The sequence below is a fragment of the Cavia porcellus genome, unplaced genomic scaffold (genome assembly GCF_034190915.1).
Source record: "Cavia porcellus strain 051 isolate PalLab524CR breed Dunkin Hartley unplaced genomic scaffold, mCavPor4.1 scaffold_34, whole genome shotgun sequence".
Lineage (NCBI taxonomy): Eukaryota > Metazoa > Chordata > Mammalia > Rodentia > Caviidae > Cavia > Cavia porcellus.
In genome coordinates, this window is record NW_026947517.1 from 18,259,047 (window position 1) to 18,331,135 (window position 72,089).

A 72,089-nucleotide genomic window follows, 5' to 3' on the forward strand; every position below is an offset into this window, starting at 1 on the left:
ATGGTAGTATCAGTTAGCACTAAAAGCCAGCAACCAGAAGATGAGTCCCAAAATGAAAGTGAATCCTTGCAGTGCATGAATATTTGGAGTGCCTGCTTCAACTATCCAGCTTCCTCGGGGTTCACATGTCTGCAATCGCTATTTCAAGGAGGTCTGCAGCCATTCCAGCATAACCCTGAACACTAAACATGAGGTACTAGCTCAATACCTAAACCAAACATAATACTAGATAGCTTATCACCAGCAGGTCTTCCCAGAATTGAAATGTAACATGGTGAAAGTGAAACCCTTAGAAACGGGATGCAAATGCCCCTTTCCCTATAAATCCCAGGTATTTTCTCATGGCATGGAATATTTAGACTCCACAACTCATGTAGTGAACCCAGGGACCTGGAACAAGTGTGTATAGTTTTCTGTTGTCCTCTTTTTGGAAACAGAATCTTATGTAGTTGTTGAAAGAGGCCTTGAGATAAATTCGTAGCCCTAGTTGGAGTGGAACTCCCAAGGATCCATCAACCTCAGCCCCCAGATGGCTGGGATTATAGGCATGAGCGACAATGCCAAGCATGTTCACAGAGATTCTTACATAATTAGTGAAATTCCACTACTGGTCTATAGGTAGCTTCTGTGCTTCAGGCTTTAGGAATATGCCTCTCTTTGTTTTGGCTCCCCTTGTTCAGGTGTCCATTTCTATTGTGATAAGCTCCAAGGCCCCAGGCAAGGGGGTGGCTGCCCTTCCTCTGGTGTGTCCTTGGATGATTACGGCCCAGGTGAACAGGGTTCAAATATATTGGATCCTGTGCATTTGAAAAGGAAATGAGTAAAGATTCATGAGTTAATGTGGACATGCCAGGGAATTGAGGATCCATGATAGAGGCAAAACTTCAGGCCATGGGCTGAAGGCTGAGGCTTCTGTACCTCTAGCTTCTTGAATAGTGTTCACATGGGCCTGCTGAGCAATTGTGTGCTCTCAAATGTTATTTCATGGGTTTTGTCTTAATTTATTTTGATTTTTCCTTTGGTTTTTTACATGGAAGTAACAGTACCATGGTTTGAAGAAGCTGGAGTCTCTTATCTAAGAGAAATGTGAAAAAAGGGACAATTCAGCCGCACAGAATTGCTCAAATGCCCCTGCCATTTTTAAAAAAAGTGACATAAAGTTGAGCGTGTCATGTCCATGTCTCTTTACAAAAGATTTTTACCTCCTATTTGATAGGAATTACTGTTTCTTTGAAAGGTCAACCTGCACTGAAAAAAAGATAATCCCACCTTTCCTCATTCTGCTTGAAACCACATCCTTTGTTAGTTATATTTTCTTACGCAACAACACTTGGAGATGACTACAGCAAGAGTTTCCCATTGGTGGAATTTCCATGGAGACACATGCAGTAATACTGCACAACTTCATGTGAAGTGCACTGTCCCTTGACAATGGCAAGTCTGGGCAAACCTCTAGTAACTGAAAATCTTAGAAAGTCTGAAAGTGAGTGAATGAAAATGGGCCTTTCCACATTTGGACAGGGCCTCTCCTTAAGCACACATTTGTGGAAAAAGTAATTATGCGAGACGAATGAACACCCAAAACGGAATGGAAATTTTCTTGTTTAGGCCTGGAACGCTATGGCCTGGAACCCAGTGGTTCTATCTGGATGAGCAAAGTGTGAGTAGAGATCAAAATAAAACACACACCATTTAGGGAACTGGATACTTAACCAGGTGTGCAGAGTAGTGGCAAACTGTACTTGTGTCAATTTGCTCAAATCCTGTCTTCACAAGAAAGTAAATTCCAGCACGACCAGTGACTAGAGGAGGACACATTTCAAAGGACTTGTAAAAAGTCCAACACTGAATTTAGCCCAACACTGAATTTAGATGAAAATTGGCAGAGTCTGTTAGTCTTTCAAGTTTTAATAGGAGAAACTTATAACATGTAATAGCTGTTACATGAATACCTTCAGAGCTTTTGGAGAGGTCTAAATCACTATGAGTGAGGGCTTCCCTGACTCACAAAGTTAAAAATAGTAAAACAAGGAGGAGGAGCTGCGCGGATCCGGAGCCGCCTGCAGAGGTCCCTTCCTTTGTCTGGAGGAGGAGGGGTCCCGGGTTCCTGAGGCACCTCGGCCTGAGCCCAGCCGCGCATAGCCATCTGCGTGCAGAGGAGGAGCGGGGTAGATCCGGAGTGCCCGCAGGAGGCCCTTCCTTTGTCTGGAGGTTTGTGGATATCTCTGCAAGCAGGGAGGGATCACAGACTCCTGAGGCACTGCGGTCTGTGGTGAGTACCCTAACCCGGCTGCGATCCAAGAGCTGTGGATCTACCAAGGGGCAGGTGGGCGCACAGTGTCCCTGAGGCCCAGCTTGTCTGGAACCGCGGAGTTCTGAACAAGCAGAGAAGGGCCATTGGTTCTACAGGCCCAATGGCCTGGGGTAGAGTGGTGCCAGAGTCTCAGTAGCTGCAAACATAGAAGGGGATTTTCAACAGATCCTGAGGAGGCTTTCAAATAACACTTGAAACACAGAAATATAGGAAAATGACAAAACGAAAGACCAAATTACAACCTCAAACCTCCAGCCCATCTCAGGAAACCCTAGGAGAAGAGTATTTAGAAGAAAATATATCCCATCCTCCTCATATATTAGACACAATAGCTACTGAAGTTGACAAGCAACTCCAGGAAGCTTTAAAGAAATTCAAACTCGAAATAATTTCCCAGATAAAAGAAGAAATGATAAAAGAAATGAAAGAGATTCTAAATATATCTAAAGAAAACACAGATAAAACATTGGAGGAATTAAACAAAAAGATAGAATCCCTAGACGAGCAATATAAGAAACAAACAGAATACATAATGCAGATGCACAGAGATATACAGGAAATAAAAAACTCCACTGAAAGTTGTAAAAACCGCCTTAATGAAAGTGAAGATAGAATTTCAGACCTTGAAGACAGGATTGCAGCAAGTGAACAGGAAAGGAAAGATCTTTTAAAAATAACAAGGAATCAGGAAACAACAATTCAACAACTGCAAGATGATGCAAAGAAGAATAACATAAGAATGATAGGGATTAATGAAAAAGAAGGAGACAACATAAAGGATATCAAGAGGATATTTAGAGAAGCAATAGCTGAAAACTTCCCAAGCATGAGATCAGAAACTGACATCAGGATCAGTGAAGCATATAGAACTCCAAATAGTCATAACCAAAATAAAACTACACCCAGACATATAATAATCACCATCCCAGAAATCCAACACAAGAATAGATTATTAAAAGCTGTCAGAGAGAAAAGACAGATCACTTATAAAGGAAAACCTATCAGAATCACAGCAGACTTCTCATCACAAACAATAAAGTCAAGAAGAGCATGGAGTAAAGTATTCCAGATCCTAAAGCAAAATGATTTCCAACCTAGACTGATATATCCTGCAAAACTATCATTTAAAATAGATGGTGAAATACGATACTTCCATGACAAAGAACAGCTGAAGAACTTCATGAACACCAAACCAACCCTGCAAAAAATATTGAAAGACAGTTTAGATACACAAAGGAAAAAACCACTAAGCAAAGCAAATAATTAAACAGAACAGAAAGATAAAGATGCAACAGCAGAGAGATAAGAATCCTACAATTAAACAACATTTAACAGTAATAACCATTAATGTAAATGGTCTCAATGCACCAATCAAAAGAAACAGACTAGCAGAATGGATCAAGAAACAAAATCCAACCATATGCTGTTTACAGGAAACACATCTAACCCAGAAGGATACTCACAGACTGAAAGTCAAAGGATGGAAAACAATTCTTCATGCAGCAGGAATCCAAAAAAAGGCAGGAGTAGCCATTCTGTTTGCAGACAACGTGAACTTTAAACCAACAATGACCATAAAGGACAAAGAAGGTCACTACATACTCGTAAGGGGAAAACTCCAAGAGGAAGAGATAACTATCTTAAATATATACGCACCAAACTCCAGAGCGCCCAGTTATATAAAACAATTATTAACAGAAATGAAAACTCAAATTATCAGTAACACAATTGTAACGGGAGACCTTAATACGCCATTGACACCAAGGGACAGATCGACCAGACAGAAAATGAGTAAAGAAATAACAGAACTGAATCATACCTGTGAACAAATGGGTTTGATAGACATATACAGAATGTTCCACCCAACAACATCAGAATACACATTCTTCTCAGCAGTACATGGATCATTTTCTAAAATAGACCATATATTAGCTCATAGAACATATTTAAACAAGTGCAAAAGAGCTGAAATCATCCCTTGCATGTTATCGGATCACAGCGCTCTGAAATTAGAAATTAATGATAAAAGATACCGCAAAAATCCCACAAACACATGGAAACTGAATAACACACTCTTGAGTAATCAGTGGGTCACAGAAGAAATTAAAGAAGAAATCAAACAATACCTAAAAGAAAATGAAAATGCAGATACAACTTACCGGAATCTGTGGGATACAATGAAAGCCGTTCTGAGAGGAAAATTTATTGCACTGAGTTCCCACATCAGGAAAACAGAGCGAATACAAATAAATAACTTGATGCTACACCTCAAACAGCTAGAAAAGGAAGAGCAAGTCAAGCCCAAAGCCAAAAGAAGAGAGGAAATTATAAAAATCAGAGCAGAAATCAATGCAATAGAGACTAAGAAAACAATCCAAAGGATCAACAAATCAAAGAGTTGGTTCTTTGAAAGAATAAATAAAATCGATAAGCCCCTAGCCAACCTTATTAAAAAAAGGGAAGAAAAATCTCAAATTCATGCAATAAGAAATGAAAAGGGAGAAGTCACTACAGACCAAATAGAAATACAGAAGATCATCAACACCTATTTTGAAAACCTCTACTCTCAAAAGTTTGATAACACAGAAGAAATAGACAGTTTCTTAGAAGCATATGAAGTGCCAAAGCTAGATCAAGAGGATGTAAAACTGTTGAATAACCCAATCTCGGTTACTGAAATTGAAAATGTAATTAAGTCCTTACCCACCAAGAAGAGCCCAGGCCCAGATGGATTTACTGCAGAATTCTACAAGAAATACAAAGAAGACCCAATGCCGACACTCCTCAAACTATTCAATGAAATTGAAAGTGAAGCAATCCTGCCTAAGTCATTCCTGGAAGCAAATATCACTCTAGTACCAAAACCTGAGAAAGACCCAACTAAAAAAGAGAACTATAGACCGATCTCCCTAATGAACACAGATGCAAAAATCCTCAATAAAATATTGGCAAATAGGATCCAGCAAATCATCAAGAAGATTATACACCATGACCAAGTGGGGTTCATCCCAGGAATGCAAGGATGGTTCAACATACGCAAATCAATAAATGTAATTCACCATATCAATAAAGCCAAAAATAAGAATCACATGATCATTTCTATAGATGCAGAAAAAGCCTTCGATAAGGTCCAACATTTATTCATGATAAAAACTCTACAGAAAATTGGAATAGATGGTCTTTACCTCAATATAATAAAGGCCATTTATGACAAACCAACAGCCAGCATCATACTAAATGGTCAAAAATTGAAAGCCTTTACTTTAAAATCAGGCACAAAACAAGGATGTCCTTTATCACCACTCCTATTTAATATAGTACTGGAAGTACTAGCCAGAGCAATTAGGCAAGAAAGAGAAATAAAAGGGGTAAAGATAGGAAAAGAAGAAGTTAAGTTGTCATTGTTTGCAGATGACATGATACTCTACATAGAAGACCCCCTAAGCTCCATTGAAAGACTCTTAGATACAATAAATAAATTCAGTAATGTGGCTGGATACAAAATCAACACTCAGAAATCAATAGCATTCCTATACACAAACAACAAAACCACAGAGAGGGAAATAAGGGAAACTGGACTATTCACATTAGCAAGCAAAAAAATGAAATATTTAGGAATTACTCTTACGAAAGAAGTGAAAGACTTATACAGTGAAAACTATATTACACTGAAAAAGGAAATTGAAGATGATCTCAGAAAATGGAAAGACATCCCTTGCTCATGGATAGGAAGAACAAACATTGTGAAGATGGCCATTCTCCCAAAACTCTTATACAGATTCAATGCAATCCCAATAGAAATACCATCAACATACCTTATAGATCTAGAGAAATCACTCCTAAATTTCATCTGGAACCAGAAGAGACCTAGAATCGCAAAAGCAATTCTAAGCAGCAAAGACAAAGTAGGAGGCATCACAATCCCTGACTTGAAATTATACTACAAAGCAACAGTAGTAAAATCAACATGGTATTGGAATCAAAACAGAGCTGAAGATCAATGGAATAGATTAGAAGATACAACCACAACTACAAACACACTCAACCACCTTATCTTCGATAAAGGAGCCAAGCAGGTTCACTGGAAGAACGACAGTCTCTTTAATAAATGGTGCTGGAAAAACTGGCTCTCCATTTGCCGAAAACTAAAGCTAGACCCATGTCTATCACCATGTACTAAATTAAAATCTAAATGGGTCAAAGATCTGAATATTAAAACAGAAACGCTAAATCTATTGGAAGACAAATTGGGTAGAAACCTTGGAGACATAGGAGTAGGTAGAGAATTCATGAATAGGACTCAAACTGCACGGGAAATACTTCCCAGAATCAATAACTGGGACCACTTCTTATTAAAAAGTTTTTGCATGTCAAAAGAAATCTCCAGCATAGTGAAAAGAAAACCCACAAACTGGGAAAAGATTTTAGTGAACTCTCTCTCAGACAAGGGACTCTTGTCTAAAACATATAAAGAATTAAAAAAAACTCAGACCTTCAAAATTCAAAGATCCAATCCAAAAATGGGCATCTGAGATGAATACGCAATTCTCAGATGAAGAAATGCAAATGGCAAATAAATACATGAAAAAATGCTCATCATCATTGGTCATTAGAGAAATGCAAATTAAAACCACACTGAGATACCATCTCACTCCTGAAAGAATGGCCAGGATCAAGAAAACCAACAACAACAAATGCTGGAGAGGCTGTGGGGAAAAAGGAACTCTCCTGCACTGTTGGTGGGAGTGTAGACTGGTACAGCCTTTGTGGAGATCTGTCTGGAGGTTTCTCAAAAAGTTGGGATTGGAAATCCCATTTATTCCAGCTATTCCACTTCTAGGCATATTCCCAGAAGGACTGAAAGCATCATACCACAGGGATATATGTGCACCTATGTTTATAGCAGCACAATTTGTAATCGCCAGATCTTGGAAACAACCCAAGTGTCCATCAACTGAGGAATGGATAAAAAAGTTGTGGTATTTCTATACAATGGAGTATTATTCAGCTATAAAGAAGGATCGCATTGAGATATTTATCAATAAATGGGCGCAGCTTGAGACCATACTCATAAGTGAAATAAATCAATCTCGCATGTATGAATACCGAATAGTTTCCCTAATGTAAGTAATGATTCAAATATATAAAAATATGTGGTAATCATGATTCCCCATTAGGTGGCCTTGAAGCCTTATAAAGTTTTCACTCATTAATTAGAAAGGCTTTATTCTGGGCTTCTTGATATGGAAATATTTGAAGCTAAAGTATATGAAGTTTTATCCAAATATTTCAAGGAAAAAGACAGACACTATGGTAACTACTATTCTTTAAAAAAATTATTTAGCTATTTCTTATGTTTATTTTAATTAAGGGAAAAACTTAAAAAATTAGGATATATAGTAGTAACTCTTTTTGATCTCCTATTAACTTGTTTTGAAGTCCTGTAATACTCCCAAGATCTTGTTTTGACTGATTAGACTCTGTTCCATTCTGTGCGATAGTAGCAAGTTTGAAGGTATAGGCAACTAATTTGAAGGCAATAAGATTCACAAAGATGCCCATTCTGGTTTGACTATTGTCTCCATTGGAAGTCCTGTAATGTTCACAATGCCTAAGTTTTATTGGTCTTGTTCTCCACTGTTTTGTCCGGCTTTATAATATCTAATGAGATGGACAATTCCTTTTAAGGAAACAAGAGACAATGTTGATAACCATTGTTGATGACCTGGTACTCTGTTCTACATCATGTGCTATGTCTATCCTTGGTTTGGACTTACAGCTTTGTTTTGCCATATTTGACTTTATTCTCTCCCCCCCCCAAGAGAGTAATGAGAACTGAGGAGTAATAAAATCCAAAATGTGTAAATTCTGTTATAGAAAAGAGAGGGAGGGGAAAAAAAAAAGAGCTCTAACGGATATGACAACAAGTGTGTTTAGGGATGTTAAATAGCTGACTATATTAATGTTTTTGGATCATTGAACACAGCTGTTTGCAGTCTCTCCGTTTGAATGTCTACTTTGTATTCTTTGATACTGTGATCTGAGCAACTATTTCCAAGATGATATTATGTAATCTATTAACAGGTGATTTCTTACTGTTAGGTTTTTTTGTTTTTTTTTTTTTTTGTAATTCTGTATTATGTGTAACCTTACACTGCTTTGTGTTGTTTGGTGTTTTTCTCTTTTTCCTCTTAAATTAAAAAAAATAGTAATACAAACAATTTGAAAAATAAATCAACCAATTAAAATACAAACACTAAGTCCAAAGGGTTTCTCTGGTTTTAAAACCACTTATGGAATGCACATCTATTGAACAGGCTTACTCTGCATTCTGCTTTATTCAGGCCTGGTACATGAGCAAGTGTGAAAGCAAAATTCAAAATGTTATGTGAAGTGACAATTTCATTGGTGAAACCATGACACAATAGACATTTTCTCTTTTGAAACTTCGTACATTATCCATATATGTTCTCAAAGGGAAGGAATACACAGGATTTAGGCTGATTTTTTTCAGTATTTGTGTTCCACCAGATTTATTTGAAGATCTCCTGTCCTGCATCCACTGCCCAATGCAGAAGGCCACACATAGGACAACCAACATGAGAACTTCACTTCTACAGCCTGATTAAATCCTCATGAGAATATACTTTTCCTTTCATCATCAAAGATTTTTACATCAGATTAACCAGCTCTCTTGCTTTCCCATGTTTTTCCCTGGTTTTTGTACATTGAAATGGGTGTGCACTCTTCTCAGTCTTGATCTCCATCTTCCCCAATATTTTCAAACATATTCATCAGGGAAACATGTAAAGATCTTATTCAGGGCTTGTTTCATTGTTTTCCAATATCTGCCCTTGAAATTCAACTTCCACCACTGTCTCTCATATCCAAAGGTATGTGCTTGCAGAGGATTTCTGCTGAGAAATTTCACAGAAAGCTCTTATACTGCAGGTGAATGATGCCAGCAAGTCTTGACTGAATAGCTTAGGGAACAGAACTCAGCCAAATGACAGACATGACAAGGGAAATGGGTATGCTCACGGATAGGACATGGCAGAGATCATCTGCCAGGCCCTGGCATATTTCATATCCCATTGAAAGTACATCCATGTGTAGATTGGCAAGCATTTACATCCACAAATTCTGAGCAGTGAAGCCTTCAGAGAGAATATTGTGGCATACCAGGACAAGAATATTCATCCTAGTTAAATCTTGCCCTACAAGGTCCTCTGTGCCACTGAGGTCTCCATGGCAACGCCCAGCATTGTGACTCAGGTCTCCTACTGCACACTTGTATCCTAGAGCCTAAATTCCAGCTCACAATGGTGCTCAGCCAATCACAGCCCAGTCTGGTTGCCTGGCAACCACAAGCTTGTGGATTTCTGTGAAGTGTTTCAGCCCAACTCTGCAGCTTTCAACCTCATACAGCCACAGCCATTCCAATCATGCAGTATTTGATTAGCCTCTCTATGTTGCCTCAGAATTTTTTTTACAGTTGTAATGATCAAGAAAATTTGACATATTTTGAGAAGTGGAGGGAAGTAATTGGAAAACGTTTTGGTATGTCTGAGGTCTATGGGTTCCAAATTTGACTACCACAGTCTTATAAATTTTCACACCTAGAGCCTAAAATCCCCCTCACAGTGATGTTCATCCAATCTCAGCCCAGGGTGGTTGCCTGGCAACCACAAGCCTGTGGATTTCTGTGAACAGTTTCAGCCCAACTCGGCAGCGCTCCACCTCATACAACCACAGCCATTCCAATCATGCAGTATTTGATTCACCTCTCTAAGTTGCCCCCGAATTTTCTTTGATGTTGTGGTGATCAAGCAAATTTGACATATTTTGACATGTGGAGGGAAGTAATTGGCTCTGTCTTTAGCTCTGTTTGTGGTACATGTGGTCCAAACTTGACTAGCCCAGTCTATTCAATTTTCAAACTTAGAAAGCCAAATGTTCAGGGGAGGAAAGAAAATGCCACAATGATTTGGGTTCTGCGGAGTTTCTGGTGGCTTGGGAAGCAAACCTGCAAACCACACATGCAATCCCTGCTGGATTACTGCCACCATGGTAGTATCACTTAGCATTAAAAGCCAGCAATCAGAAGATGAGTCCCAAAATGAAAGTGAACCCTTGCAGTGCATGAATATTTGGAGTGCTTGCTTCAACTATACAGCTTCCTCAGGGTTCACATGTCTGCAATCGCTATTTCAAGGAGGTCTGCAGCCTTTCCAGCATAACCCTGAACACTAAACATGAGGTACTAGCTCAATACCTAAACCAACATAATACTAGATAGCTTATCACCAACAGGTCTTCCCAGAATTCAAATGCAACATGGTGAAAGGGAAACCCTTAGAAACGGGATGCAAATGCCCCTTTCGCTAAAAATCCCAGGTATTTTCTCATGGCATGGAATATTTACACAACTCATGTAGTGAACCCAGGGACCTGGACCAAGTGTGTCTAGTTTTCTGTTGTCCTCTTTTTGGAAACAGAATCTTATGTAGTTGTTGAAAGAGGCCTTGAGATAAATTCGTAGCCCTAGTTGGAGTGGAACTCCCAAGGATCCATCAACCTCAGCCCCCAGATGGCTGGGATTATAGGCATGAGCGACAATGCCAAGCATGTTCACAGAGATTCTTACATAATTGGTGAAATCCCACTACTGGTCTATAGGTAGCTTCTGTGCTTCAGGCTTTAGGAATATGCCTCTCTTTGTTTTGGCTCCCCTTGTTCAGGTGTCCATTTCTATTGTGATAAGCTCCAAGGCCCCAGGCAAGGGGGTGGCTGCCCTTCCTCTGGTGTGTCCTTGGGTGATTACGGCCCAGGTGAACAGGGTTCAAATATATTGGATCCTGTGCATTTGAAAAGGAAATGAGTAAAGATTCATGAGTTAATGTGGACATGCCAGGGAATTGAGGGGCCATGATAGAGGCAAAACTTCAGGCCATGGGCTGAAGGCTGAGGATTCTGTACCTCTAGATTCTTGAATAGTGTTCACATGGGCCTGCTGAGCAATTGTGTGCTCTCAAATGTTATTTCATGGGTTTTGTCTTAATTTATTTTGTTTTTTCCTTTGGTTTTTTACATGGAAGTAACAGTACCATGGTTTGAAGAAGCTGGAGTCTCTTATCTAAGAGAAATGTGAAAAAAGGGTCAATTCAGCAGCCCAGAATTTCTCAAATGCCCCTGCCATTTTTAAAAAAGTGACATAAAGTTGAGCGTGTCATGTCCGTGTCTCTTTACAAAAGATTTTACCTCCTATTTGATAGGAATTACTGTTTCTTTGAAAGATCAACCTGCACTGAAAAAAAGATAATCCCACCTTTCCTCATTCTGCTTGAAACCACATCCTTTGTTAGTTATATTTTCTTACGCAACAACACTTGGAGATGACTACAGCAAGAATTTCCCATTGGTGGAATTTCCATGGAGACACATGCAGTAATACTGCACAACTTCATGTGAAGTGCACTGTCCCTTGACAATGGCAAGTCTGGGCAAACCTCTAGTAACTTAAAATCTTAGAAAGTCTGAAAGTGAGTGAATGAAAATGGGCCTCTCCACATTTGGACAGGGCCTGTCCTTAAGCACACATTTGTGGAAAAAGTAATTATGCGAGATGAATGAACACCCAAAACGGAATGGAAATTTTCTTGTTTAGGACTGGAACGCTATGTCCTGGAGCCCAGTGGTTCTATCTGGATGAGCAAAGTGTGAGCAGAGATCAAAATAAAACACACACCATTTAGGGAACTGGATACTTAACCAGGTGTGCAGAGTAGTGGCAAACTGTACTTGTGTCAATTTGCTCAAATCCTGTCTTCACAAGAAAGTAAATTCCAGCACGACCAGTGACTAGAGGAGGACACATTTCAAAGGACTTGTAAAAAGTCCAACACTGAATTTAGCCCAACACTGAATTTAGATGAAAAGTGGCAGAGTCTGTTAGTCTTTCAAGTTTTAATAGGAGAAACTTATAACATGTAATAGCTGTTACATGAATACCTTCAGAGCTTTTGGAGAGATCTAAATCACTATGAGTGAGGGCTTCCCTGACTCACAAAGTTAAAAATAGTAAAACAAACAATTTGAAAAATAAATCAACCAATAAAATACAAACACTAAGTCCAAAGGGTTTCACTGGTTTTAAAACCACTTATGGAATGCACATCTATTGAACAGGCTTACTCTGCATTCTGCTTTACTCAGGCCTGGTACATGAGCAAGTGTGAAAGCAAAATTCAAAATGTTATGTGAAGTGACCATTTCATTGGTGAAACCATGACCCAATAGACATTTTCTATTTTGAAACTTCGTACATTATCCATATATGTTCTCAAAGGGAAGGAATACACAGGATTTAGGCTGATTTTTTTCAGTATTTTGTGTTCCACCAGATTTATTTGAAGATCTCCTGTCCTGCATCCACTGCACAATGCAGAAGGCCACACATAGGACAACCAACATGAGAACTTCACTTCTACAGCCTGATTAAATCCTCATGAGAATATACTTTTCCTTTCATCATCAAAGATTTTTACATCAGATTAACCAGCTCTCTTGCTTTCCCATGTTTTTCCCTGGTTTTTGTACATTGAAATGGGTGTGCACTCTTCTCAGTCTTGATCTCCATCTTCCCCAATATTTTCAAACATATTCATCAGGGAAACATGTAAAGATCTTATTCAGGGCTTGTTTCATTGTTTTCCAATATCTGCCCTTGAAATTCAACTTCCACCACTGTCTCTCATATCCAAAGGTATGTGCTTGCAGAGGATTTCTGCTGAGAAATTTCACAGAAAGCTCTTATACTGCAGGTGAATGATGCCAGCAAGTCTTGACTGAATAGCTTAGGGAACAGGACTCAGCCAAATGACAGACATGACAAGGGAAATGGGTATGCTCAAGGATAGGACATGGCAGAGATCATCTGCCAGGCCCTGGCATATTTCATATCCCATTGAAAGTACATCCATGTGTAGATTGGCAAGCATTTCCATCCACAAATTCTGAGCAGTGAAGCCTTCAGAGAGAATATTGTGGCATACCAGGCCAAGAATATTCATCCTAGTTAAATCTTGCCCTACAAGGTCCTCTGTGCCACTGAGGTCTCCATGGCAACGCCCAGCATTGTGACTCAGGTCTCCTACTGCACACTTGCATCCTAGAGCCTAAATTCCAGCTCACATTGGTGCTCAGCCAATCACAGCCCAGTGTGGTTGCCTGGCAACCACAAGCTTGTGGATTTCTGTGAAGTGTTTCAGCCCAACTCTGCAGCTTTCCACCTCATACAGCCACAGCCATTCCAATCATGCAGTATTTGATTAGCCTCTGTATGTTGCCTCAGAATTTTTTTTACAGTTGTAATGATCAAGAAAATTTGACATATTTTGAGAAGTGGAGGGAAGTAATTAGAAAACGTTTTGGTATGTCTGAGGTCTATGGGTTCCAAACTTGACTACCACAGTCTTATAAATTTTCACACCTAGAGCCTAAAATCCCCCTCACAGTGATGTTGATCCAATCTCAGCTCAGTGTGGTTGCCTGGCAACCACAAGCCTGTGGATTTCTGTGAACAGTTTCAGCCCAACTCGGCAGCGCTCCACCTCATACAACCACAGCCATTCCAATCATGCAGTATTTGATTCACCTCTCTAAGTTGCCCCCGAATTTTCTTTGATGTTGTGGTGATCAAGCAAATTTGACATATTTTGACATGTGGGGGGAAGTAATTGGCTCTGTCTTTAGCTCTGTTTGTGGTACATGTTGTCCAAACTTGACTAGCCCAGTCTATTCAATTTTCAAACTTAGAAAGCCAAATGTTCAGGGGAGGAAAGAAAATGCCACAATGATTTGGGTTCTGCGGAGTTTCTGGTGGCTTGGGAAGCAAACCTGCAAACCACACATGCAATCCCTGCTGGATTACTGCCACCATGGTAGTATCACTTAGCATTAAAAGCCAGCAATCAGAAGATGAGTCCCAAAATGAAAGTGAATCCTTGCAGTACATGAATATTTGGAGTGCCTGCTTCAACTATCCAGCTTCCTCAGGGTTCACATGTCTGCAATCGATATTTCAAGAAGGTCTGCAGCCTTTCCAGCATAACCCTGAACACTAAACATGAGGTACTAGCTCAATACCTAAACCAACATAATGCTAGATAGCTTATCACCAACAGGTCTTCCCAGAATTCAAATGCAACATGGTGAAAGGGAAACCCTTAGAAACGGGATGCAAATGCCCCTTTCCCTAAAAATCCCAGGTATTTTCTCATGGCATGGAATATTTACACTGCACAACTCATGTAGTGAACCCAGGGACCTGGACCAAGTGTGTCTAGTTTTCTGTTGTCCTCTTTTTGGAAACAGAATCTTATGTAGTTGTTGAAAGAGGCCTTGAGATAAATTCGTAGCCCTAGTTGGAGTGGAACTCCCAAGGATCCATCAAGCTCAGCCCCCAGATGGCTGGGATTATAGGCATGAGCGACAATGCCAAGCATGTTCACAGAGATTCTTATATAATTGGTGAAATCCCACTACTGGTCTATAGGTAACTTCTGTGCTTCAGGCTTTAGGAATATGCCTCTCTTTGTTTTGGCTCCCCTTGTTCAGGTGTCCATTTCTAGTGTGATAAGCTCCAAGGCCCCAGGCAAGGGGGTGGCTGCCCTTCCTCTGGTGTGTCCTTGGATGATTACGGCCCAGGTGAACAGGGTTCAAATATATTGGATCCTGTGCATTTGAAAAGGAAATGAGTAAAGATTCATGAGTTAATGTGGACATGCCAGGGAATTGAGGGGCCATGATAGAGGCAAAACTTCAGGCCATGGGCTGAAGGCTGAGGCTTCTGTACCTCTAGCTTCTTGAATAGTGTTTACATGGGCCTGCTGAGCAATTGTGTGCTCTCAAATGTTATTTCATGGGTTTTGTCTTAATTTATTTTGGTTTTTCCTTTGGTTTTTTACATGGAAGTAACAGTACCATGGTTTGAATAAGCTGGAGTCTCTTATCTAAGAGAAATGTGAAAAACGGGACAATTCAGCTGCACAGAATTGCTCAAATGCCCCTGCCTTTTTTAAAAAAGTGACATAAAGTTGAGCGTGTCATGTCTATGTCTCTTTACAAAAGATTTTTACCTCCTATTTGATAGGAATTACTGTTTCTTTGAAAGGTCAACCTGCACTGAAAAAAAGATAATCCCACCTTTCCTCATTCTGCTTGAAACCACATCCTTTGTTAGTTATATTTTCTTACGCAACAACACTTGGATATGACTACAGCAAGAGTTTCCCATTGGTGGAATTTCCATGGAGAAACATGCAGTAATACTGCACAACTTCATGTGAAGTGCACTGTCCCTTGACAATTGCAAGTCTGGGCAAACCTCTAGTAACTGAAAATCTTAGAAAGTCTGAAAGTGAGTGAATGAAAATGGGCCTCTCCACATTTGGACAGGGCCTCTCCTTAAGCACACATTTGTGGAAAAAGTAATTATGCGAGATGAATGAACACCCAAAACGGAATGGAAATTTTCTTGTTTAGGCCTGGAACGCTATGGCCTGGAGCCCAGTGGTTCTATCTGGATGAGCAAAGTGTGAGCAGAGATCAAAATAAAACACACACCATTTAGGGAACTGGATACTTAACCAGGTGTGCAGAGTAGTGGCAAACTGTACTTGTGTCAATTTGCTCAAATCCTGTCTTCACAAGAAAGTAAATTCCAGCACGACCAGTGACTAGAGGAGGACACATTTCAAAGGACTTGTAAAAAGTCCAACACTGAATTTAGCCCAACACTGAATTTAGATGAAAAGTGGCAGAGTCTGTTAGTCTTTCAACTTTTAATAGGAGAAACTTATAACATGTAATAGCTGTTACATGAATACCTTCAGAGCTTTTGGAGAGATCTAAATCACTATGAGTGAGGGCTTCCCTGACTCACAAAGTTAAAAATAGTAAAACAAACAATTTGAAAAATAAATCAACCAATAAAATACAAACAGTAAGTCCAAAGGGTTTCTCTGGTTTTAAAACCACTTATGGAATGCACATCTATTGAACAGGCTTACTCTGCATTCTGCTTTATTCAGGCCTGGTACATGAGCAAGTGTGAAAGCAAAATTCAAAATGTTATGTGACGTGACCATTTCATTGGTGAAACCATGACCCAATAGACATTTTCTCTTTTGAAACTTCGTACATTATCCATATATGTATTCAAAGGGAAGGAATACACAGGATTTAGGCTGATTTTTTTCAGTATTTTGTGTTCCACCAGATTTATTTGAAGATCTCCTGTCCTGCATCCACTGCCCAATGCAGAAGGCCACACATAGGACAACCAACATGAGAACTTCACTTCTACAGCCTGATTAAATCCTCATGAGTATATACTTTTCCTTTCATGATCAAAGATTTTTACATCAGATTAACCAGCTCTCTTGCTTTCCCATGTTTTTCCCTGGTTTTTGCACCTTGAAATGTGTGTGCACTCTTCTCAGGCTTGATCTCCATCTTCCCCAATATTTCCAAACATATTCATCTGGGAAACATGTAAAGATCTTATTCAGGGCTTGTTTCATTGTTTTCCAATATCTGCCCTTGAAATTCAACTTCCACCACTGTCTCTCATATCCAAAGGTATGTGCTTGCAGAGGATTTCTGCTGAGAAATTTCACAGAAAGCTCTTATACTGCAGGTGAATGATGCCAGCAAGTCTTGACTGAATAGCTTAGGGAACAGGACTCAGCCAAATGACAGACATGACAAGGGAAATGGGTATGCTCAAGGATAGGACATGGCAGAGATCATCTGCCAGGCCCTGGCATATTTCATATCCCATTGAAAGTACATCCATGTGTAGATTGGCAAGCATTTCCATCCACAAATTCTGAGCAGTGAAGCCTTCAGAGAGAATATTGTGGCATACCAGGCCAAGAATATTCATCCTAGTTAAATCTTGCCCTACAAGGTCCTCTGTGCCACTGAGGTCTCCATGGCAACGCCCAGCATTGTGACTCAGGTCTCCTAATGCACACTTGTATCTTAGAGCCTAAAGTCCAGCTCACAATGGTGCTCAGCCAATCACAGCCCAGTGTGGTTGCCTGGCAACCACAAGCTTGTGGATTTCTGTGAAGTGTTTCAGCCCAACTCTGCAGCTTTCCACCTCATACAGCCACAGCCATTCCAATCATGCAGTATTTGATTAGCCTCTCTATGTTGCCTCAGAATTTTTTTTACAGTTGTAATGATCAAGAAAATTTGACATATTTTGAGAAGTGGAGGGAAGTAATTGGAAAACGTTTTGGTATGTCTGAGGTCTATGGGTTCCAAACTTGACTACCACAGTCTTATAAATTTTCACACCTAGAGCCTAAAATCCCCCTCACAGTGATGTTCATCCAATCTCAGCCCAGGGTGGTTGCCTGGCAACCACAAGCCTGTGGATTTCTGTGAACAGTTTCAGCCCAACTCGGCAGCTCTCCACCTCATACAACCACAGCCATTCCAATCATGCAGTATTTGATTCACCTCTCTAAGTTGCCCCCGAATTTTCTTTGATGTTGTGGTGATCAAGCAAATTTGACATATTTTGACATGTGGAGGGAAGTAATTGGCTCTGTCTTTAGCTCTGTTTGTGGTACATGTGGTCCAAACTTGACTAGCCCAGTCTATTCAATTTTCAAACTTAGAAAGCCAAATGTTCAGGGGAGGAAAGAAAATGCCACAATGATTTGGGTTCTGCGGAGTTTCTGGTGGCTTGGGAAGCAAACCTGCAAACCACACATGCAATCCCTGCTGGATTACTGCCACCATGGTAGTATCACTTAGCATTAAAAGCCAGCAATCAGAAGATGAGTCCCAAAATGAAAGTGAATCCTTGCAGTGCATGAATATTTGGAGTGCCTGCTTCAACTATCCAGCTTCCTCAGGGTTCACATGTCTGCAGTCGCTATTTCAAGGAGGTCTGCAGCCTTTCCAGCATAACCCTGAACACTAAACATGAGGTACTAGCTCAATACCTAAACCAACATAATACTAGATAGCTTATCACCAACAGGTCTTCCCAGAATTCAAATGCAACATGGTGAAAGGGAAACCCTTAGAAACGGGATGCAAATGCCGCTTTCCCTAAAAATCCCAGGTATTTTCTCATGGCATGGAATATTTACACAACTCATGTAGTGAACCCAGGGACCTGGACCAAGTGTGTCTAGTTTTCTGTTGTCCTCTTTTTGGAAACAGAATCTTATGTAGTTGTTGAAAGAGGCCTTGAGATAAATTCGTAGCCCTAGTTGTAGTGGAACTCCCAAGGATCCATCAACCTCAGCCCCCAGATGGCTGGGATTATAGGCATGAGCGACAATGCCAAGCATGTTCACAGAGATTCTTACATAATTGGTGAAATCCCACTACTGGTCTATAGGTAGCTTCTGTGCTTCAGGCTTTAGGAATATGCCTCTCTTTGTTTTGGCTCCCCTTGTTCAGGTGTCCATTTCTATTGTGATAAGCTCCAAGGCCCCAGGCAAGGGGGTGGCTGCCCTTCCTCTGGTGTGTCCTTGGGTGATTACGGCCCAGGTGAACAGGGTTCAAATATATTGGATCCTGTGCATTTGAAAAGGAAATGAGTAAAGATTCATGAGTTAATGTGGACATGCCAGGGAATTGAGGGGCCATGATAGAGGCAAAACTTCAGGCCATGGGCTGAAGGCTGAGGCTTCTGTACCTCTAGCTTCTTGAATAGTGTTCACATGGGCCTGCTGAGCAATTGTGTGCTCTCAAATGTTATTTCATGGGTTTTGTCTTAATTTATTTTGTTTTTTCCTTTGGTTTTTTACATGGAAGTAACAGTACCATGGTTTGAAGATGCTAGAGTCTCTTATCTAAGAGAAATGTGAAAAAAGGGTCAATTCAGCAGCCCAGAATTTCTCAAATGCCCCTGCCGTTTTTAAAAAAGTGACATAAAGTTGAGCGTGTCATGTCCATGTCTCTTTACAAAAGATTTTACCTCCTATTTGATAGGAATTACTGTTTCTTTGAAAGATCAACCTGCACTGAAAAAAAGATAATCCCACCTTTCCTCATTCTGCTTGAAACCACATCCTTTGTTAGTTATATTTTCTTACGCAACAACACTTGGAGATGACTACAGCAAGAATTTCCCATTGGTGGAATTTCCATGGAGACACATGCAGTAATACTGCACAACTTCATGTGAAGTGCACTGTCCCTTGACAATGGCAAGTCTGGGCAAACCTCTAGTAACTTAAAATCTTAGAAAGTCTGAAAGTGAGTGAATGAAAATGGGCCTCTCCACATTTGGACAGGGCCTCTCCTTAAGCACACATTTGTGGAAAAAGTAATTATGCGAGATGAATGAACACCCAAAACGGAATGGAAATTTTCTTGTTTAGGACTGGAACGCTATGGCCTGGAGCCCAGTGGTTCTATCTGGATGAGCAAAGTGTGAGCAGAGATCAAAATAAAACACACACCATTTAGGGAACTGGATACTTAACCAGGTGTGCAGAGTAGTGGCAAACTGTACTTGTGTCAATTTGCTCAAATCCTGTCTTCACAAGAAATTCCAGCACGACCAGTGACTAGAGGAGGACACATTTCAAAGGACTTATAAAAAGTCCAACACTGAATTTAGCCCAACACTGAATTTAGATGAAAAGTGGCAGAGTCTGTTAGTCTTTCAAGTTTTAATAGGAGAAACTTATAACATGTAATAGCTGTTACATGAATACCTTCAGAGCTTTTGGAGAGATCTAAATCACTATGAGTGAGGGCTTCCCTGACTCACAAAGTTAAAAATAGTAAAACAAACAATTTGAAAAATAAATCAACCAATAAAATACAAACAGTAAGTCCAAAGGGTTTCTCTGGTTTTAAAACCACTTATGGAATGCACATCTATTGAACAGGCTTACTCTGCATTCTGCTTTATTCAGGCCTGGTACATGAGCAAGTGTGAAAGCAAAATTCAAAATGTTATCTGACGTGACAATTTCATTGGTGAAACCATGACCCAATAGACATTTTCTCTTTTGAAACTTCGTACATTATCCATATATGTATTCAAAGGGAAGGAATACACAGGATTTAGGCTGATTTTTTTCAGTATTTTGTGTTCCACCAGATTTATTTGAAGATCTCCTGTCCTGCATCCACTGCCCAATGCAGAAGGCCACACATAGCACAACCAACATGAGAACTTCACTTCTACAGCCTGATTAAATCCTCATGAGTATATACTTTTCCTTTCATGATCAAAGATTTTTACAGCAGATTAACCAGCTCTCTTGCTTTCCCATGTTTTTCCCTGGTTTTTGCACCTTGAAATGTGTGTGCACTCTTCTCAGTCTTGATCTCCATCTTCCCCAATATTTCCAAACATATTCATCTGGGAAACATGTAAAGATCTTATTCAGGGCTTGTTTCATTGTTTTCCAATATCTGCCCTTGAAATTCAACTTCCACCACTGTCTCTCATATCCAAAGGTATGTGCTTGCAGAGGATTTCTGCTGAGAAATTTCACAGAAAGCTCTTATACTGCAGGTGAATGATGCCAGCAAGTCTTGACTGAATAGCTTAGGGAACAGGACTCAGCCAAATGACAGACATGACAAGGGAAATGTGTATGCTCAAGGATAGGACATGGCAGAGATCATCTGCCAGTCCCTGGCATATTTCATATCCCATTGAAAGTACATCCATGTGTAGATTGGCAAGCATTTCCATCCACAAATTCTGAGCAGTGAAGCCTTCAGAGAGAATATTGTGGCATACCAGGCCAAGAATATTCATCCTAGTTAAATCTTGCCCTACAAGGTCCTCTGTGCCACTGAGGTCTCCATGGCAACGCCCAGCATTGTGACTCAGGTCTCCTACTGCACACTTGCATCCTAGAGCCTAAATTCCAGCTCACAATGGTGCTCAGCCAATCACAGCCCAGTGTGGTTGCCTGGCAACCACAAGCTTGTGGATTTCTGTGAAGTGTTTCAGCCCACCTCTGCAGCTTTCCACCTCATACAGCCACAGCCATTCCAATCATGCAGTATTTGATTAGCCTCTCTATGTTGCCTCAGAATTTTTTTTACAGTTGTAATGATCAAGAAAATTTGACATATTTTGAGAAGTGGAGGGAAGTAATTGGAAAACGTTTTGGTATGTCTGAGGTCTATGGGTTCCAAACTTGACTACCACAGTCTTATAAATTTTCACACCTAGAGCCTAAAATCCCCCTCACAGTGATGTTCATCCAATCTCAGCCCAGTGTGGTTGCCTGGCAACCACAAGCCTGTGGATTTCTGTGAACAGTTTCAGCCCAACTCGGCAGCTCTCCACCTCATACAACCACAGCCATTCCAATCATGCAGTATTTGATTCACCTCTCTAAGTTGCCCCCGAATTTTCTTTGATGTTGTGGTGATCAAGCAAATTTGACATATTTTGACATGTGGAGGGAAGTAATTGGCTCTGTCTTTAGCTCTGTTTGTGGTACATGTGGTCCAAACTTGACTAGCCCAGTCTATTCAATTTTCAAACTTAGAAAGCCAAATGTTCAGGGGAGGAAAGAAAATGCCACAATGATTTGGGTTCTGCGGAGTTTCTGGTGGCTTGGGAAGCAAACCTGCAAACCACACATGCAATCCCTGCTGGATTACTGCCACCATGGTAGTATCACTTAGCATTAAAAGCCAGCAATCAGAAGATGAGTCCCAAAATGAAAGTGAATCCTTGCAGTACATGAATATTTGGAGTGCCTGCTTCAACTATCCAGCTTCCTCAGGGTTCACATGTCTGCAATCGATATTTCAAGAAGGTCTGCAGCCTTTCCAGCATAACCCTGAACACTAAACATGAGGTACTAGCTCAATACCTAAACCAACATAATGCTAGATAGCTTATCACCAACAGGTCTTCCCAGAATTCAAATGCAACATGGTGAAAGGGAAACCCTTAGAAACGGGATGCAAATGCCCCTTTCCCTAAAAATCCCAGATATTTTCTCATGGCATGGAATATTTACACTGCACAACTCATGTAGTGAACCCAGGGACCTGGACCAAGTGTGTCTAGTTTTCTGTTGTCCTCTTTTTGGAAACAGAATCTTATGTAGTTGTTGAAAGAGGCCTTGAGATAAATTCGTAGCCCTAGTTGTAGTGGAACTCCCAAGGATCCATCAAGCTCAGCCCCCAGATGGCTGGGATTATAGGCATGAGCGACAATGCCAAGCATGTTCACAGAGATTCTTATATAATTGGTGAAATCCCACTACTGGTCTATAGGTAACTTCTGTGCTTCAGGCTTTAGGAATATGCCTCTCTTTGTTTTGGCTCCCCTTGTTCAGGTGTCCATTTCTAGTGTGATAAGCTCCAAGGCCCCAGGCAAGGGGGTGGCTGCCCTTCCTCTGGTGTGTCCTTGGATGATTATGGCCCAGGTGAACAGGGTTCAAATATATTGGATCCTGTGCATTTGAAAAGGAAATGAGTAAAGATTCATGAGTTAATGTGGACATGCCAGGGAATTGAGGGGCCATGATAGAGGCAAAACTTCAGGCCATGGGCTGAAGGCTGAGGCTTCTGTACCTCTAGCTTCTTGAATAGTGTTTACATGGGCCTGCTGAGCAATTGTGTGCTCTCAAATGTTATTTCATGGGTTTTGTCTTAATTTATTTTGGTTTTTCCTTTGGTTTTTTACATGGAAGTAACAGTACCATGGTTTGAATAAGCTGGAGTCTCTTATCTAAGAGAAATGTGAAAAACGGGACAATTCAGCTGCAGAGAATTGCTCAAATGCCCCTGCCTTTTTTAAAAAAGTGACATAAAGTTGAGCGTGTCATGTCTATGTCTCTTTACAAAAGATTTTTACCTCCTATTTGATAGGAATTACTGTTTTTTTGAAAGGTCAACCTGCACTGAAATAAAGATAATCCCACCTTTCCTCATTCTGCTTGAAACCACATCCTTTGTTAGTTATATTTTCTTATGCAGCAACACTTGGAGATGACTACAGCAAGAGTTTCCCATTGGTGGAATTTCCATGGAGACACATGCAGTAACACTGCACAACTTCATGTGAAGTGCACTGTCCCTTGACAATGGAAAGTCTGGGCAAACCTCTAGTAACTGAAAATCTTAGAAAGTCTGAAAGTGAGTGAATGAAAATCGGCCTCTCCACATTTGGACAGGGCCTCTTCTGAAGCACACATTTGTGGAAAAAGTAATTATGAGAGACAAATGCACTCCGAAAACGGAATGGAAATTTTCTTGTTTAGGCCTGGAACGCTATGGCCTGGAGCCCTGTGTTTCTAACTGGATGAGCAAAGTGTGAGCAGAGATCAAAATAAAACACACACCATTTAGTTAACTCGATACTTAACCAGGTGTGCAGAGTAGTGGCAAACTGTACTTGTGTCAATTTGCTCAAATCCTGTCTTCACAAGAAAGTAAATTCCAGCACGACCAGTGACTAGAGGAGGACACATTTCAAAGGACTTGTAAAAAGTCCAACACTGAATTTAGCCCAACACTGAATTTAGATGAAAAGTGGCAGAGTCTGTTAGTCTTTCAAGTTTTAATAGGAGAAACTTATAACATGTAATAGCTGTTACATGAATACCTTCAGAGATTTTGGAGAGGTCTGAATCACTCTGAGTGAGGGCTTCCCTGACTCACAAAGTTAAAAAGAGTAAAACGAAAAATTTGAAAAATAAATCAACTAATAAATTACAAACACTAAGTCCAAAGGTTTTCACTGATTTTAAAACCACTTATGGAATGCACATCTATTGAACAGGCTTACTCTGCATTCTGCTTTACTCAGGCCCGGTACATGAGCAAGTGTGAAAGCAAAATTCAAAATGTTATGTGAAGGGACCATTTCATTGGTGAAACCATGACCCAATAGACATTTTCTCTTTTGAAACTTCGTACATTATCCATATATGTTCTCAAAGAGAAGGAATACACAGGATTTAGGCTGATTTTTTTCAGTATTTTGTGTTCCACCAGATTTATTTGAAGATCTCCTGTCCTGCATCCACTGCCCAATGCAGAAGGCCACACATAGGACAACCAACATGAGAACTTCACTTCTACAGCCTGATTAAATCATCATGAGAATATACTTTTCCTTTCACCATCAAAGATTTTTACATCAGATTAACCAGCTCTCTTGCTTTCCCATGTTTTTCCTGGTTTTTGTACCTTGAAATGGGTGTGCACTTTTCTCAGTCATGATCTCCATCTTCCCCAATATTTCCAAACATATTCATCTGGGAAATATGTAAAGATCTTATTCGGGGCTTGTTTCATTGTTTTCAAATATCTGCCCTTGAAATTCAACTTCCACCACTGTCTCTCATATCCAAAGCTATGTGCTTGCAGAGGATTTCTGCTGAGAAATTTCACAGAAAGCTCTTATACTGCAGGTGAATGATGCCAGCAAGTCTTGACTGAATAGCTTAGGGAACAGGACTCAGCCAAATGACAGACATGACAAGGGAAAAGCGTATGCTCAATGATAGGACATGGCAGAGATCATCTGCCAGGCCCTGGAATATTTCATATCCCATTGAAAGTACATCCATGTGTAGATTGGCAAGCATTTCCATCCACAAATTCTGAGAAATGAAGCCTTCAGAGAGAATATTGTGGCATACCAGGCCAAGAATATTCATCCTAGTTAAATCTTGCACTACAAGGTCCTCTGTGCCACTGAGGTCTCCATGGCAACGCCCAGCATTGTGACTCAGGTCTCCTACTGCACACTTGTCTCCTAGAGCCTAAAGTCCAGCTCACAATGGTGCTCAGTCACAGCCCAGTGTGGTTGCCTGGCAAGCACAAGCTTGTGGATTTCTGTGAAGTGTTTCAGCCCAACTCTGCAGCTTTCCACCTCATACAGCCACAGCCATTCCAATCATGCAGTATTTGATTAGCCTCTCTATGTTGCCTCAGAATTTTTTTTACAGTTGTAATGATCAAGAAAATTTGACATATTTTGAGAAGTGGAGGGAAGTAATTGGAAAACATTTTGGTATGTCTGAGGTCTATGGGTTCCAAACTTGACTACCACAGTCTTATAAATTTTCACACCTAGAGCCTAAAATCCCCCTCACAGTGATGTTCATCCAATCTCAGCCCAGTGTGATTGCCAGGCAACCACAAGCCTGTGGATTTCTGTGAACAGTTTCAGCCGAACTCTGCAGATCTCCACCTCATACAACCACAGCCATTCCAATCATGCAGTATTTGATTCACCTCTCTAAGTTGCCCCCGAATTTTCTTTGATGTTGTGGTGATCAAGCAAATTTGACATATTTTGACATGTGGAGGGAAGTAATTGGCTCTGTCTTTAGCTCTGTTTGTGGTACATGTGGTCCAAACTTGACTAGCCCAGTCTATTCAATTTTCAAACTTAGAAAGCCAAATGTTCAGGGGAGGAAAGATAATGCCACAATGATTTGGGTTCTGCGGAGTTTCTGGTGGCTTGGGAAGCAAACCTGCAAACAACACATGCAATCCCTGCTGGATTACTGACACCATGGTAGTATCAGTTAGCACTAAAAGCCAGCAACCAGAAGATGAGTCCCAAAATGAAAGTGAATCCTTGCAGTGCATGAATATTTGGAGTGCCTGCTTCAACTATCCAGCTTCCTCGGGGTTCACATGTCTGCAATCGCTATTTCAAGGAGGTCTGCAGTTATTCCAGCATAACCCTGAACACTAAACATGAGGTACTAGCTCAATACCTAAACCAACATAATACTAGATAGCTTATCACCAACAGGTCTTCCCAGAATTCAAATGCAACATGGTGAAAGGGAAACCCTTAGAAACGGGATGCAAATGCCCCTTTCCCTAAAAATCCCAGGTATTTTCTCATGGCATGGAATATTTACACTGCACAACTCATGTAGTGAACCCAGGGACCTGGACCAAATGTGTCTAGTTTTCTGTTGTCCTCTTTTTGGAAACAGAATCTTATGTAGTTGTTGAAAGAGGCCTTGAGATAAATTCGTAGCCCTAGTTGGAGTGGAACTCCCAAGGATCCATCAACCTCAGCCCCCAGATGGCTGGGATTATAGGCATGAGCGACAATGCCAAGCATGTTCACAGAGATTCTTACATAATTTGTGAAATCCCACTACTGGTCTATAGGTAGCTTCTGTGCTTCAGGCTTTAGGAATATGCCTCTCTTTGTTTTGGCTCCCCTTGTTCAGGTGTCCATTTCTATTGTGATAAGCTCCAAGGCCCCAGGCAAGGGGGTGGCTGCCCTTCCTCTGGTGTGTCCTTGGATGATTATAGCCCAGGTGAACAGGGTTCAAATATATTGGATCCTGTGCATTTTAAAAGAAAATGAGTAAAGATTCATGAGTTAATGTGGACATGCCAGGGAATTGAGGGGCCATGATAGAGGCAAAACTTCAGGCCATGGGCTGAAGGCTGAGGCTTCTGTACCTCTAGCTTCTTGAATAGTGTTCACATGGGCCTGCTGAGCAATTGTGTGCTCTCAAATGTTATTTCATGGGTTTTGTCTTAATTTATTTTGTTTTTTCCTTTGGTTTTTTACATGGAAGTAACAGTACCATGGTTTGAAGAAGCTGGAGTCTCTTATCTAAGAGAAATGTGAAAAAAGGATCAATTCAGCAGCCCAGAATTTCTCAAATGCCCCTGCCGTTTTTAAAAAAGTGACATAAAGTTGAGCATGTCATGTCCATGTTTCTTTACAAAAGATTTTACCTCCTATTTGATAGGAATTACTGTTTCTTTGAAGGTCAACCTGCACTGAAAAAAAGATAATCCCACCTTTCCTCATTCTGCTTGAAACCACATCCTTTGTTAGTTATATTTTCTTACGCAACAACACTTGGAGATGACTACAGCAAGAGTTTCCCATTGGTGGAATTTCCATGGAGACACATGCAGTAATACTGCACAACTTCATGTGAAGTGCACTGTCCCTTGACAATGGCAAGTCTGGGCAAACCTCTAGTAACTGAAAATCTTAGAAAGTCTGAAACTGAGTGAATGAAAATGGGCCTCTCCACATTTGGACAGGGCCTCTCCATAACACACATTTGTGGAAAAAGTAATTATGCGAGACGAATGAACACCCAAAACGGAATGGAAATTTTCTTGTTTAGGCCTGGAACGCTATGGCCTGGAGCCCAGTGGTTCTATCTGGAAGAGCAAAGTGTGAGCAGAGATCAAAATAAAACACACACCATTTAGGGAACTGGATACTTAACCAGGTGTGCAGAGTAGTGGCAAACTGTACTTGTGTCAATTTGCTCAAATCCTGTCTTCACAAGAAAGTAAATTCCAGCACGACCAGTGACTAGAGGAGGACACATTTCAAAGGACTTGTAAAAAGTCCAACACTGAATTTAGCCCAACACTGAATTTAGATGAAAAGTGGCAGAGTCTGTTAGTCTTTCAAGTTTTAATAGGAGAAACTTATAACATGTAATAGCTGTTACATGAATACCTTCAGAGCTTTTGGAGAGATCTAAATCACTATGAGTGAGGGCTTCCCTGACTCACAAAGTTAAAAATAGTAAAACAAACAATTTGAAAAATAAATCAACCAATAAAATACAAACACTAAGTCCAAAGTGTTTCTCTGGTTTTAAAACCACTTATGGAATGCACATCTATTGAACAGGCTTACTCTGCATTCTGCTTTACTCAGGCCTGGTACATGAGCAAGTGTGAAAGCAAAATTCAAAATGTTATGTGAAGTGACCATTTCATTGGTGAAACCATGACCCAATAGACATTTTCTCTTTTGAAACTTCGTACATTATCCATATATGTTCTCAAAGGGAAGGAATACACAGGATTTAGGCTGATTTTTTTCAGTATTTTGTATTCCACCAGATTTATTTGAAGATCTCCTGTCCTGCATCCACTGCACAATGCAGAAGGCCACACATAGGACAACCAACATGAGAACTTCACTTCTACAGCATGATTAAATCCTCATGAGAATATACTTTTCCTTTCATCATCAAAGATTTTTACATCAGATTAACCAGCTCTCTTGCTTTCCCATGTTTTTCCCTGGTTTTTGTACCTTGAAATGGGTGTGCACTCTTCTCAGTCTTGATCTCCATCTTCCCCAATATTTCCAAACATATTCATCTGGGAAACATGTAAAGATCTTATTCAAGGCTTGTTTCATTGTATTCCAATATCTGCCCCTGAAATTCAACTTCCACCACTGTCTCTCATATCCAAAGGTATGTGCTTGCAGAGGATTTCTCCTGAGAAATTTCACAGAAAGCTCTTATACTGCAGGTGAAAGATGCCAGCAAGTCTTGACTGAATAGCTTAGGGAACAGGACTCAGCCAAATGACAGACATGACAAGGGAAATGGGTATGCTCAAGGATAGGACATGGCAGAGATCATCTGCCAGGCCCTGGCATATTTCATATCCCATTGAAAGTACATCCATGTGTAGATTGGCAAGCATTTCCATCCACAAATTCTGAGCAGTGAAGCCTTCAGAGAGAATATTGTGGCATACCAGGCCAAGAATATTCATCCTAGTTAAATCTTGCCCTACAAGGTCCTCTGTGCCACTGAGGTCTCCATGGCAACGCCCAGCATTGTGACTCAGGTCTCCTACTGCACACTTGTATCCTAGAGCCTAAAGTCCAGCTCACAATGGTGCTCAGTCACAGCCCAGTGTGGTTGCCTGGCAACCACAAGCTTGTGGATTTCTGTGAAGTGTTTCAGCCCAACTCTGCAGCTTTCCACCTCATACAGCCACAGCCATTCCAATCATGCAGTATTTGATTAGCCTCTCTATGTTGCCTCAGAATTTTTTTACAGTTGTAATGATCAAGAAAATTTGACATATTTTGAGAAGTGGAGGGAAGTAATTGGAAAACGTTTTGGTATGTCTGAGGTCTATGGGTTCCAAACTTGACTACCACAGTCTTATAAATTTTCACACCTAGAGCCAAAAATCCCCCTCACAGTGATGTTCATCCAATCTCAGCCCACTGTGGTTGCCAGGCAACCACAAGCCTGTGGATTGCTGTGAACAGTTTCAGCCCAACTCTGCAGATCTCCACCTCATACAACCACAGCCATTCCAATCATGCAGTATTTGATTCACCTCTCTAAGTTGCCCCCGAATTTTCTTTGATGTTGTGGTGATCAAGCAAATTTGACATATTTTGACATGTGGAGGGAAGTAATTGGCTCTGTCTTTAGCTCTGTTTGTGGTACATGTGGTCCAAACTTGACAAGCCCAGTCTATTCAATTTTCAAACTTAGAAAGCCAAATGTTCAGGGGAGGAAAGAAAATGCCACAATGATTTGGGTTCTGCGGAGTTTCTGGTGGCTTGGGAAGCAAACCTGCAAACAACAAATGCAATCCCTGCTGGATTACTGACACCATGATAGTATCAGTTAGCACTAAAAGCCAGCAACCAGAAGATGAGTCCCAAAATGAAAGTGAATCCTTGCAGTGCATGAATATTTGGAGTGCCTGCTTCAACTATCCAGCTTCCTCGGGGTTCACATGTCTGCAATCGCTATTTCAAGGAGGTCTGCAGTTATTCCAGCATAACCCTGAACACTAAACATGAGGTACTAGCTCAATACCTAAACCAACATAATACTAGATAGCTTATCACCAACAGGTCTTCCCAGAATTCAAATGCAACATGGTGAAAGGGAAACCCTTAGAAACGGGATGCAAATGCCCCTTTCCCTAAAAATCCCAGGTATTTTCTCATGGCATGGAATATTTACACTGCACAACTCATGTAGTGAACCCAGGGACCTGGACCAAGTGTGTCTAGTTTTGTGTTGTCCTCTTTTTGGAAACAGAATCTTATGTAGTTGTTGAAAGAGGCCTTGAGATAAATTCGTAGCCCTAGTTGGAGTGGAACTCCCAAGGATCCATCAAGCTCAGCCCCCAGATGGCTGGGATTATAGGCATGAGCGACAATGCCAAGCATGTTCACAGAGATTCTTACATAATTGGTGAAATCCCACTACTGGTCTATAGGTAGCTTCTGTGCTTCAGGCTTTAGGAATATGCCTCTCTTTGTTTTGGCTCCCCTTGTTCAGGTGTCCATTTCTATTGTGATAAGCTCCAAGGCCCCAGGCAAGGGGGTGGCTGCCCTTCCTCTGGTGTGTCCTTGGATGATTATGGCCCAGGTGAACAGGGTTCAAATATATTGGATCCTGTGCATTTTAAAAGGAAATGAGTAAAGATTCAAGAGTTAATGTGGACATGCCAGGGAATTGAGGGGCCATGATAGAGGCAAAACTTCAGGCCATGGGCTGAAGGCTGAGGCTTCTGTACCTCTAGCTTCTTGAATAGTGTTCACATGGGCCTGCTGAGCAATTGTGTGCTCTCAAATGTTATTTCATGGGTTTTGTCTTAATTTATTTTGTTTTTTCCTTTGGTTTTTTACATGGAAGTAACAGTACCATGGTTTGAAGAAGCTGGAGTCTCTTATCTAAGAGAAATGTGAAAAAAGGATCAATTCAGCAGCCCAGAATTTCTCAAATGCCCCTGCCGTTTTTAAAAAAGTGACATAAAGTTGAGCGTGTCATGTCCATGTCTCTTTACAAAAGATTTTACCTCCCATTTGATAGGAATTACTGTTTCTTTGAAGGTCAACCTGCACTGAAAAAAAGATAATCCCACCTTTCCTCATTCTGCTTGAAACCACATCCTTTGTTAGTTATATTTTCTTACGCAACAACACTTGGAGATGACTACAGCAAGAGTTTCCCATTGGTGGAATTTCCATGGAGACACATGCAGTAATACTGCACAACTTCATGTGAAGTGCACTGTCCCTTGACAATGGCAAGTCTGGGCAAACCTCTAGTAACTGAAAATCTTAGAAAGTCTGAAACTGAGTGAATGAAAATGGGCCTCTCCACATTTGGACAGGGCCTCTCCATAAGCACACATTTGTGGAAAAAGTAATTATGCGAGACGAATGAACACCCAAAACGGAATGGAAATTTTCTTGTTTAGGCCTGGAACGCTATGGCCTGGAGCCCAGTGGTTCTATCTGGAAGAGCAAAGTGTGAGCAGAGATCAAAATAAAACACACACCATTTAGGGAACTGGATACTTAACCAGGTGTGCAGAGTAGTGGCAAACTGTACTTGTGTCAATTTTCTCAAATCCTGTCTTCACAAGAAAGTAAATTCCAGCACGACCAGTGACTAGAGGAGGACACATTTCAAAGGACTTGTAAAAAGTCCAACACTGAATTTAGCCCAACACTGAATTTAGATGAAAAGTGGCAGAGTCTGTTAGTCTTTCAAGTTTTAATAGAAGAAACTTATAACATGTAATAGCTGTTACATGAATACCTTCAGAGCTTTTGGAGAGATCTAAATCACTATGAGTGAGGGCTTCCCTGACTCACAAAGTTAAAAATAGTAAAACAAACAATTTGAAAAATAAATCAACCAATAAAATACAAACACTAAGTCCAAAGTGTTTCACTGGTTTTAAAACCACTTATGGAATGCACATCTATTGAACAGGCTTACTCTGCATTCTGCTTTACTCAGGCCTGGTACATGAGCAAGTGTGAAAGCAAAATTCAAAATGTTATGTGAAGTGACCATTTCATTGGTGAAACCATGACCCAATAGACATTTTCTCTTTTGAAACTTCGTACATTATCCATATATGTTCTCAAAGGGAAGGAATACACAGGATTTAGGCTGATTTTTTTCAGTATTTTGTATTCCACCAGATTTATTTGAAGATCTGCTGTCCTGCATCCACTGCACAATGCAGAAGGCCACACATAGGACAACCAACATGAGAACTTCACTTCTACAGCATGATTAAATCCTCATGAGAATATACTTTTCCTTTCATCATCAAAGATTTTTACATCAGATTAACCAGCTCTCTTGCTTTCCCATGTTTTTCCCTGGTTTTTGTACCTTGAAATGGGTGTGCACTCTTCTCAGTCTTGATCTCCATCTTCCCCAATATTTCCAAACATATTCATCTGGGAAACATGTAAAGATCTTATTCAAGGCTTGTTTCATTGTATTCCAATATCTGCCCCTGAAATTCAACTTCCACCACTGTCTCTCATATCCAAAGGTATGTGCTTGCAGAGGATTTCTGCTGAGAAATTTCACAGAAAGCTCTTATACTGCAGGTGAAAGATGCCAGCAAGTCTTGACTGAATAGCTTAGGGAACAGGACTCAGCCAAATGACAGACATGACAAGGGAAATGGGTATGCTCAAGGATAGGACATGGCAGAGATCATCTGCCAGGCCCTGGCATATTTCATATCCCATTGAAAGTACATCCATGTGTAGATTGGCAAGCATTTCCATCCACAAATTCTGAGCAGTGAAGCCTTCAGAGAGAATATTGTGGCATACCAGGCCAAGAATATTCATCCTAGTTAAATCTTGCCCTACAAGGTCCTCTGTGCCACTGAGGTCTCCATGGCAACGCCCAGCATTGTGACTCAGGTCTCCTACTGCACACTTGTATCCTAGAGCCTAAAGTCCAGCTCACAATGGTGCTCAGTCACAGCCCAGTGTGGTTGCCTGGCAACCACAAGCTTGTGGATTTCTGTGAAGTGTTTCAGCCCAACTCTGCAGCTTTCCACCTCATACAGCCACAGCCATTCCAATCATGCAGTATTTGATTAGCCTCTCTATGTTGCCTCAGAATTTTTTTACAGTTGTAATGATCAAGAAAATTTGACATATTTTGAGAAGTGGAGGGAAGTAATTGGAAAACGTTTTGGTATGTCTGAGGTCTATGGGTTCCAAACTTGACTACCACAGTCTTATAAATTTTCACACCTAGAGCCAAAAATCCCCCTCACAGTGATGTTCATCCAATCTCAGCCCAGTGTGGTTGCCAGGCAACCACAAGCCTGTGGATTTCTGTGAACAGTTTCAGCCCAACTCTGCAGATCTCCACCTCATACAACCACAGCCATTCCAATCATGCAGTATTTGATTCACCTCTCTAAGTTGCCCCCGAATTTTCTTTGATGTTGTGGTGATCAAGCAAATTTGACATATTTTGACATGTGGAGGGAAGTAATTGGCTCTGTCTTTAGCTCTGTTTGTGGTACATGTGGTCCAAACTTGACAAGCCCAGTCTATTCAATTTTCAAACTTAGAAAGCCAAATGTTCAGGGGAGGAAAGAAAATGCCACAATGATTTGGGTTCTGCGGAGTTTCTGGTGGCTTGGGAAGCAAACCTGCAAACAACAAATGCAATCCCTGCTGGATTACTGACACCATGATAGTATCAGTTAGCACTAAAAGCCAGCAACCAGAAGATGAGTCCCAAAATGAAAGTGAATCCTTGCAGTGCATGAATATTTGGAGTGCCTGCTTCAACTATCCAGCTTCCTCGGGGTTCACATGTCTGCAATCGCTATTTCAAGGAGGTCTGCAGTTATTCCAGCATAACCCTGAACACTAAACATGAGGTACTAGCTCAATACCTAAACCAACATAATACTAGATAGCTTATCACCAACAGGTCTTCCCAGAATTCAAATGCAACATGGTGAAAGGGAAACCCTTAGAAACGGGATGCAAATGCCCCTTTCCCTAAAAATCCCAGGTATTTTCTCATGGCATGGAATATTTACACTGCACAACTCATGTAGTGAACCCAGGGACCTGGACCAAGTGTGTCTAGTTTTGTGTTGTCCTCTTTTTGGAAACAGAATCTTATGTAGTTGTTGAAAGAGGCCTTGATATAAATTCGTAGCCCTAGTTGGAGTGGAACTCCCAAGGATCCATCAACCTCAGCCCGCAGATGGCTGGGATTATAGGCATGAGCGACAATGCCAAGCATGTTCACAGAGATTCTTACATAATTGGTGAAATCCCACTACTGGTCTATAGGTAGCTTCTGTGCTTCAGGGTTTAGGAATATGCCTCTCTTTGTTTTGGCTCCCTTTGTTCAGGTGTCCATTTTTATTGTGATAAGCTCCAAGGCCCCAGGCAAGGGGGTGGCTGCCCTTCCTCTGGTGTGTCCTTGGATGATTACGGCCCAGGTGAACAGGGTTCAAATATATTGGATCCTGTGCATTTGAAAAGGAAATGAGTAAAGTTTCATGAGTTAATGTGGACATGCCAGGGAATTGAGGGGCCATGATAGAGGCAAAACTTCAGGCCATGGGCTGAAGGCTGAGGCTTCTGTGCCTCTAGCTTCTTGAATAGTTTTCACATGGGCCTGCTGAGCAATTGTGTGCTCTCAAATGTTATTTCATGGGTTTTGTCTTAATTTATTTTGTTTTTTCCTTTGGTTTTTTACATGGAAGTAACAGTACCATGGTTTGAAGAAGCTGGAGTCTCTTATCTAAGAGAAATGTGAAAAAAGGGTCAATTCACCAGCCCAGAATTTCTCAAATGCCCCTGCCGTTTTTAAAAAAGTGACATAAAGTTGAGCGTGTCATGTCCATGTCTCTTTACAAAAGATTTTACCTCCCATTTGATAGGAATTACTGTTTCTTTGAAAGGTCAACCTGCACTGAAAAAAAGATAATCCCACCTTTCCTCATTCTGCTTGAAACCACATCCTTTGTTAGTTATATTTTCTTACGCAACAACACTTGGAGATGACTACAGCAAGAGTTTCCCATTGGTGGAATTTCCATGGAGACACATGCAGTAATACTGCACAACTTCATGTGAAGTGCACTGTCCCTTGACAATGGCAAGTCTGGGCAAACCTCTAGTAACTGAAAATCTTAGAAAGTCTGAAAGTAAGTGAATGAAAATGGGCCTCTCCACATTTGGACAGGGCCTCTCCTTAAGCACACATTTGTGGAAAAATTAATTATGCGAGACGAATGAACACCCAAAACGGAATGGAAATTTTTTTGTTTAGGCCTGGAAGGCTATGGCCTGGAGCCCAGTGGTTCTATCTGGATGAGCAAAGTGTGAGCAGAGATCAAAATAAAACACACACCATTTAGGGAACTGGATACTTAACCAGGTGTGCAGAGTAGTGGCAAACTGTACTTGTGTCAATTTGCTCAAATCCTGTCTTCACAAGAAAGTAAATTCCAGCACGACCAGTGACTAGAGGAGGACACATTTCAAAGGACTTCTAAAAACTCCAACACTGAATTTAGCCCAACACTGAATTTAGATGAAAAGTGGCATTGTCTGTTAGTCTTTCAAGTTTTAATAGGAGAAACTTATAACATGTAATAGCTGTTACATGAATACCTTCAGAGCTTTTGGAGAGATCTAAATCACTATGAGTGAGGGCTTCCCTGACTCACAAAGTTAAAAATAGTAAAACAAACAATTTGAAAAATAAATCAACCAATAAAATACAAACACTAAGTCCAAAGGGTTTCACTCGTTTTAAAACCACTTATGGAATGCACATCTATTGAACAGGCTTACTCTGCATTCTGCTTTACTCAGGCCTGGTACATGAGCAAGTGTGAAAGCAAAATTCAAAATGTTATGTGAAGTGACCATTTCATTGGTGAAACCATGACCCAATAGACATTTTCTCTTTTGAAACTTCGTACATTATCCATATATGTTCTCAAAGGGAAGGAATACACAGGATTTAGGCTGATTTTTTTCAGTATTTTGTGTTCCACCAGATTTATTTGAAGATCTCCTGTCCTGCATCCACTGCACAATGCAGAAGGCCACACATAGGACAACCAACATGAGAACTTCACTTCTACAGCCTGATTAAATCCTCATGAGAATATACTTTTCCTTTCATCATCAAAGATTTTTACATCAGATTAACCAGCTCTCTTTCTTTCCCATGTTTTTCCCTGGTTTTTGTACCTTGAAATGGGTGTGCACTCTTCTCAGTCTTGATCTCCATCTTCCCCAATATTTCCAAACATATTCATCTGGGAAACATGTAAAGATCTTATTCAAGGCTTGTTTCATTGTATTCCAATATCTGCCGCTGAAATTCAACTTCCACCACTGTCTCTCATATCCAAAGGTATGTGCTTGCAGAGGATTTCTGCTGAGAAATTTCACAGAAAGCTCTTATACTGCAGGTGAATGATGCCAGCAAGTCTTGACTGAATAGCTTAGGGAACAGGACTCAGCCAAATGACAGACATGACAAGGGAAATGGGTATGCTCAAGGATAGGACATGGCAGAGATCATCTGCCAGGCCTTGGCATATTTCATATCCCATTGAAAGTACATCCATGTGTAGATTGGCAAGCATTTCCATCCACAAATTCTGAGCAGTGAAGCCTTCAGAGAGAATATTGTGGCATACCAGGACAAGAATATTCATCCTAGTTAAATCTTGCCCTACAAGGTCCTCTGTGCCACTGAGGTCTCCATGGCAACGCCCAGCATTGTGACTCAGGTCTCCTACTGCACACTTGTATCCTAGAGCCTAAATTCCAGCTCAAAATGGTGCTCAGCCAGTCACAGCCCAGTGTGGTTGCCTGGCAACCACAAGCTTGTGGATTTCTCTGAACTGTTTCAGCCCAACTCTGCAGCTTTCCACCTCCTACAGCCACAGCCATTCCAATCATGCAGTATTTGATTAGCCTCTCTATGTTGCCTCAGAATTTTTTTTACAGTTGTAATGATCAAGAAAATTTGACATATTTTGAGAAGTGGAGGGAATTAATTGGAAAACGTTTTGGTATGTCTGAGGTCTATGGGTTCCAAACTTGACTACCACAGTCTTATAAATTTTCACACCTTGAGCCTAAAATCCCCCTCACAGTGATGTTCATCCAATCTCAGCCCAGTGTGGTTGCCTGGCAACCACAAGCCTGTGGATTTCTGTGAACAGTTTCAGCCCAACTCGGCAGCTCTCCACCTCATACAACCACAGCCATTCCAATCATGCAGTATTTGATTCACCTCTCTAAGTTGCCCCTGAATTTTCTTTGATGTTGTGGTGATCAAGCAAATTTGACATATTTTGACATGTGGAGGGAAGTAATTGCCTCTGTCTTTAGCTCTGTTTGTGGTACATGTGGTCCAAACTTGACTAGCCCAGTCTATTCAATTTTCAAACTTAGAAAGCCAAATGTTCAGGGGAGGAAAGAAAATGCCACAATGATTTGGGTTCTGCGGAGTTTCTGGTGGCTTGGGAAGCAAACCTGCAAACCACACATGCAATCCCTGCTGGATTACTGCCACCATGGTAGTATCAGTTAGCACCACAAGCCAGCAACCAGAAGATGAGTCCCAAAATGAAAGTGAATCCTTGCAGTGCATGAATATTTGGAGTGCCTGCTTCAACTATCCAGCTTCCTCAGGGTTCACATGTCTGCAATCGCTATTTCAAGGAGGTCTCCAGCCTTTCCAGCATAACCCTGAACACTAAACACGAGGTACTAGCTCAATACCTAAACCAACATAATACTAGATAGCTTATCACCAACAGGTCTTCCCAGAATTCAAATGCAACATGGTGAAAGGGAAACCCTTAGAAACGGGATGCAATTGCCCCTTTCCCTAAAAATCCCAGGTATTTTCTCATGGCATGGAATATTTACACTGCACAACTCATGTAGTGAACCCAGGGACCTGGACCAAGTGTGTCTAGTTTTCTGTTGTCCTCTTTTTGGAAACAGCATCTTATGTAGTTGTTGAAAGAGGCCTAGAGATAAATTCGTAGCACTAGTTGGAGTGGAACTCCCAAGGATCCATTCACCTCAGCCCCCAGATGGCTGGGATTATAGGCATGAGCGACCATGACAAGCATGTGCACAGAGATTCTTACATAATTGGTTAAATCTGACTACTGGTCTATAGGTAGCTTCTGTGCTTCAGGCTTTAGGATTATGCCTCTCTTTATGTTGGCTCCCCTTGTTCTGGTGTCCATTTCTATTGTGATAAGCTCCAAGGCCCCAGGCAAGGGGGTGGCTTCCCTTCCTCTGGTGTGTCCTTGGATGATTATGGCCCAGGTTAACAGGGTTCAAATATATTGGATCCTGTGCATTTGAAAAGGAAATGAGTAAAGATTCATGAGTTAATGTGGACATGCCAGGGAATTGAGGAGCCATGATAGAGGCAAAACTTCAGGCCATGGGCTGAAGGCTGAGGCTTCTGTACCTCTAGCTTCTTGAATAGTGTTCACATGGGCCTGCTGAGCAATTGTGTGCTCTCGAATGTTATTTCATGGGTTTTGTCTTAATTTATTTTGGTTTTTCCTTTGGTTTTATACATGGAAGTAACAGTACCATGGTTTGAAGAAGCTGGAGTCTCTTATCTAAGAGAAATGTGAAAAAAGGGACAATTCAGCAGCCCAGAATTTCTCAAATGCCCCTGCCGTTTTTAAAAAAGTGACATAAAGTTGAGCGTGTCATGTCCATATCTCTTTACAAAAGATTTTACCTCCCATTTTAGGAATTACTGTTTCTTTGAAAGGTCAACCTGCACTGAAATAAAGATAATCCCACCTTTCCTCATTCTGCTTGAAATCACATCATTTGTTATTTATATTATCTTACGCAGCAACACTTGGAGATGACTACAGCAAGATTTTCCCTTTGGTGGAATTTCCATTTAGACACATGCAGTAATACTTCACAACTTCATGTGAAGTGCACTGTCCCTGGACAATGGCATGTAAGGGCATACCTCTAGTAACTGAAAATCTTAGAAAGTCTGAAAGTGAGTGAATGAAAATGGGCCTCTCCACATTTGGACAGGGCCTCTCCTTAAGCACACATTTGTGGAAAAAGTAATTATGCGAGACGAATGAACACCCAAAACGGAATGGAAATTTTCTTGTTTAGGCCTGGAACGCTATGGCCTGGAGCCCTGTGGTTCTATCTGGATGAGCAAAGTGTGAGAAGAGATCAAAATAAAACACACACCATTTAGGGAACTGGATACTTAACCAGGTGTGCAGAGTAGTGGCAAACTGTACTTGTGTCAATTTGCTCAAATCCTGTCTTCACAAGAAAGTAAATTCCAGCACGACCAGTGACTAGAGGAGGCCACGTTTCAAAGGACTTGTAAAAAGTCCAACACTGAATTTAGCCCAACAGTGAATTTAGATGAAAAGTGGCAGAGTCTGTTAGTCTTTCAAGTTTTAATAGGAGAAACTTATAACATGTAATAGCTATTACATGAATACCTTCAGAGCTTTTGGAGAGGTCTAAATCACTATGAGTGAGGGCTTCCCTGACTCACAAAGTTAAAAATAGTAAAACAAACAGTTTGAAAAATAAATCAACCAATAAAATACAAACACTAAGTCCAAAGGGTTTCTCTGGTTTTAAAACCACTTATGGAATGCACATCTACTGAACAGGCTTACTCGGCATTCTGCTTTACTCAGGCCTGGTACAGGAGCAAGTGTGAAAGCAAAATTCAAAATGTTATGTGAAGTGACCATTTCATTGGTGAAACTATGACCCAATAGACATTTTCTCTTTTGAAACTTCGTACATTATCCATATATGTTCTCAAAGGGAAGGAATACACAGGATTTAGGCTGATTTTTTCAGTATTTTGTGTTCCACCAGATTTATTTGAAGATCTCCGGTCCTGCATCCACTGCCCAATGCAGAAGGCCCCACATAGGACAACCAACATGAGAACTTCACTTCTACAGCCTGATTAAATCCTCATGAGAATATACTTTTCCTTTCATCATCAAAATTTTTACATCTGATTAACCAGCTCTCTTGCTTTCCCATGTTTTCCCCTGGTTTTTGTACCTTGAAATGGGTGTGCACCCTTCTCAGTCTTGATCTCCATCTTCCCTAATATTTCCAAACATATTCATCTGGGAAACGTGTAAAGATCTTATTTGGGGCTTGTTTCATTGTTTTCCAATATGTGCCCTTGAAATTCAACTTCCACCACTGTCTCTCATATCCAAAGGTATGTGCTTGCAGAGGATTTCTGCTGAGAAATTTCACAGTAAGCTCTTATTTTTTTTGTCTTTTTCATTTTTATTGGTACCAGGGATCGAACTAACGACTGCCTGCTTGCAAGGCAGGTGCTTATGCAGCTGAGCTAAATCTCCAGCACAACAGAAAGCTCTTATATTGCAGGTGAATGATGCCAGCAAGTCTTGACTGAATAGCTTAGGGAACAGGACTCAGCCAAATGACAGACATGACAAGGGAAATGGGTATGCTCAAGGATAGGACATGGCAGAGATCATTTGCCAGTCCCTGGCATATTTCATATCCCATTGAAAGTACATCCCTGTGTAGATTGGGAAACATTTCCATCCACAAATTCTGAGCAGTGAAGCCTTCAGAGAGAATATTGTGGCATACCAGGCCAAGAATATTCATCCTAGTTAAATCTTGCCCTACAAGGTCCTCTGTGCCACTGAGGTCTCCATGTCAACGCCCAGTATTGTGACTCCGGTCTCCTACTGCACACTAGTATCCTAGAGCCTAAATTCCAGCTCACAATGGTGCTCAGCCAATCACAGCCCAGTGTGGTTGCCTGGCAACCACAAGCTTGTGGATTTTTGTGAAGTGTTTCAGCCCAACTCTGCAGCTTTCCACCTCATACAACCACAGCCATTCCAATCATGCAGTATTTGATTAGCCTCTCTATGTTGCCTCAGAATTTTTTTTACAGTTGTAATGATCAAGAAAATTTGACATATTTTGAGAAGTGGAGGGAAGTAATTGGAAATAGTTTTGGTATGTCTGAGGTCTATGTGTTCCAAATTGATACCACAGTCTTATAAGTTTTCACACCTAGAGCCTAAAATCCCCCTCACAGTGATGTTCATCCAATCTCAGCCCAGTGTGGTTGCCTGGCAACCACAAGCCTGTGGATTTCTGTGAACAGTTTCAGCCCAACTGGGCAGATCTCCACCTCATACAACCACAGCCATTCCAATCATGCAGTATTTGATTCACCTCTCTAAGTTGCCCCCGAATTTTCTTTGATGTTGTGCTGATCAAGCAAATTTGACATTTTTTGACATGTGGAGGGAAGTAATCGGCTCTGTCTTTAGCTCTGTTTGTGGTACATGTGGTCCAAACTTGACTAGCCCAGTCTATTCAATTTTCAAACTTAGAAAGCCAAATGTTCAGGGGAGGAAAGAAAATGCCACAATGATTTGGATTCTGCGGAGTTTCTGGTGGATTGGGAAGCAAACCTGCAAATCACACATGCAATCACTGCTGGATTACTGCCACCATGGTAGTATCAGTTAGCACTAAAAGCCAGCAACCAGAAAATGAGTCCCAAAATGAAAGTGAATCCTTGCAGTGCATGAATATTTGGAGTGCCTGCTTCAACTATCCAGCCTCCTCGGGGTTCACATGTCTGCATTCGCTATTTCAAGGAGGTCTGCAGCCATTCCAGCATAACCCTGAACACTAAACATGAGGTACTAGCTCAATACCTAAAGCCACATAATACTAGATAGCTTATCACCAACAGGTCTTCCCAGAATTCAAATGCAACATGGTGAAAGGGAAACCCTTAGAAACGGGATGCAAATGCCCCTTTCCCTAAAAATCCCAGGTATTTTGTCATGCATGGAATATTTACACTGCACAACTCATGTAGTGAACCCAGGGACCTGGACCAAGTGTGTCTAGTTTTCTATTGTCCTCTTTTTCGAAACAGAATCTTATGTAGTTGTTGAAACAGGCCTTGAGATAAATTCGTAGCCCTAGTTGGAGTGGAACTCCCAAGGATCCATCAACCTCAGCCCCCAGATGGCTGGGATTATAGGCATGAGTGATCAGGCCAAGCATGTTCACAGAGATTCTTACATAATTAGTGAAATCCCACTACTGGTCTATAGGTAGCTTCTGTGCTTCAGGCTTTAGGAATATGCCTCTCTTTGTTTTGGCTCCCCTTGTTCAGGTGTCCATTTCTATTGTGATAAGCTCCAAGGCCCCAGGCAAGGGTGTGGCTGCCCTTCCTCTGGTGTGTCCTTGGGTGATTAGGCCCAGGTGAACAGGGTTCAAATATATTGGATCCTGTGCATTTGAAAAGGAAATGAGTAAAGATTCATGAGTTAATGTGGACATGCCAGGGAATTGAGGGGCCATGATAGAGGCAAAACTTCAGGTCATGGGCTGAAGGCTGAGGCTTCTGTACCTCTAGCTTCTTGAATAGTGTTCACATGGGCCTGCTGAGCAATTGTGTGCTCTCAAATGTTATTTCATGGGTTTTGTCTTAATTTATTTTGTTTTTTCCTTTGGTTTTTTACATGGAAGTAACAGTACCATGGTTTGAAGAAGCTGGAGTCTCTTATCTAAGAGAAATGTGAAAAAAGGGTAAATTCAGCAGTCCAGAATTTCTCAAATGCCCCTGCCGTTTTTAAAAAAGTGACATAAAGTTGAGCGTGTCATATCCATGTCTCTTTACAAAAGATTTTACCTCCTATTTGATAGGAATTACTGTTTGTTTGAAAGGTCTACCTGTACTGAAAAAAAGATAATCCCACCTTTCCTCATTCTGCTTGAAACCACATCCTTTGTTAGTTATATTTTCTTAAGCAACAACACTTGGAGATGACTACAGCAAGAGTTTCCCATTGGTGGAATTTCCATGGAGACACATGCAGTAATACTGCACAACTTCATGTGAAGTGCACTGTCCCTTGACAATGGCAAGTCTGGGCAAACCTCTAGTAACTGAAAATCTTAGAAAGTCTGAAAGTGAGTGAATGAAAATGGGCCTCTCCACATTTGGACAGGGCCTCTCCTTAAGCACACATTTGTGGAAAAAGTAATTATGCGAGACGAATGAACACCCAAAACGGAATGGAAATTTTCTTGTTTAGGCCTGGAACGCTATGGCCTGGAGCCCTGTGGTTCTAACTGGATGAGCAAAGTGTGAGCAGAGATCAAAATAAAACACACACCATTTAGGGAACTGGATACTTAACCAGGTGTGCAGAGTAGTGTCAAACTGTACTTGTGTCAATTTGCTCAAATCCTGTCTTCACAAGAAAGTAAATTCCAGCACGACCAGTGACCAGAGGAGGACACATTTCAAAGGACTTGTAAAAAGTCCAACACTGAATTTAGCCCAACACTGACTTTAGATGAAAAGTGGCAGAGTCTGTTAGTCTTTCAAGTTTTAATAGGAGAAACTTATAACATTTAATAGCTGTTACATGAATACCTTCAGAGCTTTTGGGGAGGTCTAAATCACTATGAGTGAGGGCTTCCCTGACTCACAAAGTTAAAAATAGTAAAACAAACAATTTGAAAAATAAATCAACCAATAAAATACAAACACTAAGTCCAAAGTGTTTCTCTGGTTTTAAAACCACTTATGGAATGCACATCTATTGAACAGGCTTACTCTGCATTCTGCTTTATTCAGGCCTGGTACATGAGCAAGTGTGAAAGCAAAATTCAAAATGTTATGTGAAGTGACCATTTCATTGGTGAAACCATGACCCAATAGACATTTTGTCTTTTGAAACTTCGTACATTATCCATATATGTTCTCAAAGGGAAGGAATACACAGGATTTAGGCTGGTTTTTTTCAGTATTTTGTGTTCCACCAGATGTATTTGAAGATCTCCTGTCCTGTATCCACTGCCCAATGCAGAAGGCCACACATAGGACAACCAACATGAGAACTTCACTTCTACAGCCTGATTAAATCCTCATGAGAATATATTTTTCCTTTCATCATCAAAGATTTTTACATCAGATTAACCAGCTCTCTTGCTTTCCATGTTTTTCCCTGGTTTTTGTACCTTGAAATGGGTGTGCACTCTTCTCAGTCTTGATCTCCATCTTCCCCAATATTTCCAAACATATTCATCTGGGAAACATGTAAAGATCTTATTCAGGGCTTGTTTCATTGTTTTCAAATATCTGCCCTTGAAATTCAACTTCCACCACTGTCTCTCATATCCAAAGGTATGTGCTTGCAGAGGATTTCTGCTGAGAAATTTCACAGAAAGCTCTTATACTGCAGGTGAATGATGCCAGCAAGTCTTGACTGAATAGCTTAGGGAACAGGACTCAGCCAAATGACAGACATGACAAGGGAAATGGGTATGCTCAAGGATAGGACATGGCTGAGATCATCTGCCAGGCCCTGGCATATTTCATATCCCATTGAAAGTACATCCATGTGTAGATTGGCAAGCATTTCCATCCACAAACTCTGAGCAGTGAAGCCTTCAGAGAGAATATTGTGGCATACCAGGCCAAGAATATTCATCCTAGTTAAATCTTGCCCTACAAGGTCCTCTGTGCCACTGAGGTCTCCATGGCAACGCCCAGCATTGTGACTCAGGTCTCCTACTGCACACTTGTATCCTAGAGCCTAAAGTCCAGCTCACAATGGTGCTCAGGCAATCACAGCCCAATGTGTTTGCCTGGCAACCACAAGCTTGTGGATTTCTGTGAAGTGTTTCAGCCCAACTCTGCAGCTTTCCACCTCATACAGCCACAGCCATTCCAATCATGCAGTATTTGATTAGCCTCTCTATGTTGCCTCAGAATTTTTTTTACAGTTGTAATGATCAAGAAAATTTGACATATTTTGAGAAGTGGAGGGAAGTAATTGGAAAACGTTTTGGTATGTCTGAGGTCTATGGGTTCCAAACTTGACTAACACAGTCTTATAAATTTTCACACCTAGAGCCTAAAATCCCCCTCACAGTGATGTTCATCCAATCTCAGCCCAGTGTGGGTGCCTGGCAACCACAAGCCTGTGGATTTCTGTGAACAGTTTCAGCCCAACTCGGCAGCTCTCCACCTCATACAACCACAGACATTCCAATCATGCAGTATTTGATTCACCTCTCTAAGTTGCCCCCGAATTTTCTTGGATGTTGTGGTGATCAAACAAATTTGACATATTTTGACATGTGGAGGGAAGTAATTGGCTCTGTCTTTAGCTCTGTTTGTGGTATATGTGGTCCAAACTTGACTAGCCCAGTCTATTCAATTTTCAAACTTAGAAAGCCAAATGTTTAGGGGAGGAAAGAAAATGTCACAATGATTTGGGTTCTGCGGAGTTTCTGATGGCTTGGGAAGCAAACCTGCAAACCATACATGCAATCCCTGCTGGATTACTGCCACCATGGTAGTATCAGTTAGCACTAAAAGCCAGCAACCAGAAGATGAGTCCCAAAATGAAAGTGAATCCTTGCAGTGCATGAATATTTGGAGTGCCTGCTTCAACTATCCAGCTTCCTCGGGGTTCACATGTCTGCAATCGCAATTTCAAGGAGGTCTGCAGCCATTCCAGCATAACCCTGAACACTAAACATGAGGTACTAGCTCAATACCTAAACCCACATAAAACTAGATAGCTTATCACCAACAGGTCTTCCCAGAATTCAAATGCAACATGGTGAAAGGGAAACCCTTAGAAACGGGATGCAAATGCCCCTTTCCCTAAAAATCCCAGGTATTTTCTCATGGCATGGAATATTTACACTGCACAACTCATGTAGTGAACCCAGGGACCTGGACCAAGTATGTCTAGTTTTCTGTTGTCCTCTTTTGGGAAACAGAATCTTATGTAGTTGTTGAAAGAGCCTTGAGATAAATTCGTAGCCTAGTTGGAGTGGAACTCCCAAGGATCCATCAACCTCAGCCCCCAGATGGCTGGGATTATAGGCATGAGCGACAATGCCAAGCATGTTCACAGAGATTCTTACATAATTGGTGAAATCCCACTACTGGTCTATAGGTAGCTTCTGTGCTTCAGGCTTTAGGAATATGCCTCTCTTTGTTTTGGCTCCCCTTGTTCAGGTGTCCATTTCTATTGTGATAAGCTCCAAGGCCCCAGGCAAGGGGGTGGCTGCCCTTCCTCTGGTGTGTCCTTGGATGATTATGGCCCAGGTGAACAGGGTTCAAATATATTGGATCCTGTGCATTTTAAAAGGAAATGAGTAAAGATTCATGAGTTAATGTGGACATGCCAGGGAATTGAGGGGCCATGATAGAGGCAAAACTTCAGGCCATGGGCTGAAGGCTGAGGCTTCTGTACCTCTAGCTTCTTGAATAGTGTTCACATGGGCCTGCTGAGCAATTGTGTGCTCTCAAATGTTATTTCATGGGTTTTGTCTTAATTTATTTTGTTTTTTCCTTTGGTTTTTTACATGGAAGTAACAGTACCATGGTTTGAAGAAGCTGGAGTCTCTTGTCTAAGAGAAATGTGAAAAAAGGGACAATTCAGCAGCCCAGAATTTCTCAAATGCCCGTGGCTTTTTTAAAAAAGTGACATAAAGTTGAGCGTGTCATGTCCATGTCTCTTTACAAAAGATTTTACCTCCTATTTGATAGGAATTACTGTTTCTTTGAAAGGTCAACCTGCACTGAAAAAAAGATAATCCCACCTTTCTCATTCTGCTTGAAACCACATCCTTTGTTAGTTATATTTTCTTAAGCAACAACACTTGGAGATGACTACAGCAAGAGTTTCCCATTGGTGGAATTTCCATGGAGACACATGCAGTAATACTGCACAACTTCATGTGAAGTGCACTGTCCCTTGACAATGGCAAGTCTGGGCAAACCTCTAGTAACTGAAAATCTTAGAAAGTCTGAAAGTGAGTGAATGAAAATGGGCCTCTCCACATTTGGACAGGGCCTCTCCTTAAGCACACATTTGTGGAAAAAGTAATTATGCGAGACGAATGAACACCCAAAATGGAATGGAAATTTTCTTGTTTAGGCCTGGAACGCTATGGCCTGGAGCCCAGTGGTTCTATCTGGATGAGCAAAGTGTGAGCAGAGATCAAAACAAAACACACACCATTTAGGGAACTGGATACTTAACCAGGTGTGCAGAGTAGTGGCAAACTGTACTTGTGTCAATTTGCTCAAATCATGTCTTCACAAGAAAGTAAATTCCAGCATGACCAGTGACTAGAGGAGGACACATTTCAAAGGACTTGTAAATAGTCCAACACTGAATTTAGCCCAACACTGACTTTAGATGAAAAGTGGCAGAGTCTGTTAGTCTTTCAAGTTTTAATAGGAGAAACTTATAACATTTAATAGCTGTTACATGAATACCTTCAGAGCTTTTGGGGAGGTCTAAATCACTATGAGTGAGGGCTTCCCTGACTCACAAAGTTAAAAATAGTAAAACAAACAATTTGAAAAATAAATCAACCAATAAAATACAAACACTAAGTCCAAAGTGTTTCTCTGGTTTTAAAACCACTTATGGAATGCACATCTATTGAACAGGCTTACTCTGCATTCTGCTTTATTCAGGCCTGGTACATGAGCAAGTGTGAAAGCAAAATTCAAAATGTTATGTGAAGTGACCATTTCATTGGTGAAACCATGACCCAATAGACATTTTCTCTTTTGAAACTTCGTACATTATCCATATATGTTCTCAAAGGGAAGGAATACACAGGATTTAGGCTGGTTTTTTTCAGTATTTTGTGTTCCACCAGATTTATTTGAAGATCTCCTGTCCTGCATCCACTGCCCAATGCAGAAGGCCACACATAGGACAACCAACATGAGAACTTCACCTCTACAGCCTGATTATATCCTCATGAGAATATAATTTTCCTTTCATCATCAAAGATTTTTACATCAGATTAACCAGCTCTCTTGCTTTCCCATGTTTTTCCCTGGTTTTTGTACCTTGAAATGGGTGTGAAGTCTTCTCAGTCTTGATCTCCATCTTCCCCAATATTTCCAAACATATTCATCTGGGAAACATGTAAAGATCTTATTCAGGGCTTGTTTCATTGTTTTCCAATATCTTCCCTTGAAATTCAACTTCCACCACTGTCTCTCATATCCAAAGCTATGTGCTTGCAGAGGATTTCTGCTGAGAAATTTCACAGAAAGCTCTTATACTGCAGGTGAATGATGCCAGCAAGTCTTGACTGAATAGCTTAGGGAACAGGACTCAGCCAAATGACAGACATGACAAGGGAAATGGGTATGCTCAAGGATAGGACATGGCTGAGATCATCTGCCAGGCCCTGGCATATTTCATATCCCATTGAAAGTACATCCATGTGTAGATTGGCAAGCATTTCCATCCACAAATTCTGAGCATTGAAGCCTTCAGAGAGAATATTGTGGCATACCAGGCCAAGAATATTCATCCTCTTTAAATCTTGCCCTACAAGGTCCTCTGTGCCACTGAGGTCTCCATGGCAACGCCCAGCATTGTGACTCAGGTCTCCTACTGCACACTTGTATCCTAGAGCCTAAAGTCCAGCTCACAATGGTGCTCAGCCAATCACAGCCCAGTGTGGTTGCCTGGCAACCACAAGCTTGTGGATTTCTGTGAAGTGTTTCAGCCCAACTCTGCAGCTTTCCACCTCATACAGCCACAGCCATTCCAATCATGCAGTATTTGATTAGCCTCTCTATGTTGCCACAGAATTTTTTTTTACAGTTGTAATGATCAAGAAAATTTGACATATTTTGAGAAGTGGAGGGAAGTAATTGGAAAAAGTTTTGGTATGTCTGAGGTCTATGGGTTCCAAACTTGACTATCACAGTCTTATAAATTTTCACACCTAGAGCCTAAAATCCCCCTCACAGTGATGTTTATCCAATCTCAGCCCAGTGTGGTTGTCTGGCAACCACAAGCCTGTGGATTTCTGTGAACAGTTTCAGCCCAACTCGGCAGCTCTCCACCTCATACAACCTTAGCCATTCCAATCATGCAGTATTTGATTCACCTCTCTAAGTTGCCCCCGAATTTTCTTTGATGTTGTGGTGATCAAGCAAATTTGACATATTTTGACATGTGGAGGGAAGTAATTGGCTCTGTCTTTAGCTCTGTTTGTGGTACATGTGGTCCAAACTTGACTAGCCCAGTCTATTCAATTTTCAAACTTAGAAAGCCAAATGTTTAGGGGAGGAAAGGAAATGTCACGATGATTTGGGTTCTGCGGAGTTTCTGGTGGCTTGGGAAGCAAACCTGCAAACCATACATGCAATCCCTGCTGGATTACTGCCACCATGGTAGTATCAGTTAGCACTAAAAGCCAGCAACCAGAAGATGAGTCCCAAAATGAAAGTGAATCCTTGCAGTGCATGAATATTTGGAGTGCCTGCTTCAACTATCCAGCTTCCTCGGGGTTCACATGTCTGCAATCGCTATTTCAAGGAGGTCTGCAGCCATTCCAGCAAAACCCTGAACACTAAACATGAGGTACTAGCTCAATACCTAAACCCACATAATACTAGATAGCTTATCACCAGCAGATCTTCCCAGAATTCAAATGCAACATGGTGAAAGGGAAACCCTTAGAAACGGGATGCAAATGCCACTTTACATAAAAATCCCAGGTATTTTCTCATGGCATGGAATATTTACACTGCACAACTCATGTAGTGAACCCAGGGACCTGGACCAATTGTGTCTATTTTTCTGTTGTCCTCTTTTTGGAAACAGAATCTTATGTAGTTGTTGAAAGAGGCCTTGAGATAAATTCGTAGCCCTAGTTGGAGTGGAACTCCCAAGGATCCATCAACCTCAGCCCCCAGATGGCTGGGATTATAGGCATGAGCGACAATGCCAAGCATGTTCACAGAGATTCTTACATAATTAGTGACATCCCACTACTGGTCTATAGGTAGCTTCTGTGCTTCAGGCTTTAGGAATATGCCTCTCTTTGTTTTGGCTCCCCTTGTTCAGGTGTCCATTTCTATTGTGATAAGCTCCAAGGCCCCACGCAAGGGGGTGGCTGCACTCCCTCTGTTGTGTCCTTGGATGATTATGGCCCAGGTGAACAGGGTTCAAATATATTGGATCCTGTGCATTTGAAAAGGAAATGAGTAAAGATTCATGAGTTACTGTGTACATGCCAGGGAATTGAGGGGCCATGATAGAGGCAAAACTTCAGGCCATGGGCTGAAGGCTGAGGCTTCTGTACCTCTAGCTTCTTGAATAGTGTTCACATGGGCCTGCTGAGCAATTGTGTGCTCTCAAATGTTATTTCATGGGTTTTGTCTTAATTTATTTTGTTTTTTCCTTTGGTTTTTTACATGGAAGTAACAGTACCATGGTTTGAAGAAGCTGGTGTCTCTTATCTAAGAGAAATGTGAAAAAAGGGACAATTCAGCAGCCCAGAATTTCTCAAATGCCCGTGGCTTTTTTAAAAAAGTGACATAAAGTTGAGCGTGTCATGTCCATGTCTCTTTACAAAAGATTTTACCTCCTATTTGATAGGAATTACTGTTTCTTTGAAAGGTCAACCTGTACTGATAAAAAGATAATACAACCTTTCCACATTCTGCTTGAAACCACATCCTTTGTTAGTTATATTTTCTTACGCAACAACACTTGGAGATGACTACAGCAAGAGTTTCCCATTGGTGGAATTTCCATGGAGACACATGCAGTAATACTGCACAACTTCATGTGAAGTGCACTGTCCCTTGACAATGGCAAGTCAGGGCAAACCTCTAGTAACTGAAAATCTTAGAAAGTCTGAAAGTGAGTGAATGAAAATCGGCCTCTCCACATTTGGACAGGGCCTCTCCTTAAGCAAACATTTGTGGAAAAATTAATTATGCGAGACGAATGAACACCCAAAACGGAATGGAAATTTTCTTGTTTAGGCCTGGAACGCTATGGCCTGGAGCCCAGTGGTTCTATCTGGATGAGCAAAGTGTGAGCAGAGATCAAAATAAAACACACACCATTTAGGGAACTGGATACTTAACCAGGTGTGCAGAGTAGTGGCAAACTGTACTTGTGTCAATTTGCTCAAATCCTGTCTTCACAAGAAAGTAAATTCCAGCACGACCAGTGACTAGAGGAGGACACATTTCAAAGGACTTGTAAAAAGTCCAACACTGAATTTAGCCCAACACTGAATTTAGATGAAAAGAGGCAGAGTCTGTTAGTCTTTCAAGTTTTAATAGGAGAAACTTATAACATTTAATAGCTGTTACATGAATACCTTCAGAGCTTTTGGAGAAGTCTAAATCACTATGAGTGAGGGCTTCCCTGACTCACAAAGTTAAAAATAGTAAAACAAACAATTTGAAAAATAAATCAACCAATAAAATACAAACACTAAGTCCAAAGGGTTTCACTGGTTTTATAACCACTTATGGAATGCACATCTATTGAACAGGCTTACTCTTCATTCTGCTTTACTCAGGCCTGGTACATGAGCAAGTGTGAAAGCAAAATGTTATGTGAAGTGGCCATTTCATTGGTGAAACCATGACATAATAGACATTTTCTCTTTTGAAACTTCGTACATTATCCATATATGTTCTCAAAGGGAAGGAATACACAGGATTTAGGCTGTTTTTTTTCAGTATTTTGTGTTCCACCAGATGTATTTGAAGATCTCCTGTCCTGTATCCACTGCCCAATGCAGAAGGCCACACATAGGACAACCAACATGAGAACTTCACTTCTACAGCCTGATTAAATCCTCATGAGAATATACTTTTCCTTTCATCATCAAAGATTTTTACATCAGATTAACCAGCTCTCTTGCTTTCCCATGTTTTTCCCTGGTTTTTGTACCTTGAAATGGGTGTGCACTCTTCTCAGTCTTGATCTCCATCTTCCCGAATATTTCCAAACATATTCATCTGGGAAACATGTAAAGGTCTTATTCGGGGCTTGTTTCATTGTTTTCCAATATCTGCCCTTGAAATTCAACTTCCACCACTGTCTCTCATATCCAAAGCTGTGTGCTTGCAGAGGATTTCTGCTGAGAAATTTCACAGAAAGCTCTTATACTGCAGGTGAATGATGCCAGCAAGTCTTGACTGAATAGCTTAGGGAACAGGACTCAGCCAAATGACAGACATGACAAGGGAAATGGGTATGCTCAAGGATAGGACATGGCAGAGATCATCTGCCAGGCCCTGGCATATTTCATATCCCATTGAAAGTACATCCATGTGCAGATTGGCAAGCATTTCCATCCACAAATTCTGAGCAGTGAAGCCTTCAGAGAGAATATTGTGGCATACCAGGACAAGAATATTCATCCTAGTTAAATCTTGCCCTACAAGGTCCTCTGTGCCACTGAGGTCTCCATGGCAACGCCCAGCATTGTGACTCAGGTCTCCTACTGCACACTTGTATCCTAGAGCCTAAAGTCCAGCTCACAATGGTGCTCAGCCAATCACAGCCCAGTCTGGTTGCCTGGCAACCACAAGCTTGTGGATTTCTGTGAAGTGTTTCAGCCCAACTCTGCAGCTTTCCACCTCATACAGCCACAGCCATTCCAATCATGCAGTATTTGATTAGCCTCTGTATGTTGCCACAGAATTTTTTTTACAGTTGTAATGATCAAGAAAATTTGACATATTTTGAGAAGTGGAGGGAAGTAATTGGAAAACGTTTTGGTATGTCTGAGGTCTATGGGTTCCAAACTTGACTACCACAGTCTTATAAATTTTCACACCTAGAGCCTAAAATCCCCCTCATTGTGATGTTCATCCAATCTCAGCCCAGTGTGGTTGCCTGGCAACCACAAGCCTGTGGATTTCTGTGAACAGTTTCAGCCCAACTCGGCAGCTCTCCACCTCATACAACCACAGCCATTCCAATCATGCAGTATTTGATTCACCTCTCTAAGTTGCCCCCGAATTTTCTTTGATGTTGTGGTGATCAAGCAAATTTGACATATTTTGACATGTGGAGGGAAGTAATCGGCTCTGTCTTTAGCTCTGTTTGTGGTACATGTGGTCCAAACTTGACTAGCCCAGTCTATTCAATTTTCAAACTTAGAAAGCCAAATGTTTAGGGGAGGAAAGAAAATGCCACAATGATTTGGGTTCTGCGGAGTTTCTGGTGGCTTGGGAAGCAAACCTGCAAACCACACATGCAATCCCTGCTGGATTACTTCCACCATGGTAGTATCAGTTAGCACTAAAAGCCAGCAACCAGAAGATGAGTCCCAAAATGAAAGTGAATCCTTGCAGTGCATGAATACTTGGAGTGCCTGCTTCAACTATCCAGCTACCTCGGGGTTCACATGTCTGCAATCCCTATTTCAAGGAGGTCTGCAGCCATTCCAGCATAACCCTGAACACTAAACATGAGGTACTAGCTCAATACCTAAACCCACATAATACTAGATAGCTTATCACCAACAGGTCTTCCCAGAATTGAAATGCAACATGGTGAAAGGGAAACCTTTAGAAACAGGATGCAAATGCCCCTTTCCTAAAAATCCCAGGTATTTTCTCATGGCATGGAATATTTACACTGCACAACTCATGTAGTGAACCCAGGGACCTGGACCAAGTGTGTCTATTTTTCTTTTGTCCTCTTTTTGGAAACAGCATCTTATGTAGTTGTTGAAAGAGGCCTTGAGATAAATTCATAGCCCTAGTTGGAGTGGAACTCCCAAGGATCCATCAACCTCAGCCCCCAGATGGCTGGGATTATAGGCATGAGCGACAATGCCAAGCATGTTCACAGAGATTCTTACATAATTTGTGAAATCCCACTACTGGTCTATAGGTAGCTTCTGTGCTTCAGGCTTTAGGAATATGCCTCTCTTTGTTTTGGCTCCCCTTGTTCAGGTGTCCATTTCTATTGTGATAAGCTCCAAGGCCCCAGGCAAGGGGTGTCTGCCCTTCCTCTGGTGTTTCCTTGGATGATTACAGCCCAGGTGAACAGGGTTCAAATATATTGGATCCTGTGCATTTGAAAAGGAAATGAGTAAAGATTCATGAGTTAATGTGGACATGCCAGGGAATTGAGGGGCCATGATAGAGACAGAACTTCAGGCCATGGGCTGAAGGCTGAGGCTTCTGTACCTCTAGCTTCTTGAATAGTGTTTACATGGGCCTGCTGAGCAATTGTGTGCTCTCAAATGTTTTTCCATGGGTTTTGTTTTAATTTATATTGTTTTTCCTTTGTTTTTTGACATGGAAGGAACAGTACCATGGTTTGAAGAAGCTGGAGTGTCTTACCTAAGAGAAATTTGAAAAAAGGGACAATTCAGCAGCCAAGAATTTCTCAAATGCCCTTGGCGTTTTAAAAAAAAAGTGACATAAAGTTGACCGTGTCATGTCCATGTCTCTTTACAAAAGATTTTACCTCCTATTTGATAGGAGTTACTGTTTCTTTGAAAGGTCAACCTGCACTGAAATAAAGATAATCCCTCCTTTCCTCATTCTGCTTGAAACCACATCCTGTGTTAGTTATATTTTCTTACACAGCAACACTTGGAGTTGACTGCAGCAAGAGTTTCCCATTGGTGAAATTTCCATGGAGACACATGAAGTAATACTGCACAAATTCAAGTGAAGTACACTGTACCTTGACAATGGCAAGTCTGGGGAAACCTCTAGTAACTGAAAATCTTAGAAAGTCTGAAACTGAGTGAATGAAAATGGGCCTCTCCACATTTGGAGAGGGCCTCTTCTGAAGCACACATTTGTGGAAAAAGTAATTATGAGAGACGAATGCACTCCCAAAACGGAATGGAAATTTTCTTGTTTAGGCCTGGAACGCTATGGCCTGGAGCCCTGTGGTTCTAACTGGATGAGCAAAGTGTGAGCAGAGATCAAAAGAAAACACACACCATTTAGGGAACTGGATACTTAACCAGGTGTGCAGAGTAGTGGCAAACTGTACTTGTGTCAATTTGCTCAAATCCTGTCTTCACAAGAAAGTAAATTCCAGCATGACCAGTGACTAGAGGAGGACACATTTCAAAGGACTTGTAAAAAGTCCAACACTGAATTTAGCCCAACACTGAATTTAGATGAAAAGTGGCAGAGTCTGTTAGTCTTTCAAGTTTTAATAGGAGAAACTTATAACATGTAATATCTGTTACATGAATACCTTCAGAGATTTTGGAGAGGTCTGAGTCACTATGAGTGAAGACTTCCCTGACTCACAAAGTTAAAAAGAGTAAAACAAACAATTTGAAAAATAAATCAACCAATAAAATACAAACACTAAGTCCAAAGGGTTTCACTGATTTTAAAACCACTTATGGAATGCACGTCTATTGAACAGGCTTACTCTGCATTCTGCATTACTCAGGCCCGGTACATGAGCAAGTGTGAAAGCAAAATTCATAAAGTTATGTGAAGGGACCATTTCATTGGTGAAACCATGACCCAATAGACATTTTCTCTTTTGAAACTTCGTACATTATCCATATATGTTCTCAAAGGGAAGGAATACACTGGATTTAGGCTGATTTTTTTCCGTATTTTGTGTTCCACCAGATTTATTTGAAGATCTCCTGTCCTGCATCCACTGCCCAATGCAGAAGGCCACACATAGGACAACCAACATGAGAACTTCACTTCTACAGCCTAATTAAATCATCATGAGAATATACTTTTCCGTTCACCATCAAAGATTTTTACATCAGATTAACCAGCTCTCTTGCTTTCCCATGTTTGTCCCAGGTTTTTGTACCTTGAAATGGGTGTGCACTCTTCTCAGTCTTGATCTCCATCTTGACTGAGATTTCCAAACATATTCATCTGGGAAACATGTAAAGATCTTATTCGGGGCTTGTTTCATTGTTTTCAAATATCTGCCCTTGAAATTCAACTTCCATCACTGTCTCTCATATCCAAAGCTATGTGCTTGCAGAGGATTTCTGCTGAGAAATTTCACAGGAAGCTCTTATACTGCAGGAGAATAATGCCAGCAAGTCTTGACTGAATTGCTTAGGGAACAGGTCTCAGCCAAATGACAGACATGACAAGGGAAAAGGGTATGTTCAAGGACAGGACATGGCAGAGATCATCTGCCAGGCCGTGGAATATTTCATATCCCATTGAAAGTACATCCATGTATAGATTGGCAAGCATTTACATCCATAAATTATGAGCAGTGAAGCCTTCAGAGAGAATATTGTGGCATACCAGGACAAGAATATTCATCCTATTTAAATCTTGCAGTACAAGGTCCTCTGTGCCACTGAGGTCTCCATGGCAACGTCCAGCATTGTGACTCAGGTCTCCTACTGCACACTTGTATCCTAGAGCCTAAAGTCCAGCTGAAAATGGTGCTCAGCCAATCACAGCCCAGTGTGGTTGCCTGGCAACCACTAGCTTGTGGATTTCTGTGAACTGTTCAGCCCAAATCTGCAGCTTTCCACCTCATACAACCACAGCCATTCCAATCATGCAGTATTTGATTAGCCTCACTATGTTGCCTCAGAATTTTTTTACAGTTGTAGTGATCAACAAAATTTGACATATTTTGAGAAGTGGAGGAAAGTAATTGGAAAACCTTTTGGTATGTCTGAGGTCTATGGGTTCCAAACTTGACTACCCCAGTCTTTTAAATTTTCACACCTAGAGCCTAAAATCCACCTCACAGTGATGTTCAGCCAATCTCAGCCCAGGGTGGTTGCCTGGCAACCACAAGCCTGTGGATTTCTGTGAACAGTTTCAGCCCAACTCTGCAGCTCTCCACCTCATACAACCACAGCCATTCCAATCATGCAGTATTTGAATCACCTCTCTAAGTTGCCCCCAAATTGTTTGAAGTTGTGGTGATCAAGCAAATTTGACATATTTTGACAAGTGGAGGGAAGTAATTCGCTCTGTCTTTACCTCTGTTTGTGGTACATGGGGTCCAAACTTGACTACCCCAGTCTATTCAATTTTCAAACTTAGAAAGCCAAATGTTTCAGGGGAGGAAAGAAAATGCCACAATGATTTGGGTTCTGCTGAGTTTCTGGTGGCTTGGGAAGCAAACCTGCAAACCATACATGCAATCTCTGCGGGATTACTGCCACCATGGTAGTATCAGTTAGCACTAAAAGCCAGCAACCAGAAGATGAGTCCCAAAATGAAAGTGAATAGTTGCAATGCATGAATATTTGGAGTGCCTGCTTCAACTATCCAGCTTTCTCGGGGTTCACATGTCTGCAATCGCTATTTCAAGGAGGTCTGCAGCCATTCCAGCATAACCCTGAACACTAAACATGAGGTACTAGCTCAATACCTAAACCAACATAATACTAGATAGCTTATCACCAGCAGGTCTTTCCAGAATTGAAATGTAACATGGTGAAAAGGAAACCCTTAGAACGGGATGCAAATGCCCCTTTCCCTAAAAATCCCAGGTATTTTCTCATGGTATGGAATATTTAGACTCCACAACTCATGTAGTGAACCCAGGGACCTGGACCAAGTGTGTCTAGTTTTCTGTTGTCCTCTTTTTGGAAACAGCATCTTATGTAGTTGTTGAAAGAGGCCTTGAGATAAATTCGTAGCCCAAGATGGAGTGGAACTCCCAAGGATCCATCCACCTCAGCCCCCAGATGGCTGGGATTATAGGCATGAGCGACCAAGACAAGCATGTGCACTGTGATTCTTACATAATTTGTGAAATCCCACTACTGGTCTATAGGTAGCTTCTGTGCTTCAGGCTTTAGGAATATGCCTCTCTTTGTGTTGGCTCCCCTTGTTCAGGTGTCCATTTCTATTGTGATTAGCTCCAAGGCCCCAGGCAAGGGGTGGCTGCCCTTCCTCTGGTGTGTCCTTGGATGATTACGGCCCAGGTGAACAGGGTTCAAATATATTGGATCCTGTGCATTTGAAAAGGAATTGAGTAAAGATTCATGAGTTAATGTGGACATGCCAGGGAATTGAGGGGCCATGATAGAGACAGAACTTCAGGCCATGGGCTGAAGGCTGAGGCTTCTGTACCTCTATCTTCTTGAATAGTGTTTACATGGGCCTGCTGAGCAATTGTGTGCTCTCAAATGTTTTTCCATGGGTTTTGTTTTAATTTATTTTGTTTTTTCCTTTGTTTTTTTACATGGAAGGAGCAGTACCATGGTTTGAAGAAGCTGGAGTGTCTTACCTAAGAGAAATTTGAAAAAAAGGACAATTCAGCAGCCAAGAATTTCTCAAATGCCCTTGGCGTTTTAAAAAAAAAGTGACATAAAGTTGACCGTGTCATGTCCATGTCTCTTTACAAAAGATTTTACCTCCTATTTGATAGGAGTTACTGTTTCTTTGAAAGGTCAACCTGCACTGAAATAAAGATAATCCCTCCTTTCCTCATTCTGCTGAAACCACATCCTGTGTTAGTTATATTTTCTTACGCAGCAACACTTGGAGATGACTACAGCAAGAGTTTCCCATTGGTGAAATTTCCATGGAGACACATGAAGTAATACTGCACAAACTCAAGTGAAGTGCACTGTACCTTGACAATGGCAAGTCTGGGCAAACCTCTAGTAACTGAAAATCTTAGAAAGTCTGAAACTGAGTGAATGAAAATGGGCCTCTCCACATTTGGACAGGGCCTCTTCTGAAGCACACATTTGTGGAAAAAGTAATTATGAGAGACGAATGCACTCCCAAAATGGAATGGAAATTTTCTTGTTTAGGCCTGGAACGCTATGGCCTGGAGCCCTGTGGTTCTAACTGGATGAGCAAAGTGTGAGCAGAGATCAAAAGAAAACACACACCATTTAGGGAACTCGATACTTAACCAGGTTTGCAGAGTAGTGGCAAACTGTACTTGTGTCAATTTGCTCAAATCCTGTCTTCACAAGAAAGTAAATTCCAGCACGACCAGTGATAAGAGGAGGACACATTTCAAAGGACTTGTAAAAAGTCCAACACTGAATTAAGCCCAACACTGAATTTAGATGAAAAGTGGCAGAGTCTGTTAGTCTTTCAAGTTTTAATAGGAGAAACTTATAACATGTAATAGCTGTTACATGAATACCTTTAGAGCTTTTGGAGAGGTCTGAATCACTATGAGTGAGGGCTTCCCTGACTCACAAAGTTAAAAAGAGTAAAACAAACAATTTGAAAAATAAATCAACCAATAAAATACAAACACTAAGTCCAAAGGGTTTCACTGATTTTAAAACCACTTATGGAATGCACATCTATTGAACAGGCTTACTCTGCATTCTGCTTTACTCTGGCCCGGTACATGAGCAAGTGTGAAAGCAAAATTCAAAATGTTATGTGAAGTGACCATTTCATTGGTGAAACCATGACCCAATAGACATTTTCTCTTTTGAAACTTCGTACATTATCCATATATGTTCTCAAAGGGAAGGAATACACAGGATTTAGGCTGATTTTTTCAGTATTTTGTGTTCCACCAGATTTATTTAAAGATCTCCTGTCCTGCATCCACTGCCCAATGCAGAAGGCCACACATAGGACAACCAACATGAGAACTTCACTTCTACAGCCTGAATAAATCATCATGAGAATATACTTTTCCTTTCACCATCAAAGATTTTTACATCAGATTAACCAGCTCTCTTGCTTTCCCATGTTTTTCCCTGGTTTTTGTACCTTGAAATGGGTGTGCACTCTTCTCAGTCTTGATCTCCATCTTCCCCAATATTTCCAAACATATTCATCTGGGAAACATGTAAAGATCTTATTCGGGGCTTGTTTCATTGTTTTCAAATATCTGCCCTTGAAATTCAACTTCCACCACTGTCTCTCATATCCAAAGCTATGTGCTTGCAGAGGATTTCTGCTGAGAAATTTCACAGAAAGCTCTTATACTGCAGGTGAATGATGCCAGCAAGTCTTGACTGAATAGCTTAGGGAACAGGTCTCAGCCAAATGACAGACATGACAAGGGAAAAGGGTATGTTCAAGGACAGGACATGGCAGAGATCATCTGCCAGGCCCTGGAATATTTCATATCCCACTGAATGTACATCCATGTGTAGATTGGCAAGCATTTCCATCCACAAATTCTGAGCAGTGAAGCCTTCAGAGAGAATATTGTGGCATACCAGGCCAAGAATATTCATCCTATTTAAATCTTGCCGTACAAGGTCCTCTGTGTCACTGAGGTCTACATGGCAATGCCCAGCATTGTGACTCAGGCCTCCTACTGCACACTTGTATCCTAGAGCCTAAATTCCAGCTCACAATGGTGCTCAGCCAATCACAGCCCAGTGTGGTTGCCTGGCAACCACAAGCTTGTGGATTTTTGTGAAGTGTTTCAGCCCAACTCTGCAGCTTTCCACCTCATACAACCACAGCCATTCCAATCATGCAGTATTTGATTAGCCTCTCTATGTTGCCTCAGAATTTTTTTTACAGTTGTAATGATCAAGAAAATTTGACATATTTTGAGAAGTGGAGGGAAGTAATTGGAAATAGTTTTGGTATGTCTGAGGTCTATGTGTTCCAAATTGATACCACAGTCTTATAAGTTTTCACACCTAGAGCCTAAAATCCCCCTCACAGTGATGTTCATCCAATCTCAGCCCAGTGTGGTTGCCTGGCAACCACAAGCCTGTGGATTTCTGTGAACAGTTTCAGCCCAACTGGGCAGATCTCCACCTCATACAACCACAGCCATTCCAATCATGCAGTATTTGATTCACCTCTCTAAGTTGCCCCCGAATTTTCTTTGATGTTGTGCTGATCAAGCAAATTTGACATTTTTTGACATGTGGAGGGAAGTAATCGGCTCTGTCTTTAGCTCTGTTTGTGGTACATGTGGTCCAAACTTGACTAGCCCAGTCTATTCAATTTTCAAACTTAGAAAGCCAAATGTTCAGGGGAGGAAAGAAAATGCCACAATGATTTGGATTCTGCGGAGTTTCTGGTGGATTGGGAAGCAAACCTGCAAATCACACATGCAATCACTGCTGGATTACTGCCACCATGGTAGTATCAGTTAGCACTAAAAGCCAGCAACCAGAAAATGAGTCCCAAAATGAAAGTGAATCCTTGCAGTGCATGAATATTTGGAGTGCCTGCTTCAACTATCCAGCCTCCTCGGGGTTCACATGTCTGCATTCGCTATTTCAAGGAGGTCTGCAGCCATTCCAGCATAACCCTGAACACTAAACATGAGGTACTAGCTCAATACCTAAAGCCACATAATACTAGATAGCTTATCACCAACAGGTCTTCCCAGAATTCAAATGCAACATGGTGAAAGGGAAACCCTTAGAAACGGGATGCAAATGCCCCTTTCCCTAAAAATCCCAGGTATTTTGTCATGCATGGAATATTTACACTGCACAACTCATGTAGTGAACCCAGGGACCTGGACCAAGTGTGTCTAGTTTTCTATTGTCCTCTTTTTCGAAACAGAATCTTATGTAGTTGTTGAAACAGGCCTTGAGATAAATTCGTAGCCCTAGTTGGAGTGGAACTCCCAAGGATCCATCAACCTCAGCCCCCAGATGGCTGGGATTATAGGCATGAGTGATCAGGCCAAGCATGTTCACAGAGATTCTTACATAATTAGTGAAATCCCACTACTGGTCTATAGGTAGCTTCTGTGCTTCAGGCTTTAGGAATATGCCTCTCTTTGTTTTGGCTCCCCTTGTTCAGGTGTCCATTTCTATTGTGATAAGCTCCAAGGCCCCAGGCAAGGGTGTGGCTGCCCTTCCTCTGGTGTGTCCTTGGGTGATTAGGCCCAGGTGAACAGGGTTCAAATATATTGGATCCTGTGCATTTGAAAAGGAAATGAGTAAAGATTCATGAGTTAATGTGGACATGCCAGGGAATTGAGGGGCCATGATAGAGGCAAAACTTCAGGTCATGGGCTGAAGGCTGAGGCTTCTGTACCTCTAGCTTCTTGAATAGTGTTCACATGGGCCTGCTGAGCAATTGTGTGCTCTCAAATGTTATTTCATGGGTTTTGTCTTAATTTATTTTGTTTTTTCCTTTGGTTTTTTACATGGAAGTAACAGTACCATGGTTTGAAGAAGCTGGAGTCTCTTATCTAAGAGAAATGTGAAAAAAGGGTAAATTCAGCAGCCCAGAATTTCTCAAATGCCCCTGCCGTTTTTAAAAAAGTGACATAAAGTTGAGCGTGTCATATCCATGTCTCTTTACAAAAGATTTTACCTCCTATTTGATAGGAATTACTGTTTGTTTGAAAGGTCTACCTGTACTGAAAAAAAGATAATCCCACCTTTCCTCATTCTGCTTGAAACCACATCCTTTGTTAGTTATATTTTCTTAAGCAACAACACTTGGAGATGACTACAGCAAGAGTTTCCCATTGGTGGAATTTCCATGGAGACACATGCAGTAATACTGCACAACTTCATGTGAAGTGCACTGTCCCTTGACAATGGCAAGTCTGGGCAAACCTCTAGTAACTGAAAATCTTAGAAAGTCTGAAAGTGAGTGAATGAAAATGGGCCTCTCCACATTTGGACAGGGCCTCTCCTTAAGCACACATTTGTGGAAAAAGTAATTATGCGAGACGAATGAACACCCAAAACGGAATGGAAATTTTCTTGTTTAGGCCTGGAACGCTATGGCCTGGAGCCCTGTGGTTCTAACTGGATGAGCAAAGTGTGAGCAGAGATCAAAATAAAACACACACCATTTAGGGAACTCGATACTTAACAAGGTGTGCAGAGTAGTGTCAAACTGTACTTGTGTCAATTTGCTCAAATCCTGTCTTCACAAGAAAGTAAATTCCAGCACGACCAGTGACCAGAGGAGGACACATTTCAAAGGACTTGTAAAAAGTCCAACACTGAATTTAGCCCAACACTGACTTTAGATGAAAAGTGGCAGAGTCTGTTAGTCTTTCAAGTTTTAATAGGAGAAACTTATAACATTTAATAGCTGTTACATGAATACCTTCAGAGCTTTTGGGGAGGTCTAAATCACTATGAGTGAGGGCTTCCCTGACTCACAAAGTTAAAAATAGTAAAACAAACAATTTGAAAAATAAATCAACCAATAAAATACAAACACTAAGTCCAAAGTGTTTCTCTGGTTTTAAAACCACTTATGGAATGCACATCTATTGAACAGGCTTACTCTGCATTCTGCTTTATTCAGGCCTGGTACATGAGCAAGTGTGAAAGCAAAATTCAAAATGTTATGTGAAGTTGTTATAACTTGAGCCCCGGTATAAAATCCAAGGAGGCAAGAGACCAAAAATTTAGTGGCAAAGGCTTTATTTCCAGGCCTGGTGACCAGTCTCCGGGAGCCAATTTGGAGACTCTCCCCTAGAAGCTGAAGGGAGGACTTTAAAAAGGGGCTGGAGGAAAGGGCAGGGGGAGAGAAACAAAGAAACCTGTAGAGCCATCAAACTTGTTGACCCGAGTCTGGAAACTGTATTGCTGTCCACTTAGCTCTGACAATCTAGGGAGTTTCTGGTGTTTTTTAAAAATTATTTTCATCCTGCAGACTGACATTATCTCAGAGTGGCATGTTTGCAGCAATATTTGGAGAAGAAAGTGGACAGTTAATTATCTCAGGACAGCTTGTCTTCGCTAGTGAGTGCAAAGGGGTCACAAGTTATGAGACGCTGGAACTTAAGTTTTATAAAGACCTGATATCTAACTCATTTGATACATACAGAACAAAAGGAAAGCACCGATTGGGGTTTGGGCCATAGTATTACCCGGTAATTTGTTTAAGCTAAGCAGTTCTTAAAATTGGGGCAGGCTCATTTTACAACAGATCATCACCGGGTCAGGGGGAGGTCACCAGAAACCCAAATTCTTTATGGCCTAGATAGATAGGTGAGGGGAGAGGGAGGCAATAAGGCGCCATACAGAACAGAAAACGGCGGTAATGTGTCAAGGTCAGGGTAAAGGGTTAAACTCACACGCAAATCTCTCTGCACACAAGCAGGTTACTTTAAACAAATATAAATTAATTGCCATTCTAGTTTTTTTTAGCTCTTTAGCGGAGAATAGAGGCTCCTAGCAGTGATTAACAACCCTTGTTAGCTTGTTTTAGCACAGCTTCTGTAGTTTGTAGAGAGCAACAATGGTTAACATATCAATTAGGTGAGATTTTTGCAATTTTTTACAGAGGAGAGTGTTGCTCAACAGATCAATTAGGTCCCTTAACATATCAGTTAGGGAAAAAGGATAAAACAAACACATTTAGTAAGCCCCTATATAGGTTTGCTATAATATACATATAACAAAGCTATTTTCTTAGGGTACAACATTCCCCACTGATTTTAGTCAGTGTGTCAAATCATTGACTCTTTAGCATCTGTTTATAACCTTGTATGTGTCTTTAAAATTATAAGCTTTTAAGAACTTTGACATAGTTTATCAACTTGTTTATAACACAAGGCCCAGTAGGAGGATTAACAAAGGTCTTGTAGCTGTCATTAAAGCTGTTAACCAAAAGGAGAAAGAAAACCAACATTTAAATTTACTCTGTTTTATCATACAAGTAACAATTTTAAGTCAGACAGAGGCCTCTTAGGGGTCTCTACAAAAGAGGAGAACACAAAATTATCAGTTATATTAGACAATCTTAAGCTTTAAAGTGTCCTTGGAAGAAATGACAGTTTATTTATCCGCAGGCTAATGGTCTTTTGAAGCTGGGACCTGTCTGCAGTGGGAACGTTGAATCTAGGCAGGCTTTCAGCTACTTTGACAGTCCATTGCAGCTCAAGTGATTTATGGTGAGGTCGCTTGTCTAGGTGTCTAGGCTCTTTAGCTCGCAGTGGGCAGCAGCGAAATAACCAGTGGATGGAAGTCAGAGCTGGCTGAAAAGTCTGGGGGAGACTTAATAAGATCTTGATTAGTTAAATCAGCTAATTTTTAGAAACCTTTAATGATAAGAGGAAGATCTCTTATATAAAACCTCAAAAGAGGAAATATCTGCAACATAGGGGATGTATCACGCACACAAAGGGGCAGAAGGAAAAGAGACTTACCCAGTTTTCACCAGTTTTTAAGGCCATTAGTAATTAATAGTCTTTAAAATCTAACTTATCTTTTTACCTCTCCTGAACTCTGAGGCTGGTAAGCCCAATCGAGTTTTTAATTGATCTGCAAAGCTTAGGTTAATTTGAGTTATTAGGCTATAAAAGCCAGGCCATTGTCGGACCCCATAGATAAAAAGGGAGACCAAATCAGGGAAACTGCTATCAGAGCTGACTCAGACTAAGTAGAAAACACTTTTATTCATCTAATGAAAGTATCAACCATTATAACATTTATATCCTTGAAGTTTTAAGCTTTTTATTTTTGTAAAATCTATTTTTTAGTGTTTTTAGGCATAGTCTCACGATAACCAGTGGTTTCTATTTGTTGCAGTACTTTTAGATTTACCAATTGGCACTGAGGGCATCTGAAGCTCACAGACTGGGCTAGCTTGATATTAGCCCCCGGGAATCTCTCGGAAGTTGAGCTGCCAGATGCTGGTCTTTTTAAGTGTAAATGGGCTCTGACAAAGAAAATAGGTGGGATCAGCAGTAATGTCAAGCTTATCTCAATCCCCACTGATTTGGGGGCTTTCTGGCTATCTTTTGGAAGGTGGCATTTGTCAAATTATTTTTTCCTATAACAAGATCATCTTTTGCCCAATGGCTTATACAGCAGATAGTAGCCATTCTCTTTGGCATCTAGATGGCAGCCAACAAGTCCAAATTTGGGGAGCAATTTAATCTTTTGACTCCAGAAGACAATAAACCCCATTTTTGATAAAGACAACTTGAGGCCTCAGTGTGGGCAATGGGTTTAGCCCACTATGCTGATGTCTCTGGCTCTAAGATTTGTTCCCATAGATCCTGAGATTTTGTGTAACGGCCAAGACCCGCTTACCTTGATAGACGTAGCTGCTTCCATCAGAGAAGTAGGATGGAACTCTAGATAATGGCTTATCCACTAGATAAGGTCGAAGTCCCGTGAGGTGATCAATGACCTCAGTACAATTGTAGTGAGGCAACGAGGGGTCATCCTCAGGCAGCAAAGTAGCAAGAGTTTGAAGCCGCTGTTTCCAGAAATAGTGCCTGATAATGTATGGCTCAGGAATTAGACATCCGCAGTCTGATGGGGCCTTGATGAGAGTCTCCAGGGAACAGGAAGAAACAAGAGTTTGTGTCCAAAAGTCAATTTTTAAGCTTCCTTTATGAGGGGGCCACTGAGGAAATCACCACAGACAGGGTGGTCATCTGGTTGTTAAAGAATCAAGTGTCTTGGAAAGGTAGACAACAGACCTCTGCCAGGGTCCCAAACTCTGGATCAGTCCTGTGGCTCCTAGAAATTTTGCACTTGTCTTTTAGTCACAGGGACTGGAATCTGTTAGATGGCTCACAACAACCAGTGCAGTCTTTTTTTGTGTAGACTGGTTTTGACAAGGTCGGGGGGGGGGGGGGGACTCGCATCAGAGCAGTTACTTTCTCGGCTGGCCCCTCTGATGTGATTGCTACTCTTTGAGAGGCCTGATCTGCCAAATTGTTTCCTCAGGTGAATAGCAGCAATCTGCTGACAGCCAGACTGTTGCCAGCAAATCTAGGATCTGTGGAGCCACCCCCCCTTTTTTAAATCTTTGCCCTGGCCGAGGTTAAGAGACCTCGCTCTTAATAGATGGCTCTATGTACATGTATAGTAGCAAAAGCATATCTACTATCTGTATAGATGTTTACCCTCTTTTTCGTGGCTAGTTTTAGTACCTCAGTCAAAGCAATGAGCTCCACCTTTTGGACAGAGATGCCAGGCTCTAACCGCTTAACCCAGAGTACCTCCTTTTGGTGGTCACTGCTGCCCCGGCCACTCATCTGCCTCTGCCGTTCTGGATGAAGCTGCTTCCATCTGTGAAATTTCTCAGGTCGTTGTCAGGCATAAGGGTGGCTGGGTTTAAAACTGAAGAAGTCTTGAAAACTATCAATTCTGGGTCTAGGAGCAGGGCCTAATAGTGTGAGATTTTAGCACTCACATTTTCAGGAGGGGTTTTGATAAGAGTCTCTAAACTGTGGGAGGTCACTACAGAAATCTTCTGTCCAAAAGTGAGGTTTTTTTTTTTTTTTTTTTTTTTTTTTTTTTTGGCCTCTTTTAAGTAGCATTGCCACAGCGGCCAGAATTTTAGGCATGGAGGCCACCCTCTTGTTACTGGATTGAGCCTTTTGGAAAGATAGGCTATAGGCCTCTTTTAAGAGCCAATGTCCTGGGTTAGGACTCCTTTGGCAATGCCCCTGAGTTCATCTATGAACAAGGTGAATGGCTTGGTAACATCAGGGAGTCCCAGGGCTGGGGCCTCTGTCAAGGCCCACTTGAGCTGCCGCAAGGTCCAGTTTACATTTATCAGTCCAGTTTAGTGAGTTTTTTCCTTAAGGGAGCCCTACAGGGGGTGAGCTGTTTCAGTAAAATTTAGAATCTACAGCCTGGAGTATCCGACAGCTCCCAGAAATTTGCGCACCTGTTTCTTAGTTTCTGGGAATGGGATCTGCAATATAGCCTGGACACTTTTTTTAGACAAAATCCTCCTTTTTTTTTTTTTTTTTTGCAATTTGTAGTCCAGATGAGTCACAGCCTGACAGCACAATTGTGCCCTTTTAGTCGAGACTTTATAGCCTAATTGCCCCAAAGTCCTTAACAGTTTCTCAGTTGTCTCTTGACAAGCTTACAAGCTTCTGTGGGGGTCGAGGCTATTAACAAGTCATCCATGTGCTGGAGGAGCACTATCTCAGGGTGTTTTTTTTTTTAAATTTTAAAAGATCTCTTGTTAATGTCTCATCAAAAAGAGTGGGAGAGTTTTTGTAACCCTGAGGTAAATGTGTCCGGGTCAGCTGTTTTTTTACCCCCGTATCTGGGTCAGTCCATTCAAAGGCAAAAAGGAGTTGACTCACCAGAGTAAGTGGCAAAGTGAAGAAAGCATCTTTCAGGTTCAGAACAGAGTACCAGGAGTTCTCAGGATTTGGCACTGTTGGGTATAGACTCAGAACTCATGTATTAACTCTCCGAGATCCTGTACAGAGCGATAGTTATTTGTCCCTGGCTTCAGTGACTAGAAGCAAGGGCATGTTCCAGGGAGAGACACAAGGAATGAGAATATCATTGTCTCTTAGCCTCTGCATGTGGACTTTAAATCCCTTTCCGGGCCTGCAGGCTTATCGGGCATTGTCACAAGCAGAAGGGGCATGCTTGGGGTAAGAGCTCCATCAGAAGGGGGACTTGGCTGACTGCTAGCCCTGGAGGATTGTCTTCTGCCCAGACTTCTGGAATCTCCTGATTCCATTTGCCCAACAGTTTTAACTCTAAGTCAGTTGTGAGGACTCAGGTACGCTGGACAAATTTCCCAGTAGACGGTAATTTTTTTAGTTTTAAAAGACCTTTTGTGCTATCTCTATCAACTGGCTGAGGGGCATTTTTTTTTTAAACTCTCAAACCTTTGTAATCTTTTTTTTAACATGTGGGGCCGACTGAGTTGCAAAGAGACCAACTGGCGATACTAGGGAAACCTCCTTACCTCTGGATGTCCAATCGGCTTGGGACAAAAGGAAAACATGGTTTTGGCATTCCGGATCAGAGAGCAGGCTTTATCTGGATGGCACACCACCTTTTGTCCCAGGGTGCCACCTGGCAGGCCATCATTTTACTGAAATTACATACTTAACAAAAAGAAGCTTTTTCATAGGTAACAAAATTGTGCCATATAATCTCCCAGAGGTCCACAGCACATGTGAAAACTTATATCTTATCTCTATTATCATCTATAATCTCATATTAATGGAAACACTTTGCAGCAAAGGTTTAGAATCTTATAAATAAATCTATCAAAACTGATCCAATACTGTCAAACTTTGAACACATTTACTTCTTGTCAAACCTGTTGTCTTCATTACTATAAACCAAGACAAAATTTATATCATCTCGAGCTTTTTATAACTTATAATATACCTCTAAGTTTTATCTTTTTTTTATATTTTGGCACAGCAGACATTTTATTTGAAGACAAACCACTTTTTTTGTCTCTCCTTTTTACTATCACCAGTCAATTATCTTTTTTTTTCGCTTCTCAGACAACATTAAAACTCTCAACAAAACCCTTGAAGTTACCTTTTAGTAGTCTAAAACATATTTAATTAATTTTATGTCTTTTTACCACATTAAAATGCTGGGTTTTTTTTAAAGCTATAACCTTTTAACTGGCTCAATTACAGTATGACCTGGTTTTTACTTGGTAAAGTTGATATGATTCTTAAAAACCATAAATATACACATATATGTGCACATATATTTACTTTTTAACCAGAAAGAAAAATACTCCTTTTAAAAGGCATGCCAAGGTTGCAAGCAATCAGTTGAAGACTTACATATTAAACAAGGCGCCACAACATTAAAGACACAAACAAAGGGTGCTTTTTGCACAGTTTGGTGAGCTAAAGGAAACAATTTTTCTTATGAAGCTTGAATCTAATAAGCCATATGGATCCTGCAACAGAAATGGGCAACAAGCCCCTAAGTTAGTAACAAATCCAAACAGGCAAACAATTTTAAAGAACAAAAACACTGCACATCAATATCTAAATCCCTTTGTCCATTCTGGGCTCGTAGAAGGGGTTCCTAGGAGAGAATGTTCTGTTAGATTTAGGGTAACCAAAAGGAGAACAATTAGAACAAATGGACAAACAAACAGACATACAAGACGAGACAAGCTGCAGCAAAAATGGCCTTTGCCCAAAAATTAGTCAAATTTTGGGATCTGGAGGAATTAACAAATTAACCAACAGAGTGGTTCCTCACCCGGTGCAGAGTCACAAATGGCAAAAACCAATTGACTCTGTCCTCAGGAGGTTTCACTTCCCAAATTAAGGGCGTCCCCTTCCAAACGGAGCTGTTCCCCACCGGGGGCAGAGTCACAAATGGACAGAATTTGTCCTACAAACCAACTGACTCTGTCCTCGGGTGGTTCCCGCTCCCAAATTGAGGGCGTCCCCTCAAAATTACAAATTGACCGCGGCCCAAACAAATCCTCCAGAGCACTTACTTTCAAATGTTCAGAAATGAGTCTGGGGTCTTGCTTCCATCCAGGGCGAGCCCCCAAATGTTATAACTTGAGCCCCGGTATAAAATCCAAGGAGGCAAGAGACCAAAAATTTAGTGGCAAAGGCTTTATTTCCAGGCCTGGTGACCAGTCTCCGGGAGCCAATTTGGAGACTCTCCCCTAGAAGCTGAAGGGAGGACTTTAAAAAGGGGCTGGAGGAAAGGGCAGGGGGAGAGAAACAAAGAAACCTGTAGAGCCATCAAACTTGTTGACCCGAGTCTGGAAACTGTATTGCTGTCCACTTAGCTCTGACAATCTAGGGAGTTTCTGGTGTTTTTTAAAAATTATTTTCATCCTGCAGACTGACATTATCTCAGAGTGGCATGTTTGCAGCAATATTTGGAGAAGAAAGTGGACAGTTAATTATCTCAGGACAGCTTGTCTTCGCTAGTGAGTGCAAAGGGGTCACAAGTTATGAGACGCTGGAACTTAAGTTTTATAAAGACCTGATATCTAACTCATTTGATACATACAGAACAAAAGGAAAGCACCGATTGGGGTTTGGGCCATAGTATTACCCGGTAATTTGTTTAAGCTAAGCAGTTCTTAAAATTGGGGCAGGCTCATTTTACAACAGATCATCACCGGGTCAGGGGGAGGTCACCAGAAACCCAAATTCTTTATGGCCTAGATAGATAGGTGAGGGGAGAGGGAGGCAATAAGGCGCCATACAGAACAGAAAACGGCGGTAATGTGTCAAGGTCAGGGTAAAGGGTTAAACTCACACGCAAATCTCTCTGCACACAAGCAGGTTACTTTAAACAAATATAAATTAATTGCCATTCTAGTTTTTTTTAGCTCTTTAGCGGAGAATAGAGGCTCCTAGCAGTGATTAACAACCCTTGTTAGCTTGTTTTAGCACAGCTTCTGTAGTTTGTAGAGAGCAACAATGGTTAACATATCAATTAGGTGAGATTTTTGCAATTTTTTACAGAGGAGAGTGTTGCTCAACAGATCAATTAGGTCCCTTAACATATCAGTTAGGGAAAAAGGATAAAACAAACACATTTAGTAAGCCCCTATATAGGTTTGCTATAATATACATATAACAAAGCTATTTTCTTAGGGTACAACAGAAGTGACCATTTCATTGGTGAAACCATGACCCAATAGACATTTTGTCTTTTGAAACTTCGTACATTATCCATATATGTTCTCAAAGGGAAGGAATACACAGGATTTAGGCTGGTTTTTTTCAGTATTTTGTGTTCCACCAGATGTATTTGAAGATCTCCTGTCCTGTATCCACTGCCCAATGCAGAAGGCCACACATAGGACAACCAACATGAGAACTTCACTTCTACAGCCTGATTAAATCCTCATGAGAATATATTTTTCCTTTCATCATCAAAGATTTTTACATCAGATTAACCAGCTCTCTTGCTTTCCCATGTTTTTCCCTGGTTTTTGTACCTTGAAATGGGTGTGCACTCTTCTCAGTCTTGATCTCCATCTTCCCCAATATTTCCAAACATATTCATCTGGGAAACATGTAAAGATCTTATTCAGGGCTTGTTTCATTGTTTTCAAATATCTGCCCTTGAAATTCAACTTCCACCACTGTCTCTCATATCCAAAGGTATGTGCTTGCAGAGGATTTCTGCTGAGAAATTTCACAGAAAGCTCTTATACTGCAGGTGAATGATGCCAGCAAGTCTTGACTGAATAGCTTAGGGAACAGGACTCAGCCAAATGACAGACATGACAAGGGAAATGGGTATGCTCAAGGATAGGACATGGCTGAGATCATCTGCCAGGCCCTGGCATATTTCATATCCCATTGAAAGTACATCCATGTGTAGATTGGCAAGCATTTCCATCCACAAACTCTGAGCAGTGAAGCCTTCAGAGAGAATATTGTGGCATACCAGGCCAAGAATATTCATCCTAGTTAAATCTTGCCCTACAAGGTCCTCTGTGCCACTGAGGTCTCCATGGCAACGCCCAGCATTGTGACTCAGGTCTCCTACTGCACACTTGTATCCTAGAGCCTAAAGTCCAGCTCACAATGGTGCTCAGGCAATCACAGCCCAATGTGTTTGCCTGGCAACCACAAGCTTGTGGATTTCTGTGAAGTGTTTCAGCCCAACTCTGCAGCTTTCCACCTCATACAGCCACAGCCATTCCAATCATGCAGT